The sequence below is a fragment of the Triticum aestivum genome, chromosome 2D (genome assembly GCF_018294505.1).
Source record: "Triticum aestivum cultivar Chinese Spring chromosome 2D, IWGSC CS RefSeq v2.1, whole genome shotgun sequence".
In the NCBI taxonomy this organism is placed as follows: domain Eukaryota; kingdom Viridiplantae; phylum Streptophyta; class Magnoliopsida; order Poales; family Poaceae; genus Triticum; species Triticum aestivum.
The window spans coordinates 652,770,199-652,842,287 of NC_057799.1; the positions used below are offsets into that span (position 1 = coordinate 652,770,199).

At 46.8% G+C, this 72,089-nt stretch overlaps 4 protein-coding genes across 4 annotated transcripts; 3 read left to right on the forward strand and 1 right to left on the reverse strand.

Moving 5' to 3' along the window:
- Positions 1 to 6,208: 6,208 nt before the first annotated feature.
- LOC123055406 (uncharacterized) lies at positions 6,209 to 7,670 on the reverse strand. Its single transcript, XM_044479421.1, has one exon. It carries the CDS (start codon positions 7,611 to 7,613, stop codon positions 6,414 to 6,416), a length of 1,200 nt encoding a protein of 399 aa, XP_044335356.1. The 5' UTR covers positions 7,614 to 7,670; the 3' UTR covers positions 6,209 to 6,413.
- A 7,739-nt stretch (positions 7,671 to 15,409) lies between these two features.
- On the forward strand, positions 15,410 to 16,152 carry LOC123055407 (30S ribosomal protein S17, chloroplastic). The gene has a single exon (XM_044479422.1). The coding sequence runs from the start codon at positions 15,500 to 15,502 to the stop codon at positions 15,932 to 15,934; it is 435 nt and encodes a 144-aa protein (XP_044335357.1). The 5' UTR covers positions 15,410 to 15,499; the 3' UTR covers positions 15,935 to 16,152.
- Positions 16,153 to 25,513: 9,361 nt separating this feature from the next.
- LOC123056201 (uncharacterized) lies at positions 25,514 to 27,274 on the forward strand. The gene has a single exon (XM_044479893.1). It carries the CDS (start codon positions 25,514 to 25,516, stop codon positions 27,272 to 27,274), a length of 1,761 nt encoding a protein of 586 aa, XP_044335828.1.
- A 14,906-nt stretch (positions 27,275 to 42,180) lies between these two features.
- On the forward strand, positions 42,181 to 43,389 carry LOC123050859 (protein FAR-RED ELONGATED HYPOCOTYL 3-like). Its single transcript, XM_044473588.1, has 2 exons — positions 42,181 to 43,129; positions 43,207 to 43,389. The coding sequence occupies exons 1-2, from the start codon at positions 42,228 to 42,230 to the stop codon at positions 43,229 to 43,231; spliced, it is 927 nt and encodes a 308-aa protein (XP_044329523.1). The 5' UTR covers positions 42,181 to 42,227; the 3' UTR covers positions 43,232 to 43,389.
- The last annotated feature ends 28,700 nt before the right edge of the window (positions 43,390 to 72,089 follow it).

A 72,089-nucleotide genomic window follows, 5' to 3' on the forward strand; every position in this document is an offset into this window, starting at 1 on the left:
GCAAAATCTCAGTCTCATCTTGTTTCAGCTCTCACAGTTCACTCGCGAGTATAGAATTCCAGTGCGATGCTTGAAGGTCCATGCTTAACATACGTCCTAGAGTTTTGGTGGCCAAAGAAGAACCCTTCAATTTAGGAAGTGTACTTCTACCAATGGAATCTAACTCAAGAGCATTGTTGGGACCCTGAGATCCAAACACACAATTTAAAGAAATTCCAGAAGACTTCATCCTTTAGACCTTCAACTATAATGGACCCCAATGTGTGCACCCCCTTGGTAACATTTGGACATCTCATGGTCACCAACACCGCACTTCATTCTTGGACACTTCTAAAAGGTGCACAAAACCTCTTCCAACATTGCCCATTTTCCTTCAAGGCGCCACCCCACATGTTATCAAGGACTATCAATAACCTCTTATTGTCCACATGGTTAGAAAGAGCACGTTGAAGAGAATACTTATTGTCTATTGTTGCCTCCTTTCCAGTACAAGATGTTGTATGACCTCTTTAGTTAACCTCTTTACATCAAAGTCATCCGAAAGGACCGAAACAGAAATCCAGATTATGAGCTCAAAATGAGACTTTGCTCGTTGATGGTTGCATACATGTTGGGCCAAATTAGTCTTTCCAACACCACCAATTCCAACTAATGGCAAAATAAGAAGACTAGGTATTCTTGATTCATTACTAACTTGGTTGCTTGCTGCAGTGCTTGTTGAAGCATTGAATGAACTAGTTGCTCTCTTGCGCTTTGAGAGTGTAGGCACATTGAGAAATCCCAAAACCTTCTCTAGATCCTTCTCATGGCCAAATATTTTAGTTTCATTTGGCAAAGAGGTGGTCTCCGGCCTAACTAATTTGTCAAAGCATTGTGTAAGTCAGCGAATCCCCATATATTCAAGCAAACTTGAAATATCATTCAACCTCAGTTGGACATCTTTTAGTTTGTTGAAGCCGCCTTGGATGACGGTATTAAAGAACTCAGTGAACGGAGATTGGCTTGCATTGTCCTCCACTTGCATCTCTTCTTCTGGTACCATCTGAACTCGTCAACAAGGTCCTCGGCTTCAAACACTGCATCCTTGAGATTCGGAAGGAGAGTGGCCACATAGTGTTCATGGCTTCTCCACTCTGCTTTATTAATGAGATCGTGCATTGCAAGAAGAGTATCCCTTAGACATTGTAGGCCACTTTCAAACTGTAATACACGATCCTGGAGAATTTGCCCCTCTAAGCCACTCCATTGAGAGTGCAGAGATGAAATGGCAGATTTGGCCCACTGAAACAAACTGACACATTCATTGAGGGCGCTAATGGTCCCAATGGCAGATAAGCTTAGGGTTCGTTGTTGGAGTCTGTCACATATTCTCTTCCAGCTGCAGGCAAACAGTAGACGCAATTAGCATTATAGACACAACAAGAATTGTGGAAGTAGATTTTTCTGTATGAGTGAACAATAAGTTGTCTATTCTAGAAATTATTATTTCTCTAGATATTTTCCACCAAAACTTGCCATGATATTAGTTTCACCAGATACATCGGCAATAGTAAGTTAGAGAAACATCGTGAATAAATGATCGTGGAGTGAATAAAACTATAAAGTTTCGATTCCAGTATGTCTTTGAAATTATTAACAAGAATATATTCTTTACTTATATCATGGCAATTATCTTCTGTGGAAGAAGTGTACACAAGAAGACCCAATTATCTTCTCTGTCTTAGCCACATCTTAATAACAGAGCGCTCTGCCTTCTCTAGTTTTTGTTTTGGCTTGCTGAAATTTCTCTTGATTTCCTTTTCTAAAAAAATGGTTTGCGCTAAGAAGCTAAAATGGTTTGTTGGACTCTCCTTTTACATATAGGAACATAAAAGAAAAAATAGGGTATCATGGTCACCCAATGAACTCCATATGTGGGAAAAAAATCAAGCTGTGAATCTGGTAGAAGAAAGCCGTGTGTGCTCACCTGGATCGGTGCCGCTTGCCGTTAACGAGTGCTTGCTGTCAAATGCGCGGGATGAGGAAGAGGAAGAGAACAATGGACACCTAACAATGTTGGATGAGACCGAGGGGTGGGGGGAGCCTATCACAGCTCCTGAGGAACTTCCAGGAAGAAGCAACTAACGATGGTCCCGGGTGAGCTCAGTCTGCTTGCCAGTGCACCGTGGTGTAATCCATGATTTCATATCTTAAATTTAAGATGCTACCTGCTCCTTGTTGCATATCTTAAACTATATTTTGTTCCCAACTGTTCTCTTTAGTTGTTACTGAAGATCAGTATGTATATATCTTGAGAAAAGTACAAGTAAGAGGCGTCCTCTGCTGGTAAAAGAATACTTAAGCAAGGGGACAGATGCTTTTCTTAGCAAGGAAAATCAGACGCCACCAATTTGGCTGGTAATTAATGTACTCTCTCAACACCTACACCTCAAATCTGCCCGTTCATTAATATTGTTCAAACATATTCAACAGGTAGTTAAACAGGTAGGAAGATTCATGTATGGTGCACTACCTCCTGCAAAATACGTGCAGCTTGTTAGCTTGGTTGCAGTTTGAAACAAATAATCATAAGTACTCTTCTCTTTTGTTTAGTTCTGAATTAAACCTTGCAAGGCAATAATCAACAGTGACAGATTCTTGCAACTTAGAGATTCACTCTGTGCAGCAGACTGAAAACTACTCCCTCCGTCCCATAATGTAAGACGTTTTTTGACACTAGACTAGAGTCAAAAAACATCTTACATTATGGGACGGAGGGAGTAGTACATTAAACTAGCTAGTATTTCCTTCTTAAACTTGAAACAAACACAAAAGAGTAGTCTCAACTCTGAACTCTGCTGCAAACCAAATTGGTGTACCTTACTTCTGTAACCCAAGCACTATCTTAAAAAGAAGTGCAGTAAGCAGAGTCTTTTAGTCTCTCAAGTCACCCCAAGCACCGGCAGCAACATCAGCAGCACATGCATATAGTGAGCTAAACTGCACTACATTATAATGGGTCAGTGGCAGAGCGAAAGTGGTAGACAAAAGAACATTTTGGGGGGGGGGGGGGGGCAGTGCCCCCCTCGGCCACTGGCGGAGCTACATGTTGGTAAAATCGGCCATGGCCCGCCTAGTTCATAGCAATTATAGTGGAGATGGGTCTTCCTTTGTACCGGCCCGCTTAGGTTTGCTGTTGTACCTCCTCCACTGGCCTCGGCCTCAACATAGCTGTTGATTGCATCCAATTCCTTTAAAAAAAGTTGCCCATCCTAGAAAACAATTGCAGCTTGTTAACTTGGTTGCTGTTTGCAATAATTATAATTACACTTCTCTTCAGTTTACTTATGCATTAAACATGTTAATCCAGCAAAACCTCACAAGGCAATATTCAATTCATCTTTCTTTTGTTTCATCCCAGGTGGCTGAGCTGCGCTGAGGGGAGAGGTGGACAAGAAGCGCCGATGGGAGAGAGGGGGACGGAATCAGTGAATATAAGAATGGGTCTACATTCCCTATTATTTGTCTTATGTACTTCCTTTATTTTCATTTGCCTTCCAGCGTCCTGCAATTATTTTTTTTTCTAGCAATCCTTTTGTTATGTATGTGATCCAGTGTCCTCTCATCTCACATCGCGAAGCCTAGTAAACTTTGTTTTGTTTCCATTTATACATGCCCGATCTGGAGCTTGAGTACCCCCACCCCCACCACCCGCATCGCCAACCCTAGGTGACACGGGGGGCGATCCCACAGCCGGCCCTAGGCCTCCCCCCTCACCTCCTTCCTCCTGCCGCCGCCTGAGGTCTCGCGGGCGAAGCCTGGCCCATGATGGCGGCGGCGGGGCCCTCTCCCTCGAGCGGTGGTGGCGAGATCTCCGGGCGGCGGCGCATGGTACGGCGGAGATCCGGCGGCAAGGAGCGGCGGGATCCCTACGACGTGCGTGACGGTGGCGACAATGAAAGTGCGACCTCCCCGTGGCGGAGGCGCCCCTGTGGCGGCGGCCGGGATCGCAGGTCTCGCCTTGCCCAGATGGGCTTGGGCAGGCCGGCGGTGCCGGTGTGCATCTACAGACGAGTGTGGTGGGCCTGGCGGCGGCAGTAGGCACCGTGGTGGTGCCATGGCCGGTGAGGTAGCAGCGGCCTGGATCCCTTTGGTCCAGTCCCCGGCAGACATGGCAACAGTCCGTGCATGAGATGCTTGAGGGAGGCTCTTCGAACAGATCTGGGTGAAAACCTGCTCTTGGCTAGCTGCAAGGCCGGCGGTGGCGGCGATGTCTGCGTCATTCCCTTCTTGAAGGCATCGCCGTGGAGAAGTTCAAGGCCACTCTCTGCTACCTCCGGGGGAAACCCTAGATCAGTTGATCAGATGACGGTGCGCTTTGGTGTCGTTTCCCTCTTGGGGCGTCATTCTTGGAGGTGTACACGGGCCAAGGGACCAGTGGAAGGCTTCTTTGGTTGAGCGGTGCTTCATCTTACATATTGATGGCGACGGATCTCGGCGGCATGGTGCAATGGAGAACCGGCGTCTGATGCACGGAGATGGACTCGCGCAGGAGGAGGACGTTGTCTGGTGTCATGGTGGCTTCGATGGCAGAGAGGTCTGGCAAGGTCGGTGCACCAATATTGATCTGAAGATTGATCGATGAAAGACGGCGGCGACTACATGTGAGCGTGCGTCGGACCGGTTTGCGCCCCAATCCCGGTATGTGGCTTGGTTGGGGTCTCCGGCTTTAGATGTTAGGCTTTGGTGTGATGTCTGTTTGGTAGTAGGCTCGAACTATCGGCACCCCTTCATCAAGTGGATATGATTAGCGACAGATTTTACTAAGATGGTGGCTTCAGACTACCTGATGTACTGCTTTGTAAGGTCTTTGTGAATAATTAATAAAACGGCTGGATGCATCGTCCAGATGCAGAAGCCGGGGGTAATCCTCCTTTTCAAAAAAAGACCATTTAAAAATTAAGAGAAATGTTCTAAATAACCTGGCAATTCAGAATTTTTTGTCTACTCAAACATGGAATTTTTTAGAAAAAATTGCATTTGCGGACATGACATTTTTGTAAAGTGACACGGCACAAGTCTGACACATTATCATGGCAAAATTCATAAAAGTTCCTTACTCAAACATGACATATTAGGTAGTGACCTTGCCATGACCCTACCATGTAGACCATGTCAAATTTGTTTAACGTCCCATGGCAGTCTATTTCTTCAAATAGCATGGCAAATTTACTGTTTTTACAATCGAATAAGCAAAAGAAGACAAATTCAGATTGCTACAGAGAAGACATTATGCTTAATGGAAAATTTATTTGAGTTGATAGACACGATGCTTAATGGAAAATTTATTTGAGTTGAGGGGAGCCTAATAATCTACAGCAGTCCACATAGTCAAAAAAAAAATCATAGTAAAAAAATAATCTACAGCAGTCCACCCTCAGAGCTTCTGGGGTACTTCCAGGAAGAGGTCCTGAGTGACTTCACAGCTTTGTCCAACTTATCTTAAATTTAAGATGCTACCTGCTCCTTGTTGCATTCTTAAGCTATATTTCATTTCGCAAAGTTTTCTCTGTAGTAAAGTATGTATATATCTTGAGGAAAGTGCAGCGAGAGTGGTGATCTGTTGGTAAAAGAAAGCAGAGGATGCTTCTCCAGCAGCAAGCAGCAACAAAAATGGGTAAAAACGAAAGCTCGATTCCTATTAATAATCAAAGGCATCAAATTCTTAACAAGGCAAAATGTACTCTCTCGAACTTCAAACTAACCTTAATATGTTAATCATGCAGATGCAGTGCTGTGATCAATGATCATGCAATGTGAAGCTTACCATGGTTGCAGTTTGAAACAATCAAAAGGCAAAACACAAACACAAAATATTACTAGTCTGAAGTCTGAACCCTGCTTCAATACGCTATATATGCATGGGATGTTACACAAGCACCAGCACTAACATCACCACATCAACATCAGAAAGTATATGCTGTATTAGCGAGGTAAATAAAGTACACTACCTTAGCTATCTCTGCTGCAGAATGCAATGAACTCCCTTCAAAATAACCTATCCATCCTAGAAAACAAGTGCAGCTTGTTAGCTTGGCTGCAGTTTGGAATAGATAATTATAACCACTGTTCTCTTCGTTTAATTCTGAATTAAACCTGTTAATTTAGAAACCTCACAATGCAATAATTAATTAAAAACCATATACAGCATGCAATCAAATCCAAGTCCTGCCAACTAATTAAAATGCTTCCTCAGAAAACTTGAAAACAACCTAAAAGGGCCACCTAATTATTTGCTGTGCGACCATTTGAAACACGAAAAAAAGAAGAAAAGGTGCAAACCAAACTGTTTCCTTAATTCTCAATCCGTTTCACCGCATCTGTACTTCTGTAATCTGTAGCCAACCTACCAAATCAATCATCATATCTTTTTATCATTGGATGGAAGGAATGAACCATGCCGGCGGTGGCCAGTTCCGGTGCTGCCCGAGGCCCTGGACCTTCTCCGCCCTGCCATCCTTGAGGTTGAACACCCCGACGCCACTCTGATCATACGCGTCATTGCACGGCCCCACATCGTTCTTGGTGTAGTAGACGCAGCCGGCCCTGATCTCTGGGTGCTCCCTCGTCGACACGCACATCGAACTGTTCACCCCGACGAACAGAGCAGCATCGCCGATGTCATCCGTTTCCTTCCACTGCTCGCCGTCGGCATCAAGGATCTGCACCTTGAAGGAGCATGTCCTAATAAGACGACCGTCGTATTCGTCCCTGATCTCCTTGGAGTCCTCGAGCACCACCATCAGCCTCCCGCCCGGCGCCGCGACGAGGTACTTGCGGCATGACCACGGATCACCATCCGCATTGGGCAGCCTTGGCGCGATCACCGCGCTGGTGAACATGCCGGTGGCATCGGGGCTTTGCTCCCACACCTCCACGCCGCCCTTGTAGGTGATGGAGTAGAACTTGCCGTTGTAGTGTATGGCGTCCTCGACGCCGTCGCGCGAGGGCGCCAGCCTCCACTCGCCGCCCTCCGCTGTGGCGAAGGCCGGGACGCCGAGTTGCGGTGTGGTGATCAGCATGGCGGCGCAATCAGAGACAACGACCTTTCGATAGAAAAAGTGACGCATCAGGTCGGCACGAATCGTATACGTCCCAACTGGCCGGCGGTCGCCCCCGCCGGGGTATGGGGGACCCCTGAGGAACTCTTTTTGATCGACCATCGTGAAGCCACCCCACTTCTCGATGAGGCCGGGGATGGTGGTGATGGCCGGGAGCGCGCACCGCTCCCCGGTGACCGGGTTGACGAGGCGCAGCCGGGCCTCGTCGTCGGCGGTGACGAGCCAGCAGCGGGAGGTGGATCCCAGGACGACGTGGTCGGCCCACTGCGCGCGCGCGGTGGCGGCACCGCGGTCAGAGAGGGAGAAGAGTGTGGCGGTCTCTCGGGTGTCGCCGGGCAGGACGAGCCACGGCGCCTCCGGCCTGAAAGCGGCGCGCGAGGTGTGGAAGACGGCGGCGAAGGACAGGCGGTCGAGGAGGCTCAGCCGGCCGTGAATGTTGGCCAGCATGTCCGGCGGGAGGCTGGCGCCTGGCGGCGGCGGCGGCCATTGCTGATTGGTTTCGCCGCACTGCATTGCCCGCAGGGATCGGATCAGATCGGATCGCCTCTCCTCGTTATCGTTATGAAGAAGAAAAACCCAAAAGCACCGACCTTTTTTTAACGACTCCCTTGAAACTGAAACTGCGACCACGGCCAAGTCTGGACCCTGCAAACCAACTTATGCTGTAAATATAAGCTTTCCTGCAAACAAAAACAAATTATGGGATTTTTTTTCACAACAATATACACTGTTAATTTCGTACTAACACACTGTAAATTTGAAACGTACCACTATATACCAATTTAGAAAGAATGCCGACATTATTGAATGCAACTCAATACGAACTAAAACCACGACAATAATTATGGAACTTTAGGGAGTAGTAATTTTAAAGGCAAGAAGGAAGTTGCAAACCAAAACTGTTGGGTTCATTCAGTTCTGAAATCTCCTGCTGATAAATGTGCCCTAAGAGTGGTACTCGAGTAGCGATAGAAATCGGGAGTGCCGTCAGCATGATTCCTTTTGATAATCAAGGGGTACAAGTGTTTTTTGCTTAACAAAAGAGGAGAGTAGTCGGAACAGTTGCTTGCTTAACAAATGACCTCGTCGCGGTGGGCTGGCGCGGGACAGCAGCATCGAGCGGAGGCGCGCGGTTTCGCAGGGCGGCACGGCGCGACTGTGACCAGGGCGGCCAGGCGATGGTGTTCTAGTGCGGCGGCGCGGGTGGCTGCACATCGGGGGTGCGGCGGAGCGTGCCTGCGCGGGGTCACGACGGTGGGTTTCCCGGCCTGGATCTGGCTCGTTGGCTCCTGTGGACAGCTGCCCGTGGGTGGCGTGGGCCGGCCATCGCTGGTGGTCTTAGCTACTGGAGGTAGCTGGCGTGGGGGCGTGTGCCTTGGTGGGGTGGCCCGGCTGCGTCTGCAGCTGTGGCGACCTCGTACGGGGGCGCGGGTGGTGCAGATCGATGGGGCGGCGGCGTTTGCAGTTGGGTGTCGTGCCCCCGCCGGTGGCCTAGGTGGAGGTGCAGCAGGCCTACTTCACCTGGTTCTAGACTGGCGGCGTGGCTGCGAGTCAAGGCTTGTGCTCGGGCGTATCTGGACAGGGTCCGAGGCGAGTCGGAGTTCGTAGTCCGGGTAGGTACGCTTTGGCTTGATCCGGGAGGTGCCGTGGGCATTAAGGTTCCTCTACTCGTGGGTATGGTGGGCGTTGGTGGTGGTGGGGACTCCATTACACTGTCGGGAAGATCGGCGTCAAGGGTCACGATCATGGCGTCGAGCAAGCATGCTCGACGACGGCCGTCGGTAGTGACTCCCCTGGTCTATCGGTACCGGCTGGAGACGCAGGCCATGATGCCTCCTACCGTGAAGGCGTCAACCCCGACTCTGTGGCTGATGTCGGGGCTAGGAGCAAAAGTCGCCACCTTTTACTCCTCCTACCGGGGCTGGTGCACCGTGTTGTGGGCGGTTGTTGGATTCTTGAACATGGATACCGGGGTGACTGCCCCCAATGGTGGTCCGCATGGTTGGCTCTCCGGTGGGCACCTTGGCGGCGGTGAAGGCCTTCCCTCTTAGTCATGTGGGCGACGATGGGTGGTGCAGCGGGTGGCTCGCGCGCGCTCTCTATCTCTAACGGTGTCGATGCCCCCATTCATATATGGATTTATGTTCTCCTCGCGCTGGCCCTGGAGACCTCGTGGGGACGCGGGGGAGCTGCCGATCGAAATTTCCGTGCTCTGTCACCGATGACGGCGACGCTCGCGCGCGCCGTTATCTGCTTGAAGACATCGTCGTGGTGCTCACTCTCTGATTTCGGGTGAAAATCTGTCTTGTGCGAACTCAACAATGGCGACGCTTAGCGCCATTCTCCCTCCTAGGGGTGTTGTCGTGGAGCTTAGGTGTTATAGGGCTTATCGTGGGGTTGTTCTTAGATCATCATGTATTCTATGTCAGTAGTGTAGTCGCGTGCGTCGTGTGTGATCTGGTTTTCCTGGGATCGGTGTTGTTTGAGGGCCACCCTATCTCCTTGTATCATTCGTCCATGTATAGTACTCCCTCCGTTCCGAATTACTTGTCGCACGTATAGATGTATCTAAATGTATTTTAGTTCTAGATACATCCATTTCTACGACGAGTAATTTGGAACGGAGGGAGTACTATTGTAAGCATCACAAATTTTGTTTAAAAATGTATCGTTCATTTGCAGGCAAAAGTTTGTTTGGAGGAGGGGCGCTTTTTTATTTGAAAATGTCGCCTGCATAGAACTATTGTGAGCATCACAAATTTCTTTTTGGGAAATATGAATAGATCAAGATTCTATACGGACTAAACATTGGAACTAACCAGCACAAACAAGATATACAATGCATGCATGTAGGTGTCTTCAATCAGTAAGTCCAGCGTACTTTACTGATGTTGATTTAAGTGGGATTGTTGCTACATATAATACATGACTAATTTACAGTCCATAGGGAATTTCGAACAACAGAAAAGGTAAAAGCGGGACAGGAAACAAGCTTTCTAGGTTGCATTTCGTGGCATATAAAATCTGCAGATGATAAGCCAACGGAAAGTCCAAAGAATCCTCTTCAAAGGACAAGCTCTGGAAATTTCAACGTACCGAACATGCTTCCAGTTGCCAATAATATCTGGTTCGTCATTTGTGAATGCACAAGAATCACACGCATGCACACAAGTTGAGTACACCATTTGTCCATTACAAAAATCTGTGTTCTTTCCTAAGTTCTCTTTGCAAATTAAGATACGCAGCGTGTACTTGCATGGTCTCAGAAATATTGGAATCATCAAAATCATTGCTAGGATGTGCGGTGGGTAGAAGCGAGTTTGGGTTGTTTCAGTTTAGTGTAATTAAATTGGGGCTGTACTTTTGTGGGGATTCATCGTGTTATTTTATTGTATCGCTCGTATGTACTTTTTGATACCTTTAATAAAGTACATGCAGCTCTCCTGCATGGTTAGAAAAAAACATCAAATTAATTCAGAGACTTTAAAAGTAACCTAAAATGGCCACCTTTGCTATCTTGCAATTTGAAGGCAAAAAAGAAGCTGCCAATATCCTGAATCATCTGTACTGTACAGTAAATCTGTAATGCACATAAATTTCGACCTTGCAATTTAACCCACCCCAAAAAGCTATGGAATCAATCATGTCATCTACCTATCGTGGGATGCAAGGCCAAGGCGTGAACCACTCCAGCGGCGGCCAGCTCCGGTGCGTCCCAAGGGCCTCGACTTGCTCCACCGTGCCCCCCTTGAGGCTCAACACCACGACGTGGCTGTCGGCGGTGTAGTTGTAGTAAATGCAGCCCGCCCTGAGCTCCGGGTGCTCCCTCGTCGACACACACAACGAACCCTTCGTCCCGACGAACATCGCAGCGTCGCTGATGTCGTCCGTCTCCTTCCACTCCTGTGCGCCCGCGCCGAGGACCTGCACCATGAAGGACGGCAACATCCGGTCACCCGTGGTCTCCTTGAGCACGACCACATCAGCCGCCCGCAGGGTGCTGCCACGAGGTACTTGCGGTGGTCGGGGCCGGCCGACAGTAGCAGCAGGCTGGATCCAAGGCTTTAGTTCGGACGGTGGGTTATCAGTCTATTATGCTTCAACAGACACAGATGAAAATAACTTCCCTTTTGGCACGACATTGTGAGTGTACGAGCAGCATAAGACGACATACCTGACAAATGTATACCAGCATGCTTGTCACAATGAAACAATGGATACTTAATTTAGAAACTTATCCAGTGATAATTATTTGAGAGCCAGAAAGTGAGTCGTCGAGTGGGAATCATTTGCATTTGGAATTGGGTAGCTTATAATAGCAATTGCTCGTGCCAATTTTCATTTTAATTGGAAAATGAAGAACAATAGTACTTGCCTCAGTAACCATAGACAGAGACATGAGGCAGCCATGTTAAAAAACTGAATTTGTAGGGAAAAAACATGTCTTAACACAAACAAATTCAATGCTAACTTTGCAAGATCATGCTGTGTCAGAAGACATTACCTGGTTACCTGGACGACACAGACCGACAAGGAATACTAATAAAGCTCTGCCCACAACGAAACTGGGACCAAGCAAAGTCCACCTCTCATATGATACTGCAAATACCTTTCATAACTGAAAGAGCTGCTAAGTAACATACGTGCTACAAAGAACACAGCGCAAGGACCGCTTTCAGATTCGATTGCAAGTTCATCAAGGAAGTCAGTCCAACCACTCGACTCGCACCGTGCGAGCAGAATCTCGTGAAGGCGCATGCACCTACCTAAGCGAGTAAAATGTACAGATTCAATCGCTCCTAGAGCAAAAAAAGCGCTGATGCCATTACTTGACGCTAAGATATACTACCGCTAGCAGTAGCTGGACCAGCTCACCTTGGTTGGGTGAGAAGCGGAAGCCGTGGCGTTGCCGCCGGCGGCGTCATGGAAAATGAATCAATTCATGTAAGCTTAGGGTGGCTGTGTTCATCACCAAAAGGGGACATAAATCCCAAGTTCAGATGCATGGATCTTCACTCACATCAACACAACAGAGGAATAGAAAAGAAAGAAGAAGACTGTATAATAGATGAGGAAAATTTATGTATTTGTAGCATAGCGAAAGAGGGCTCAGTTTTGTCTTTGATCTTCAAGCCCAACACTCACATCTCTTGCTGCATAACATACCCATCGCAATGTAGACGAACTGCCCAGCTGGTTATACTCGTCAGAATGACCATCCGAGGTGCAGAACATCCAACATCACCGACGAGTTGAACAGGCTACAGCAGTCTTGATTGCTCAAGCCATGCTTATTTCAGCCAGAGTCATCATTATCGCCCCTCATTTTTTACCGAAAAGGAGGTTGTACCCCTGCCTGGTCTTTGCCCACTCAGCAACATGACCCTGATATTCCATGCGTGCGTAGTACATACTAAATACATGCGTGCACACATCCATCCATCCATCAGCCTCAGGAGCATACCTAGCCTCGATCAACCAAACCCGAGGACGCACCAGACAGCGCCGTAAATGCATCTTGGTCATTGCGGGGAGCCGAGAGAGGTCACGTCCATCGCGCGTACCCAGATACCTCGCCGGCGCACCCGACACTGCGGCAGCTGTCCGAGCCATGGCCTCCATGCCGGCGGCGTCGCGGCGAGGACGGGAGGCCTGGCCCCGCGAGACGGAAAGATCCAAGGGTCGAGACTCCTCATCGCCCCTCTCCCAGCAACAGGCACCTCGCCTCCCTCTCGTGTGCTCCCGAGATCCAAATCGAGAAGATCGGGGGATATGAGGCAGGACGAGGTGGAGCTCGGGACGGGATATGAAGAGGGCACGGGCACGAGCGGCGGCACCCGGTATATTTGGCGGAGAAAGAGGCGGCGGCGGAGCAGCAGGGAAGAGGCGGGGGTTGGAGGAGAGGAAAGGAAAGAGAGAGAGGGGTCGCGTCTGTTGGAAACCTTCGTGGGGAAGGAAACGAGAGATCTTTTCCTCTCCAGGCTCGATCCCGATTGGCCCCCCCAAATAGTGCGCATGCCCGTCGCCAACGATTGCCATTTGCACCACCGTTAATTGGTTTTATTACTCCCTCCGTCTATGTGTGTAAGTTACCTTACGAAAACCAAATAATCCTAAAACACTTAGGCATGGTACATTAACTCCCTCCTCGTTTCTTATTTTGTGACATATCAACCAATAAGAGATGTGGGTTGTGCATGCTTTCAATGACTTGAGACTACCAAACATGACATGCAGTGGTTAGTTCATTGCATGCAATGCTATTAATTAGCAAAAAGACATTAAGTTTTCTCGTTTTCCTCTCCACCTAGCAAAGATGGAGTTCTTCTCCGGCTCCAGCGCTGGCAAAGCCAAGGGCAAGGCCCCCGCCACCCTCCCCCTCCATAAATAAGTAGTTATCACAAATTTAGAAACATGCTTTGATTTCTCAAAGCTGCCTCTGATTTCATAATCCAATTTGGAAAATTGGCTATGGAGATTTTGTGCGGTCCCCCGCCTCCGCAAGCACCACCTAGCCGGCCGAGGCAGCGCGTCAACGTGCCAGTGCACCAGACGGAGTGGCACTAGCACCACCGCGTCCCTCTCACGTACCCCGATGCCATCCGGCCGCACGACTGGCATCTGGATCCGGAGAGGATCCCGGTGCCGGCCGTGTCAAGGCTGGCTAGGGCGCACGCCGAGGAGGTGCGGTGGCGGCGGGCCATGCTAACGCCGGAGCAGCGCAGCAACGCCACATACGCCCTCGACTCGCCCAACTGAGCTCGTTGGTTTGCCTTCGAGCACAAGGAGGCCAGGCGGCGCGGCGTCCGCGAAGTCGCCCGCAGCTCGCCACCGCCCCCCTCGTCGTCCATCATGAGGACCAGGAGGCAGAGGCCGCCTACCAGGCGACCCATGGCGGTTGTCCTCCGGGAGAGCGAGGAGGAGGAGCGGCGTGGGCTGGAAGAGGAGGCGGCGTACGAGGCGGCCGTGGGGGAGGCCATGACATTGGCCGCCGCTGGCGACTGCGTCTTGCCGCCGGTACACCCCCCCCTCCGCGTCCATAGTCAAGGCCGAGGAGGAGCCGGCCCACGTCGAGCGCTACTCTTGGACCGGAGTATTGCGCGAGTGGGTGAACGCGCCGCTGATCTGGCTCGGGGCGACGAGGAGTAGGAGGCGGCGTACGAGGCCGCCGTGGCGGAGGCCATGGCGCTATCTGCGGCAGGCGACTGCGTCGTGCCGCCGGTGGTGCCCCCATCCACAGTCAAGGCCGAGGAGGAGCCGGCCCCCGTCGAGCGCTACTCTTGGACCGGAGTATTGCGCGAGTGGGTGAGCGCGCCGCTGATCTGGCTCGGGGCGACGAGGAGCAGGAGGCGGCGTACGAGGCCGCCGTGGCGGAGGCCATGGCGCTATCTGCGGCAGGCGACTGCGTCGTGCCGCCGGTGGCGCCCCCATCCACAGTCAAGGCCGAGGAGGAGCCGGCCCCCGTTGAGCGCTACTCTTGGACCGGAGTAGTGCGTGCGTGGGTGAGCGCGCCACCGATTTGGCTCGGGGCGACGGAGGAGTAGGAGGCGGCCTACCTCGACCACTGGCGCCAGCGATGGATGGCTGAGGAGCGCTGGCAAGCACCTCGAGCTGCTCGAGCACGGGGCCGAGGAGGAGGAGCGCGAGGCCGAGGAGGCGCGACAGGCCGCGGCGGCACAGCCCGCGGCCGACATCGCCGCCGTCTGGAACACGGCGTTCCCCTGGACCGGCCCTGCACCGACGCTCATCGACCTCACCGCCCCCGACGTCGACGATGAGGACGCCTAGGGCAACGCGCCGCCTCGTTGTTTTAAGTTTCTTTTAATGTTGAATTAATGTAATGTGGACGCATGGACTCTCGCCAACCTTCATGGCCGGTTTTAATGTTTAATTAATGATTGTTTTAATTTCTAAATATATTTTTTCTCACGCCGTTAAAATGGGTTGGGCCAGCGTTGGGCGCATGCGCCGACCCAAAAGCGGAATCGAACGTTGCTGTCCGCCGGACCGACCGAAATGGACAAAAATCGGACAAAATCATCGTTCGTTTGGGTCGGCCCGTTGGAGTTGCTCTTAGAACTCCTGTTTTCTCCTTTTTTCGCTGATTTTTGTTATCAGTTTGTCTAATTTATATCTAGATGTTTTTGAAGAATATCACATCTAAGCTCGTTCAAATATATAATACAGCAGCAAGGAAAAAAACTAAAACAAAAAAATAGACCACGAATAAAACACTTCATCTGTCTTGTACACGTGTACCGGAGGCGCAAATATAAGTAGAGTGGAGAGCTAGCAGCTAGGCCAGGCCTGGAAAGAAACCCCGAGCAAAAAAAACCTTATCTTTATCCTATCCCATCCCCAATCCCACCTCCGCGAGCGAGGGAAGGAAGACGAAGAAGATGCTGCTGGGCTCCTCCTTCGCGTCCCCGTTCACCCAGCTCCACCTCTCGCCGGGCCCCAATGCGGGGTCGACGGCGCGGCCGGCGGCGGGGCTGGTGCTGAGGATCGAGGCGGCGAAGCAGCTGACGGGGCGGGTGGTGACGACCAAGGCGAACAAGACGGTGGGGGTGGAGGTGGCGCGGCTGAAGCAGCACCCCAAGTACCACCGCCGGGAGAAGATCAAGAAGAAGTACCAGGCGCACGACCCCGACAACCAGTTCAAGGTCGGCGACGTCGTCGAGCTCGTCCGCTCCCGCCCCATCTCCAAGACCAAGCACTTCCTCGCCGTCCCCGTCCCGCCCCGCGACACCCGCCGCAAGGCCCAGCTCCTCCCCCCGCTCGAGTCCCAGTCCGGCGACGACTCCGCCGCCGCCGAAGAGACCGCTGCTGCCTAGTGATGCTTCTTGCTTTTGTTTCCCCCATTCTCTTCTCTGTTAATTAATCGTCGTTCCCTTTGCTATTGCTGTTGTTCTTGCTCCCCTGTAGACTGAACTTTGATACTACTCGGTACCACTTGGCTCTGAAATCTGTACTTTCTCTTCTTCCTGCAGCAAGAATTAATCTTGGTACTACTACTTGATTGCATTCTTGGAGTATTTATGTATTGCCGTAATCTCTAGCATGGTCATGATGGTTGATGAACAACCAAACAAACGAACAAAATATTACACACTTGCTAGTGTTACAGAGTAGGTACGTACGTACTTATCTGAAGAATGCTCTGTCGCTCCAGTGTCTTTTATGTCAGACTTTTCTGGGATATTATGAAATTTCAGAGTTGAATCAGAGTTTAAATGGGGCGAGATTGTTTGCACTGCAGCAGTACATCCGTCCTACGGGTAATTTGCGGGGACAGTTTCTTGGGATTCAGTCCAATGCGTGCATCCTAGGCAGTTCAGTACCAGCACAAGGAAGCTCCAATGCCTGACATGAACTTGCCTCAGTTTGTTTCAAGTGCAGTTGCTCTCTAGCTCGCATCTGATGGCTCATCTCAAACATCCTGGATGCCGCAGCTCATGAGCATTCTGGGACACAATCTTGCATGAACTTGTTTGTCTGAACTCTCACTGATGATGGTGAACAACCAAACAAATGTTTAGTTCTGCATGAGAATTAATCTTGTACCTGATTGCATCCTTGGAGTATTATCATTTTCATAAGAGATCCCTAGCACACTGATGATGGTGAACAACCAAACAAAATAAAAATCGAGTGCGCTTTTGCTAGTAATGTAATGTGGAGACATTTCTTCGTATTCAGTCCAATACATATCCTACTAGTACCAGCAGAAGCTACAGTAGTAGACTAATGTGAACTTGCTGTTTGTCTAAATTGAGTTGCTCTAGCTCGCATCTGATGCCTCCAGCTCAAACATCTTGGATGGCGCAGCTCATGAGCATTCCGGGGGACATACATACATGAACTTGTTTGTCTCAACTCTGAAGTCAGTCCATGGACATCCATGACAGAAACAGCATAGTATCTGAACGATGGTAGGAGCCCCTGCTTTGTTCCTTCTGGCCTCCTGCCTTGGGTTTCTTTCTTCCTTTTACTCCATGGAAGCAGAGGCAGAGCTCCCACTTTTATTTAATTTAACCGGCATTAATTAGTGCATACAGGTTCCAAATAGCACATTCCCAATCTCTCTTCAGAAAATACAAGAACTCTGTTAATTAATCGTCGTCCCCTTTGCAATAATGTTCTTGCTTCCCTGTAGACTGAACTCCGATACCATTGTGTACCACTTGGCTCCGAAATTTGTACCTTTTTTATTTTTCTCGCAGCAAGAATTATCTTCTACTTCCTCCGTCCCATAATATAAGAGTGTTTTTTTACTGTTGTCGTAATCGCTAGCACAGTGATGATGATTAATGAACAGCAAAACAAACAAAAAGACTGCACACTTGCTAGTGTTACAGAGTATTTGAAGAATGCTCTGTTGCTCCATTGTGTCTTGTATGTCAAAGAAAGCTTTCTTATGAAATGTGTGTCTTCAGAGTTGATTCAGACTTTGAATGGGGCAAAATTGATTGCATTGCAGAGGTACATCCTTCGTACTAGTAATATACGGAGGCGTTACTACGGATTCAGTCCAATGCATACATCCCAGTAGTGTCAAATATGTGTGTTCAGCATTGAAAATACAAATTTGACATATCAACAGCAGCTTAATGGGGAAAACTTGCTTGCATTGCAGCAGTACATCCTTCCTGCTAGTATTCTATGGCGGCATTTCTTCAGAAAAAGTCAGATGCCTAAATCCTAGAACTAGTACCAGCAGAAGGAAGGTTCAATGCTAGAGTGACATGAACTTGCTTCAGTTTGCCTCAAGTGCAGTTGCTCTCTAGCTCGCTCTTGCTAGTGCCTACGGATGTCGCTACAGACTGCTTGCATCCGTGGTATCTTGGAGATTCAGAAAGTGAAATAGTTACCCTATTTCAGCTTCAGGGGGAGTCTCAATGCGTTACAATGATCATTCCGGGATGACTGTCTCCTCTGGTTCGTCAGTGACATATTCCTTTGATGATGCCGCTCTTTTTTGGGAGAATGTTGTTGCTTGGTTTTGTTAGTATGTGCAAGAACATCCATGGCAGACACCATATTGGAATAGGTCCTGCTTTTTTCCTTCTGGCCTACTACTTGGCTTTCTTTCTTATATATTGGTCAGCAGAGCGAGTAAATAGCATAAAACTACTACTTTACAGGCTATGGTTCCAAAAACTACCGGCTTTTAATTTTTCTCAGATAACTACCAAACGAGGGGTCGGCTGTTTCAAAAAACCCAAAACGCTGAGTGCTTATCAGTTGATCGTGATTATGACAGGTGGGACCCGCACCTAAACGAAGCTCTAGTTTGACTGTTAGTTTGACCGTTAACTGACATGTGGGGCCCACATGTCAGCTTCTCTTTTCTTCTCTTTCCTTCTCTCCTCTTCCTCCTGTACTCTCTCTCTCTGTCTTATCTTAGACCAGACCGGCGACCATGTCCCCTTCCCTCGCATGCCCACTCCGCCGGCGACCCTTTCCCCTCCCCTGTCACGCCCACCCCGCCGGCGACCCGCTCACTCCCCTCGTGCGCCCACCTCATGCGACCCGCTCCCTCCCCTTAGGTCGCCACACCGCCGCGCGCCATGGGGAGCTGCCTGGGGCGCCGCCAGCCATGGGTCTCCGCTCTGGTCCCGTGCTGCCGCCCGCCATGGGGAGCACCTGGGGGTTGCCGCAGGCGAGGCAGAGCGTGGCGGCGACCACACGCGCGGGGCGGCGACCACAGGCGAGGGGCGGCGTGGCGGCGGCCACTGGCGAGGGGCGACGTGGCGGCGGCCACAGGCAAGGGGCGGCGTGGATCCGGTCACTACGGGCGTGGCTCGCCGGCTGCAGGCGATGCACGGCGTCGGCCCGGAGGAGGTGGCATTGCGGCCATGGCGGGTGCGCCGGAGGACCTGATTGCTTTTTTTGAAAACTTCCAGGGACCTGATTGCTTTTTTAGAAAATTTCCAGGGACCCGATTGCTTTTTCAGACACTGGCATGTGGCCCCACATGTAAGTTAACGGTCAAACAAACGGTCAACCAAACGGTGCGTTTAGTGGCGGGCCCGACCTGTCATAAACATGTTTAATTTTTTAACAAAGAGGATTTGGGGTTTTTTGAAACAGCCAACCCCTGACTTGGTAGTTATCAGCGAAAAAAATAAATTCGGTAGTTTTTTGGAACCATAGCCTGTAAAGTAGTAGTTTTATGCTATTTACTCCGGCAGAGCTCCCGCTTTTAGTTACCCCCTCTGTGTTTACAGTAGTAGAATGCCAATTGGTTCTCTCAAAAATCAAACTTCATAAACTTTGATCAACAGGGATATACACCATGAGCCACTTGTGCGATACAAGCTGGTCAGCCGATCACGTGCCGATGGCATTCTTGCTGCTGCACCTCAGTCACTTACGTTGATGGCAACCGGCTCTGCTTGCGGCAATTTATCGGTTGCCTACATCATGTAGGAGTCCACCGTCTTCGGCGCCTATAAGGTGCTCCGGAATGCTAACGTCCTCATGTTCATGACGTGGTTGTCATGTACAGGAAGAGGGCGTTGGGGTTGAAGCCTGCCGGCAGTAGCATCTCGGGCAGCAAGTACCGATCCTTCAATTTGTTAATGGCACGCTCAGTAAGTTTTGACATCTCTCACCCCTGTTCTCAGAGCTTGGTGTCACCCCTAGGGACACAGAGGGTGTGTTGCGGATAGCTTGCCTCCTGCCTCATGTTTTGAAAGATCTTTTGCAGAAGTTGTTAGCCAAAATAGTGGTACACCTGGTCATCCTTGTAGGTGGTGGAGATGCAGCTCGGCCTAGTGATATAGTGGGCATGAACCACAAATGTGAGTGATTCAATTTCAATTCCAAATATAGTACATGCACATTTATTAATGGATTGTTGAGCCCTCCCTAAAATGCTAGACACATTTGACCACAAATAAATAGGTAAAACATCACGCTAATGATTCCCTCACAAGCACCTTGTAAATTTTATATACTCCACGTTTATTTATTTACGAAAATGATCAAATCTATTATAAAGATTCATCGGAAGTTCAAAACACCTCAAACAAAATAATTATATCGAGGTCCATGGACCACCGAACGACCATTGCCGCTGCCAGAACTAGCCGCTAACGTGCCGTTGTCGCCGCTCTCATACCGGAGCCGGCCTGACCTTGTCAATGACAGTCAGGAAGTCTTCGTGCACGTGCCCCTAAGGACCGGCGCCCCAGAGCCGCAGTCGTCGCTGTTGAATCCTTGAATAGATCTGAAGAACCTGACATCAAATATCGCCATTGCGTACGCGCGACGAGAAACCCTAACCTCGCCGCCTTGAAGAGCTGGCAGGAATCTACACCGGAGCTCCGTCTAATCCGTCCCAACGGATGAACTTGAGGAGGATCGGAGCCCAGAAGATTGACTAGAAGAAGAAGCGCCGCCATCCATCCAAACGACGCCCCATGCCAGAACTAAAACCCTACCTATCTACTAGCCGGATTCAAGGCACTAGAAATCCCCTCCCCGCCACCGGCCGCCGTAGCGCCAGACGGAGGGGAGGCGAATCCACCGACTCACCTGTGGAGATCGAGGGGAGGAAGGCTTTCCTAGTCACCTTGAGAGAGGGGTTAGAAAAGCTACATACACATAATCATGAACTAGAAACTCTATTAGGATATTTCTATGACCATACTCCTTAAAGAGCTCTATCAACATATTTAAGGATACACATAGATATATACACTATGTTCATGGAGTATCACAAATTATCCACGAAAGCATGCAATTTTATGTTTTCTTATTTTTTTCTCACATTTATCGGGTTTGGTTCAAATATGTATTTTATGTCAACAAAAATAGAAAAAGTAATGTAACTTTAAATACATATACAATTCATATTTAGCACTGTGGATGCGTTTTTTTGAAACTATAGATATTACACATGTGGCATAAATAACACTTAACATTTATTAAATAATAAAAGTATAAATATTTAATTTCTTTTTACTCACCATGTGCCCTGGATTTTGCTTAATGTTTTTTCTTAGTGAGAAGGGTTTCACCAGATTAGTTCTTGCACCACCAAAACGTACCTCATCGGCGAAGTTTTATCAGTGAACATAAAAGTAGACATGCATGGAGAAGAAAAGGGTGGAGCGGGGTAGCTTCGGTCAGCGTGCGAGGTATGTTCGACCGGTTCGTGCTTGATTTTCCCACGGAGTAGGTTCGGGTGAAACTCATGTCGGCTGGTGTAAATTTTGTATATGGATTAGAGTTCGTCCTCATCTTCGTCTGACGATTCGGACATAGAAGATTTGATCCTCGACAATGATGACGGCAATCTAGTGTTGTTGCATCTAGTCGACGAATTTGAGGCGAGGCCAAACAAAAAGCGGCGCGGATTGACGGTCGGCCGGCTTTACATTCCCCGTAACTGAGCTCTCGGTGACAAGATGCTCATGAAGGACTACTTTGCCGAAGTACCTACATATCCGTCTCACCTCTTTCGTACGCGATACCGAATGCGTAGGTCACTTTTTGTCCGCATCATGGAGGCTTGCGCGCCAAAATTGTCGTTTCTTCACCCGACGTAGGAATGCCGTCGGTTTGATTCGTTTTAATTAATGCATATCAATAAATTTCATCAGCGATGAGGGTTATCCCATATGATGTTACAGCCAACTACGCCGATGAGTATCTTTGCACTGGCGAAGATACCACCATCAAAGGTGTCTGTGTCTTTGCCAAGACAGTATAATTTGGGTTTTTGGCTCGCAGTATCTTCGAGTTCCAAATAAAGAAGACGTAAAGAAGCTCATGGCAATGAGCGAAGCAAGGGGATGGCCGGGCATGCTAGGTAGTAATTATTGCATGCATTGGAGGTGGGAATTACCTGGTTGCTTGGGCAGGGCAATACACCAGGCACAAATGTAAACCCACCATCGTGCTAGAAGCGGTTGCTACGGGAAGCTCATGGCGACAACTAGCGACGCGACACACACATGCAAGACGGAGTTGGCCGGCCAATTAGAACCATGGCACACTGCACCGCGGGTTCGGTCCATTGTAGTGATTTTTTTCCTGTAGTGTTTTCATTTTAATATTAAAAAACTTATTAGATGAAATTCCTGAATTTTCAAAACATGAATGTTAACATTTATTAACAATTTTTTAAACCAGCACATTTTTTAAAATTTTGAATTTTTTTGCAAAACAGGATTTTATTTGAAAAATCCCAAACATTTTACGAAAGTTCCAACAACTATGAATTTATGGAAAAAATAAAACAAGAATATTTTTTGTACTTCTAAAATACACAAAAATTCCAGTCAAATTTAAATATTGCGAACAATTTTTTAGTTTGTGAGATAAAGATTTAACAACAGAACATTTTTTGAAATTCTGAATATTCTTTTGAAAATTCCTAAAAAAATTCAAAAATGAAAATATTTTTTGAATTTATGAATAAATTTGGAAAAACTGGAACAGTGTTTTGAACAATTTATGAAAAACACCAATATTTTGCAAATTTCCAAGAATTTATTTTGATAAACATGATTGTTTAAAACAAATGAACTTGAATATAATTAAAAATTAATACTAAAAAGAAACAGAAAAATTAATAAACGAAAATAAAAGATAGAAAATAAAGAAAGAAAAATAAAATGCAAAAAGTGGGCCGACCCATCTCCCGCCATTGGGTTTGATCGCTATCGAAGCCCCGACTATGTCCCGCAGTGAGCAGGGCGTAAGATTTTCCTGTTGCAGGCCGCCAGCCACCGTACTCCAGGCCACCTTGTAATAGATTGGGCCAAGCCCGTTGGGGTTAGGAACGCTGGACTGATCCAGGAGGTTCACCACAACCTTTATCTCTGCAAGATCAAAATAGGCCACCAAAGCTAGCATGTCAACACGAGCAGCCTTGGTAGTACAAAGCGTCGAGGTCGAAATGCCAGACGGGCTCCCTGGGTCGGCCCAAGAACTCAAGAGTAGAATCCTAGGAGAGCCGCCATCTTGGACTCATGCTCGAAGACCACCTCGTCGTGGATGTCGAGGGCGCGAATCATATTGCTACGACACTGCTACAAGGCAAGAGTGTTCACCGCCATGCATTTGCCATGTTGCTTCCAATAGAAACCTTGTCATTTAATGGAAGCGGCGAGGCACTGGCAGGCATCAACGCGATACGCGAAGAAGATCCTCATCTACTGACAAATTACGGTGTTCTTCCAGGAAGTCAAACAGATTAACAAAAATTGGGGAATTTAACAGTGTTGTCTCTTCCAAACCTTGGCGGCAAAACTGAAAGTTTTCTTCTGCGAGGTGAATGCTCCCAAAATTCGGGCATTTGAACCTGACATTTTGAGCAACTCAACTACAAACTGTCCAGTTGCTTGCTGAAGAATAAAAATCTTGCTTTTCCAAATATAGTAGCTTATAAGATCCAAAAAATATCTTACAGGATGATCCAGATATAGGCAAAAAGCTTCATCATGAGGGCTCATTCCAGCTAGAAAAATGCTGATGCTAATAGCTAGCATGTAGCCTGTTGCTTTCGCTTCCTTTTTGCACTGTGTTGTTTGATTTCCCCAGCCTATTGAGGCTTCTTGTGGGGTTTAAACTTCTGGCTCGGCTACTTTGGCGTGGCCCGAGCGTTGTGAACAGGTTTTGGCTTTGTTGCCTCATTTTCAGTAAAATGAGGCGTGGCTGACCCCTTTTCATCAAAAATAAATTCCAGATATAGGCAAACTTGCATACAGGAAGCAATAAGTCCAAGAAAATATATGGATTCAGAAGGTTGAGGGATGAAGGAAACACCAAAAATAAATTTAAGGTCCAGAATAGGTAACTCTGACGTAGCTTTTTCAGGTCCAGAATTCCAGCTGTCGGCATTCTTCTTCTTTATGTAAACCTTGCATATTATGAAAGAAAAGACATTAGAATTACTCCATAAAGCATTATTATGCATGATACGTCTCCAACGTATCTATAATTTTTTATTGTTCCATGCTATTATATTATCTGTTTTTGATGTTTCATATGCATTATTATGTTATTTTATATTATTTTTTGGACTAACTTATTAACCCAGAGCCCAGTGTTAGTTTCTTTTTTTTCCTTGTTTTTGACTTCTATAGAAAAAGGAATATCAAACGGAGTCCAAACGGAATAAAACTTTACGATGATTTTTCTTGGACCAGAAGACACACATATGACTTGGAGATGAAGTCAGAGGAGTTCCGAGGCGGCCACAAGCCTCAGAGGCGCGCCCTAGGGGTGTGTGCCCTGAGGGCTTGTGGGCCCCTCAGAGCTCCTCCAACCCTAATTCTTGGCCTATAAATTCAGAAATATTCCCAAACCAACACAAGCGTCCACCAAAATATTTTTCCGCCGCCGCAAACCTCTGTTTCCGCAAGATCCCATCTTGGGGCCTTTATCGGCATCTTGCCGGAGGGGGATTCGATCATAGAGTGCATCTACATCAACACTATTGCCCTACCGATGAAGCGTGTATTATAGTGCGTCCTATTAGCACAAAAATATATTCGGATTCAGTGAAGTAAAAACAGCCTTTGGAATTTGGATAGCCCTGATTTCATGCCGTGCTCGATCAAACTGTGATTAACTTTGTTTTGTCTTTTGTGTCGCTGGTACCCGCGAAGAGGAAGGGACTTGATGGAATGCTAACCAGTCCACACATAGTCAGTCCCATGAGTCATGTTACAGATCAAGACCAAGGCAAAAGAAGTGGTGCTTGCTACCATGATGATGGGGGTGGAGATCATGAAGAGCACGGTGTCACCGAGGAAGAGGCCGTGGTTCTAGAAGATGCATGCCGACATGCTCTAGTTCAATGACAAGTGATCTATGGCGGAGAGCGCCACCCTTTTTTTGTGTATGCCGGCAGTGTGCTGGCATGACCACGGCCGAGATGGCGTGGTTGAACTCGCGCCTCTTTTTGTGTGCTGGCATGGCGCCGGCACGAACTCTGGGTGATTGCATGGCCCGTTGGCATGATTTATGGCCGCATGCCTTTTTAAAATTTGTGTGCGAACATGAAATGGGTTGGCGCGTAAGACCAACCCAAATGCAAAACGGGGCGAATGATGAGGGGACGGTCGACCCAAAAGACGAAAATCGGACAAAGCACGCTTCCGTTCGGGACGGCGCGTTGGAATTGCTCAAGGGCCGTGATTTGGTCAACATATATACATGTTGGCCGACTCGACAGCAACATACACCCTCGGCCATTTGTACGTGACAAGTAGGTCAGACAATCACGAGTTGATGGCATTTTGGGGACCATTCCTACTGCTGCACCTTGGCGGCCAGGATAACATAACTGCCTACGCTATAGAGGACAACCGGTTGTGGCTGCGGCACCTGCACGTGCTCGCCGCGACAACCTACGTTCTCTACGAGTCCACAGTCGTTGGCATCCATGCGGCATGCCATGCATGCTTCGGAATGCATCTGTCCTCATGTTCATGTTGGGCCTTGTCAGGTACGGGGAGAGGGTGTGTGCTCTAAAGCGTGCCAACACTGGAGCATCGGGCAACAAGTATCGCTCCTTGGAGACGATCACTCGTTCTTCTTTAACCAGACCTCCTACGGATTGGAGGGACACAGAGGGCCGGCTGCGGATAGCCCACCTCCTAATGGATGTTCCCAAGGATCTATTCCAGGGTCCTTTGACCAACATAGTGCTACACCTGAGCGGCGACGATGATGTCGTCCCCGTGGATGAGCTATACAAGGTGGTGGAGATGCAACTCAGCTTGACGCACGATGTCGTGTACAGCAAGGCCGAGGCGATCCAAACATGGTATGGCCTCTGCATTCACGTCATTTCTCCCGTGTTCACCGTCGTTGCTTTTGTGCTATTTCATAGGTCGGGCTTGTCAGCTGGTGATCAGTACAGCAGAGTAGACGTTATCATCACATATGTTTTGTTAGGTGGGGCTGTTACGTTGGAGATGGTTTCAACACTAAGGGTCATGTTCTCGAGATGGCCAAGCGCGATACTAGGGAAGCTAGCCTATGGCATGGCGGGACAGGAAAGGCGCGTGTGGGGTTTGCTTGCCCGTTCAATCGCGTATATCCGCCGATTTATCCTTCCTAAGAGGGATGGGTCGAGATGGTGGTGGTCGTGCTCTATGGGGCAACAAAATCTGATTGACTTGTGTGTTGGTAGTAGGACGAGCCCAAAAAGCAAAATTGCGGTTTGGATGGGGGTTGAGGTCTGGTGGAACACACTGGTTTACTCGCACTCCATCCCCGTCTCTAGAACTGTCAAGGAACTACTGGTGAAACAGGTGCTCATGAGTAATCAGGGCAGGAAGGATGAGTACTTCTTGTACTCTAAGTCCATGGAAGAGGAGCCAGATCACATCATCAATTCACGGGGTCGGGCGGCCTTACAGAAGTGGCGCCGTTTATACGATTTGGAGCAGTTTGTGAATATGAACTTTGATCAGAGCATCCTCGCGTGGCACATAGCCACTGATATCTACCTCCGTTGGCGCAGAGATCAGGAGCAAGTTGATGCAGATCATGTGTCTTCCCTTGCTGAGGCAACCGAGGCGATCTCGAATTACATGCTTTTCCTCCTTGCCGCACGCCCCTACATGTTACCAGGATCTGTAAGCCGCGCTATGTATGTTGATATGTGCTATTGTCTCACGAGTCTAAATTGCCACAGAACCAAGGATTTGGTCAACTTCCTAACGACGCCGTCATACAGTTGGTTGGAAATATTTGATAGAACAAAAAGAGGGCATATTCGTCGTAACAAAACACTGCAAGCAGCATACAAGCTTGCCTGCAAGCTGTGTGGCAGACCTGATACACTAGAGATGATCTCACAAGTGTGGGCGGAGATGTTGTGCTACGCGGGGTACAAATGCAGCGGGTATTCTCATGCCAAACAGCTGAGCAACGGCGGCGAGCTCCTCACTGTTGCTGCCCTTGTGGTGGAGTACTACAGAAGAAACATCCTCAAACCTAGGAGCAAGCCAGAAGAGGAGCAAGAGGTAACGCGGGCAACCAACCTTCTTGCAACTGGTAGGCTCACGGCTGCGACAGAGATCGATTTGGAACCTACTAGGAATGTACCGCTACCCCTGCCTGGCTTTGGCTCTCTTGAGGCGCCCCTTGATGAACCACGGAGCCCATCGTCTGAGCCGAACGATGAGATATCCCCGGTCTGAGCTAAGCCCTTGATGTGTGCACTATGGGGTGTGATTCATGATGGCGTTATGCTACTTCTATCAGTTGTGGTTGTATTTCCATTTGCTGCTTGATTTGCTTTCATCCATGCTTCTTCCCTGTAGAATGAATAAATTAAGAACACCAGTATTATCTACAAGTATCTACCTATCACTTATTCACTTGGCTTTGAGATTTGTTTCTTCTTCCTTCTTGCACCAACAATTCATTTTGTACGTACTCGAGAAATGGCTTTCTTATTGTATTGTGTACAGTCAAAAGGTAGGTTTAGGGTTTTGCGTGGGTGGCTAACATCCAGCATCACGTCTCAATATATAGATGATCAGAATACGTATACAAATACATGTACAATATGCTAGACCCTATTTTATATGCCCCCTCAATCTGAACTACATACAAGATTCAGATTGGTTCTAAAGCGGTCTAGCATCTGTCGAGTAGCGGGTTTAGTAAATACATCCGCTAGCTGATCATCAGTTGAGATAAACCTGACTTCCAGTCTACCAACAGCTACTCGTTCTCTCACAAAATGGAAATCATTACAATGTCCAACTCCATAATCACAGGAGCCTGACATACTATGGAAATGTACAGATAGAAACAAATCACTAAGCGGTCATGAATAGAAGCATAGGTGCATCTGAGCTAATATTGTGACATTTTAGTTAAGAGTCAAAGCGTAGTACAATAATATCATGTTCATAAACTGCAAGACAATGGAAGTCTACACACGATCTACCAAATGCTTAATTCAATTTCTTGAATAGTCCAATTTAAGTATTTTCTGCTTCTACACAATATCATGTTCTATAACCAAGGCACAAGTAGCCTAAGCAATATATTTATTGAACATGCATATATATAGGACTTAGTAAGTACATATGTAACACTTATTATTGATTAGAGTGGCCATTATATAAAAGGTTTTAGATATTATGAATCTCACTTTCTCAGCATTAATAGTTTCAGGATAAAATAAAAAATCTGAAAACCAACTATTTCCCAAAATTACATCTCAAGAATATCATATTAAAATTTAGATAAAGTAACATGCCAAAAGCATGCAAATTTAATAAAGATGGGAGCTTATTTATTACCTCAAGCTGAATGGGGCTCCCCACCAGCAATTTATTACCATATGAGGAAGCTTCTGTCTAGAGCCGCGGAAGCGGAAACGTCCAGAGATATAAGTTTGCACCATAGAGGCTTCTGAAATGCACGTAAAAAAACTGACCATCAGTACCATATGGGAATGATGAGACTGTTCCGACTGTCTTCTTTGGCACCACAAAAGGAATGGGTAGAAATATCAAAGTACCAAAGCCGCAGACAACACCAAAGGATTGTTCCGGTCCTAGGCAAAAGAACCAAGGAAACAAACAAAGCATAATGAAACTGTGAGCAGCCCTACACAACAAGAAAACCTAAGCAGACTAATACATGCTACCCATGGTAATGCAACATGGCAGAACTGAACTGGCACTTGATACATTAGTTTTTATTAGTGACAGGACCAGGACAAGCAAGGTACATGTGCAACACAAATCTAAAAAAACAACACAGAGATCTGTAGCAAAATCATGCCGATGTAAATATGCTTATAAAGAAGGCAGGGCACAATATTTAAATGCAGGTCGCATAGTACAACATGTACCAATGGTGACACGTGTGCATATCATGTATTGCAGGCTAGCACATAGTAGACGAACAAATTTCATTTCACATATGCAATAGCAGTAAAAACAAGGCAAGTTGGTGCAAGATCATGTGTGTTCCCTTGCTGAGGCAACCGAGGCAATCTCGAATTACATGCTTTTCCTCCTTGCCGCACGCCCCTACATGTTACCAGGATCTGTAAGCCGCGCTATGTATGTTGATATGTGCTATTGTCTCACGAGTCTAAATTGCCACAGAACCAAGGATTTGGTCAACTTCCTAACGACGCCGTCATACAGTTGGTTGGAAATATTTGATAGAACAAAAAGAGGGCATAGTCGTCGTAACAAAACACTGCAAGCAGCATACAAGCTTGCCTGCAAGCTGTGTGGCAGACCTGATACACTAGAGATGATCTCACAAGTGTGGGCGGAGATGTTGTGCTACGCGGGGTACAGATGCAGTGGCTATTCTCATGCCAAACAGCCGAGCAACGGCGGCGAGCTCCTCACTGTTGCTGCCCTTGTGGTGGAGTACTACAGAAGAAACATCCTCAAACCTAGGAGCAAGCCAGAAGAGGAGCAAGAGGTAACGCGGGCAACCAACCTTCTTGCAACTGGTAGGCTCACGGCTGCGACAGAGATCGATTTGGAACCTACTAGGACTGTACCGCTACCCCCGCCTGGCTTTGGCTCTCTTGAGGCGCCCCTTGATGATCCATGGAGCCCATCGTCTGAGCCGAACGATGAGATATCCCCGGTCTGAGCTAAGCCCTTGATGTGTGCACTATGGGGTGTGATTCATGATGGCGTTATGCTACTTCTGTCAGTTGTGGTTGTATTTCCATTTGCTGCTTGATTTGCGTTCATCCATGCTTCTTCCCTGTAGAATGAATAAATTAAGAACACCAGTATTATCTACAAGTATCTACCTATCACTTATTCACTTCGCTTTGAGATTTGTTTCTTCTTCTTGCACCAACAATTCATTTTGTACATACTCGAGAAATGGCTTTCTTATTGTATTGTGTACAGTCAAAATGTAGGTTTAGGGATTTGCGTGGGTGGCTAATATCCAGCCTCACGTCTCAATATATAGATGATCAGAATACAATTACATACGTATACAAATACTTGTACATGTACAATATGCTAGACCCTATTTTACATGCCCCCTCAATCTGAACACATACAAGATTCAGATTGGTTCTAAAGCGGTCTAGCATCTGTCGAGTAGCAGGTTTAGTAAATACATACGCTAGCTGATCATCAGTTGAGATAAACCCGACTTTCAGTTTACCAACAACTACTCGTTCTCTCACAAAATGGAAATCAATCTCAATGTGTTTGGTCCGAGCATGAAACACTGGATTCGGCGTCAGGTAAGTTGCCCCTAAGTTATCACACCATAATATGGGTGTGCGCTGCCGTGTGACTCCAAGTTCTGTGAGAACTGTGTCTATCCAAATGGCTTCAGTTGCGCCATTGGCCAATGCCTTATACTCTGCCTTGGAGCTAGACCTCGAGACTGCAGGCTGCTTCTTGGAACTCGAAGATATAAGATTGGGTCCAACAAATACAGCAAAACTACCAGTAGAACGCCTGTCATCAATACAACCTGCCCAGTCTGCATCGGTCAATATACTGACTCCAGTAAATCTGGACTTAAGAATCCGTAGTCCCGTGTCTAGCGTACCCTTGACATACGTCAGAATACGCTTAACTGCTTCCCAATGAACCTCCGTAGGCTGAGACAGGAACTGGCACACTTTGTTCACGGCAAAGGAGATATCTGGACGAGTGAGTGTCAGATACTGAAGTGCTCCAACTACACTTTGATACCTGAAAGAATCATCGGTACTCAGCAATGCACCACTATGACGCGAGAGGCTCTCGGATGTAGCAAGTGGAGCGGAAGTGGACTTGCAGTTCTCCATGTTGACGCGATGAAGGAGATCAAGTGCATACTTCTTCTGCGTCAATGTCATGCCCCCTGAATGAAAGGACGCTTCCAGTCCAAGAAAGTACTCCAGCCTGCCCAAGTCTTTGATGGGAAAACTCGCAGACAAGGACTGCACAAGGCGATCCACCACAGTAGGTGTAGAACCATCAATCACAATATCATCAACATACACCAGCATGTACATCTGAATAGTACCATGTGAAAATATGAACAATGACACATCTGCCTTGGCGGGGATAAAGCCAAGCTATGAGAGACGCCGACATAACCGAGCATACCAGGCACGCGGCGACTGTTTGAGCCCATAGATGGACCTCGGGAGTTTGCAGACATGAGAGGGATAACGAGCATCCTCAAAACCAGGGGGCTGCTGCATGTAGACATCTTCGGCCAAGAAACCGTGAAGAAAAGCATTACTCACATCAATCTGTCGAAGACTCCAACCGCGGGAGACAGCCAGAGAGAGGACCAGACGAACCGTGGCAGGCTTCACCACGGGGCTGAAAGTATCTCCATAGTCGATCCCTTGCTGTCGAGTAAAACCACGAGCAACAAGGCAAGCTTTGTGCTTGTCAACAGAACCATTAGGTCGATGCTTGGTCTTAAAGATCCACTTGCAGCCCACAACATTAACACCAGGAGGTCGAGGCCCCAACACCCATGTGTGCGTGTGACAAAGGGCAACAAATTCCTCAGACATGGCGGCACGCCAAGCCGGTTCGCCAAGAGCATCACGATGAGAAGTGGGTGCGGCGAAGAATGCACGCCGACGAGTGTCGTCGTACCGCACCGTGCCATCCGTGTATGTCTTGGCCTTACGCGTATGATCGCGGTTATGGGTGACCATAGTGTGCCCGGGAGCCGCATCGTCGGTAGATGGTGGCGGCGATGACGGAGACCCGACCAGTGGTGTCGCGGCTGAACGATCTTCAGCAACAGGCGACACTGGCTGGGGAGACGCATCGGGCTGGGCCGAACCAGGCGACGACGGAGAGCCAGGCGGAGACGGCAGTCCAGGGGACATGGCTGGCGACCCGGCAACGACGGGTGAGGCGGGCCGGGCCGACCCAGGCAAGGCGGGGGACGCAACGGGCGACCCAGTCGGGCCTGCGGTCGCGCCATCGGGCAAGGCAGACTGGGCCATGGACGCGCCAGCGGGCGAGGCCGATGAGCCCGCCTCGGGAGGCATGGCATGCATGTTGGGGCCATGCACGTCGATCACGCCGGCGGATGCAGGTGCGGCGACGGGTTCCTGGGAAGAGATTAGAGTAGCATCTGCAGAAAACAAGTCAGGTGACAAATATGACAGGTCGTATTTCCGCACATGGACATCCGAAACCGGTTCATTAGATGGAAAAGTGAGGGTGTGCTTAATAGAAGCAATGTCAACCAAGACACCTGGGCTGGAGTAAGGGGAAACCGACTCGTCGAAAACAACATCACGAGAGATATAGATCCTAGCCGAGGTGCGATCAAGACACCTATAGCCCTTATGCAGAGGGCTATAGCCAAGAAAAACACACATCTTGGAACGAAACTCCAGCTTGTGAGCATTATACTTGCGGAGACTAGGCCAGCAAGAACACCCAAAAATCCTAAGAGAGGAATAATTGGGATGAACATGAAACAAGCGGAACAGGGGCGTGTCCTTGTTGAGAACCGGAGTGGGCATACGGTTGATGAGATAGCACGCCGTAAGAAAGGACTCATCCCAAAACCGGAGTGGGAGAGACTAATGCGCCAGTAAGGCGAGACCGGTCTCGACCAAATGACAGTGTTTGCGCTCGGCAATACCGTTCTGCTGAGATGTATGTGGACATGACACACGGTGGGAGATGCCCGTGCGTTGAAAATAGCGATGGAGCTTGTGGTATTCACCACCCCAGTCGGACCGAACGGCCTTGATTTTGCAATCCAAAAGGCGTTCGACATGAGCCTGAAAGTTATAGAAGACTTGCTCAACATCAGACTTATGTTTAAGCAAATAAATCCAAGTGAAGCGCCTGTAGTCATCAACAAAGCTGACATAATACTTGCACCCCCCCACCCCCCCGGAAGATGCAATAGCGGGACCCCAAACATCAGAATGAATTATTTCAAGAGGTACAATAGTGACATGATAAGACATAGAATATAGTAGTTGATGACTCTTAGCACGCTGACATGCATCACACACTAATGGTGAAGTATTTGAACTAGAGCATGGAAGGTCATGGCTCCGAACAATGGAGGTGACCACGTTATTGGTAGGGTGACCCAGACGTTGATGCTATTGTGACGATGAGACTCGGACACTGGATGAAGCATGGCGAGATGACGAGGACGATGCACGAGCAAAGGGAATCGGGTAGACCCCTCCCCGACTGCTACCTTGAAGAATGACGCGCCTGGTTGCTTTGTCCTTAACAAAGAAAAGACGACGGTGAAACTCAACAAACACGTCATTATCACAAACAAGGCGATAGACAGAAAGAAGATGCTCTCTTATGTGTGGAACATGAAGGATGTTGTGCAGCTTTAGAGATGAACCGGGTAAACGGGAATGACCAATGTGTGAAATAGACAAACTTGCACCATTGGTCACTTGAACCTGGTCCTTGCCATCATAGCGCTTGTGAACCTGGAGACGTTGAAGATCACTTGTCAGGTGATCCGTAGCCCCGGTATCCAGTACCCAAGGATAGTCGACGGTGTTGGTGGAGGCCGAGTTGGCGGAGCGAGTGATGTGGTCCTGGTCATAGCGCTTGCGACAATCATCGGCCTCATGCCCCCAGTTTTTGCAAATTTGACACCGGGGGCGCCAGCGATTGTTGTGACGGCCACCACGGCGTAGGAGGGGTTGCGATCGCGGCCACCGTTGGGGCCGCCGCTGCCGCCTTGGCGGCCTTGCCCGGGCTGGCCGTTGCCATCGGCCAGGCGACCCCCACCCTGTGAGGGGTAGGGCTCCGAGTAGGGAGCACGTCCGCCCTGGCCGTAGAGGCCCGAGCGAGTCATAGCATTGGCCGATGGAGTCCACCCCTCCGACGCACTCTGCTGAGCCTACAACACTTCGAACGACAAGACGAGCGAGCAGAAGCTGGAGTAGGGCATAGGTGCGTTACTCACACCCAGGGAGGCGGCGATGGAGTTGTAGGCGGAGCCCAGTCCTGTGAGGATGTGATCAAAGAGCTCATCATCACGAATGGAGAGCCGGCGGCAGCCATGGTGTCGGCGAGGGCCTTCATCTTGTGCATGTACTCAGCCGCGGACATCTCCTCCTTTCTCAGCGTCTGAAGTTGACGCCGGATGTGACGGACGTTGGCGCGACTTTGCGCGCCGTACATGGCACCGACGGCCGTCCACACCGCCTGTGCCGTCTCGCAGCTGGTGAGCTGACATGCGATGTCCTCCTCCATGGAGGTAAGAAGGCGGCCCTTGACCTTCTGATCCTGAGTCCACCAATGGTGGTACGCCGGGTTAGCGGCGGTCGTCGCGGCATCGCCAGTCCCGACGGCGATGGTCTTGTGCGGTGCCGCCGTGGTGCCGTCCAGGTAGCCATGGAGGTTGGCGCCGGCTAAGACAGTGCCGGCGATGCCTCCCCACAGCATGAAGTTGTGGTGGCCAAGGCGGACGGAGATCGCCGGAACGGCGAGTGCGGCGGGAACGGTGGCAGCCGCAGGCGAGGTGATGGTGTCGACGCTGTTGGAGAGCGAGAGAGCGGCGGACGACATCGCGGCGGTGCGGAGGAGGGCGGCGCGCGGCGGCGGAGAAGGAAACTCGCGGCGGCGGCGGCGGCGGCAGCACAGATGGATCAGGCGGCAGCGTAGGGTTCACGCGGCGGCCCGGTGGCTATCTGATACCAAGTCAAAAGGTAGGTTTAGGGTTTTGCGTGGGTGGCTAACATCTAGCCTCACGTCTCAATATATAGATGATCAGAATACAATTATATATGTATACAAATACGTGTACATGTACAGTAAGGAACAATTCCACATTTGCTAATACAACAAAGAGTTTGATCCATGCTAATCCAGTGTGTCTTTTACATACCAGACAAGATTTCACCACTGTTGTGAAAATCATGTGTAGTGTCACATTCGAAACATAGAATGAATGATAATGCCTACTACAACTATTAGTTCATCCTACTAATACACAACCGAAGTACTTCACACACGACACAGAAGTGAACGACACATGCACGACGGCAAATCTAGCCGTTTGCTACTGTTTTATACTTGGCCATGGATGGTGTGATATGCATGTCGTGCAATTATCGGCTGGTGAACGTCGTTCCTGTAGCAGTGCTCAATACACAAAGATATCCTTGGATTTAGTGAAGTACAAACTTCAGGGTTTGAACAGTTTTTTGCCGTGCCCAATCCAAGTGTGCGCTTAACTTGGTTTTGTTCACTGACCATACATGCTTGTTACCAGCAGAAGAAGCACGAATTCCAAAATGATCTGTATCGGTGAAGAGGAAGGAGGTACTCTCGACAGATCTGTTGCTTGTAGTGCAGTTGCCCCAGTTTGCATGGGATCTGATAGTCCCACTCCCACGAGTCCTGATGCAGATCAATACCAACTAGGAAGGTCAGTTCTGGCGATGCCCATAAACCAAGCAACAGAACGCATTCGTAAGCAATCGGTGAAACTACGACTGTCGAGTTGAATGTCACGTGTAGATTTCTGTGTGTAATAGTTCTCAAACTTGAAAATCGATCCATAACCCAACAAAACGGTGGCCGCATGCATCATTCCGATGCAGAGGCCGGGGTATAACCTTCTTTTCGAAAAAAAAACCCAACAAAACGTTGACCATTCAACAGAAATTACAGTTGATCATTCAGGATGCCTCGGATAGGGAGCTTACTTGAGAGGCTGCCATAAGGTCAGTTCAGTGTGTGTGCGCCTGCTGACCCGAGAGCAACAGTTGGTTTGCCAGGGTTTCGTTTAGCTATCTTCTTTAGCTACTCTGGTCCCTGCGGCACCTTCTTGCTGATGCCTCCAGCTGGAACATCTCGGATGGCTTCTGCAAACTGCTTGCATCTATGCCTCCCAAGTGTAACTATCTCCACGGTAGCCCTTTTGTGCCCGAGCAAAGAGCTTAGGTCACCTCCTGTCTGGGAGGGCTAAGGGTCTCCAGTTCTCAAACCACTGACCTCATCTTTCTTATGCTTCAAATGCCCAGGTTGCCTCAGCTCGGGTACAGGAGTCCTGCAAATTTCTGGAACTCTCAGACAAGCAGCTGATTCGAAGAGCAAAACATTGGCTTTGCATGTAGTGGTTTCTTGGACATTTTTTTAGATGGTTTGCTGTCCTCTCTCCAGATCCGTAAACATTAATGGATGACCATGTCCTCTGGTCCGATAACACACAGCTCAGCTCTGATGACGCCTCCTTTGGAAAGTGGTGTTGCCTGGTCATTGTGTGCATGAACATCAACGGCACAGCATTGGAACTGCAGAGCATACAAATAACGCCAAGACAAAAAAAAAAGTAGAAACATAGTAATAACTTCTAGATCTACAGTTAGTGCTCTCATCATCTGTACTTGTCATTTTAGAACGCGCACAGCCAAACCTTTCAAATTGACAAGACATGCACAAATAAAAAATCATTAAAGTTGTAACATGAAAATGATACTGGTGGATTTCTCGTAAAAAGCACCTCTAAAATGATACCGATCATAATAAATGCTATGCTACTATGTGTCATGCATCATAATAAATAAAGTCATCTATGATACTAATATGTGATACTATGCATTAGGCTGGTCGTATGGGGACGAAGCCATCCGCGCTCGCATTGTGAAAAAACGGCAGTGGAGGAACACGCGTGCCCTCGCCGTAGAGCAAAATCGGACGGTCCGTGTCATGGTCGGACTGCCACCGAAGGAGGAGAAGACGGACAGTGACGACGAGGACAGTTCCGGCGACGAGCAGATTCGGCTTGATCCGTACTGCGTTTTTGACCGGTACTTCCGTGAGAAGGACGGCAAGGACGCCGGAAAGAACAAGGGCAGCCGTGGATGAACTCCACCATAGCCAAACATGCCAAATTTATGTCATCCCATGGCATGTTTAGTAGTGATGGAGTAGCCGGACGATGTGTGTGCATCGATGTAGGTGTATGAGTTTGTATAGATTTGAGATATGATAATAGAGGTGTCCAGATGTAGATTACATTATTTGAGGGGTACCCGGTCAGTGCCCGCGGATGCATCCGGACGTTTGAGGCGCCGGATTACCAAGTCCGGCTGTAGATGCATGCTCTTGGTGGCAGACTTTGGGATTTGAATGTGTGCATTCTAGTTGTGCAGAGGTCGGCTGTTACTCATAATGTTTTATATCAATTCGATGCTATATTTTGAGATAATAAAATCGCCCTTTATCAGGAAAAAAGAGTCAACTAGAGCTGTCCATTCATCACAGCCTCGTCACTACTCGTGCCAAATATTCAAAACGACCTAGCCGCGCTGTGAAAGATGGCCAGGTAATATGTATATATAGATGTCCATGTGGCGACTACTTCCAGGTGGTACACACACTCACAGTTTGTCTCGTTGGTAGCAGCCGGCCCATGTGTGGACGTGTTCATCTCGACGGAGAGCAGACATTTTTCTTTCGAGGGCATATATGAAACTAGAAGGGTTGTTCGCGCGTTGCTGCACCGTTTGTGTTGTTGGTTTCTTAAAATAATAATCACTCTGTTTCAAAATATAAGGTGTACTACTTTTTTGAATAGTCAAACCTTTTTAATTTGATCAAACTTGTAGAGAAATATATCAAAATCCAGAATATCAAATTGGTATTTTTAGATTCATCATGAAATGAATTTCCATACTTTTTTTGTTTAATATTATGGATGTCGATGCTCTGGACTTGGTCAAAATTGAAGAAATTTGACTTTCTAAAAAACTAATACCCCTTATATTCTATAACTGATGGAATTTGGCGGGTGGGGGAGATGATAGTGTGTTATATTTTTATTTATAATGCGGTGATTTGGTGGGCTGTTTGTGGTGTGACTATGTGTTATCCACTAACTAAGTTATATTTATTTAATTTCCATGCCGGTGGTTGCATGTACTATATTGATGCTACAATGTCACATGGCAGCGCTTCTTTTCTCTAGGTAGTGGGAGGTTGTGGGGATTGATATGTTTTTATAGGTCGGTTGCTGCTGATTGATTTGAAAAACCATTGGCCTAGTCAAAATCGTAAACCAAATCAAAATTGAATATTACAATTGGATGAAAGAGCTTCAAAATTTCCGAACATAGTGAATTAAAAGAATTGAATGGGAGAGCTTGAGAAATTGTTGATCCGGTCAAAACTGGATTACCCAATTCTAAAAAGTAGAAAGCATAGTGTATAATATAAAATAATTAAATTATGGAGCTTTGAGAAATTGTTGACCCGGTCAAAATCGGATGACCCTATTATAATTGGAGACCTTAATTAAATGTAGGCTCTTTAAAACTAGAGAGCTTAGTGTTATAAAGGATGGAGAGAAGACTTGATCGACGGCGTCTTTATATTTACTCTTCTGCTACCGTGTGTGTCTATATATATATATATATATATATATATATATATATATATATATATATATATATATATATATATATATATATATATATATATATATATATATTTCCTGCAGCGGTAAGGCTAACACGTCTCATTGCATTTCCTTTGTGAGGCTTCATTCACCATCATCATGGTTCATGGTGCGAGCTGAGGACTAATCCTCCCCACTTTTCTAGCTTTGCTGATCTCGATCCTCCTCCAAATCGCTTCTGGCAGCGGCGGCGCAAGCGGTTGTGGGTTACTCATCGATCCATCCACCACTTCTCCTGCTACATATCCATGCACACTGATATCTTTGTTATCTGTAAAAAAATAATTACAATATCCGTTATTTCAGCGGATCGACAAACAATGGCGACAGTGGAGGTACAAGTGGAGCAATGGCAAGAAAGCGGGATCCAAATGATGGTGCTGCTGAGCTTCACACTGCAGCTAGTGCTTCTTGTCCTGGCAGAGTTCCGTCGGCGCATAGACTCCGGTGTGCTAAGGGCTATGATTTGGTCAGCGTACATGCTAGCCGACTCGACGGCCATATACACCCTGGGCCACCTGTCTGTCACGTTCAGGTCAGTCGATCACGAGCTAATGGCGTTATGGGCGATAACAAAACACTGGGTTTAGCGCGCCAACTTGCTCGTGAGCTGGTCTCTCATGACTCTGTCCCATCCGCTGCTAAGCTGAAGATGCTTTCCGAAGTGTGGACGGAAATGTTGTGCTATGCGGGGTACAGATGCAGCGGGTATTAATTCTCATGCCAAGCAGCTGAGCAACGGTGGCGAGTTCCTCACTATCGCTGCCCTTTTGGTGGAGTATTTCAGAAGAAACATTCTGAAACCGAGGCTTGCTCCGGTGCACCCCCTGACTCAATTTCCTAGGGGTATTCTTGACGCCGCCATCTATTTTTTCTCCGGCCCGCCGCTGTCCATATCCAAGCCCCGTAGCCCATATCCAAGCCCCGTATAACCCGTATGACCCATACGTATGTATACGGTGACATCCCGAAAAAAAAGGATGACACGACCCCACGACCAGGTAGGACCTGCCGACGGCCGATCCATCAATCACGCAGCTCAATCAATCACGCAGCTCCATCATTCACGCGGCTCCTCCATCATTCTGGTGAGGTTCTGTAGGAATATCCGCGGCAGTGATCTTATCGCCGGCGATCTCGTCCGAGAGCGCGCGCGGCACCGTCGTCAACCTCCAGCGCTCGCAGGTACCGCATCCCGTTTCCCCACGTTTGTCTCGCTCGCGGCAGCATCAAACGAACTGCCGCTGTTTTCGTCGTAGTGGTTAACCTAGCGGGGCGGGTAACCTAGCTTTCTGGCGGTCCAGGCCATCGCAGATCTTGTTCTGGTAGTGCTGCTCGTCGTGATATACACAGTGATCACGCGGGCTAAAGTGGGTTTCTTCTTTCTAGGGTTAACCTAGCGTCGGTTGCCGTCGGTTGTGTGCACGACGGCTCCGTTATTTGATGCGGCGGCTTACCTAGGTATCCGGCGATCCAAAGTAATCACGACTGGTGCCGTGGGCTAGGAATCCGGCGGCGCATGTTATCACGGGTAGCGCTGCTTCTCGCGATCCAAAGTGATCACGTACTGGATTCGTGGGACGTACCTTAACGCCGCTCGGTGTGGAGAGGGGGGAGGATCCATGGGCGATCAGAGGTCGTTGGCGTCGGTTGTGTGCACGATCTGAACGCCCTCGGTTGGGGCGCTCTCCGGTTGGTGTAGTTTATTTAACATCCGTGATCGTGCGCTAGGTGTTGTATATGTCAGCATTGATAATGTTTGCACATGTGATGATACATATTAATTGTTGTAGGAAATGGCGGACGATGAGTTAACTGATATGATGTATGACATGGAGTTTGGAGAACTGATGAAAGACTGGATAGAAGATTGGTCAGATGATGAAAATTCAGATCGTGGAGATAGGTCAGAGAATGGGAACGTATTGGAAGATCTTAATGTGAGTGGCATTATCATGTTGTAATTTTTTGGTGGCATCCGACAATATTATATTTTGAAAATTTATAGATGGATGAACATGATGATGGTCAGGAAAACAATGAGCATGATGATGGTGAGGAAAACAACTCGGAGATCTCGAATGAAGATTACATTAGTCAGGTATGGAAGTGGAATTTTTTGTTGGCATGCATGCAAATTGAATTAATCCTGGAATATTATATGATAAGTACTTATGTATTTGTGTTATATTTTTCAGCTCATTTCCGAATGTCATAATGCGTACGACTATTACGGTGAATCCGACGCGGAGACAGGCCTTGATGTCGAATCATTAGCTGCACCTGATTCTGGGGAGTCGCAATCGTCGGTCATCATGAGTGAGGTATGTATGTAATCAATGTTGTATGGAAGTAATGTTATACCATAGAAAACTGTTTTCATGGCTATGTTATGATTGTGTAGGTGACAGAAGTTGAGGGGAAAAAGAATGTCCAAGATACTGCTAGTGCAGATGATAAGAGGGATATGTTCATGCAGATAATACAAATGACTTTTACGTCTCACGAGGCTGCGTATGATTTCTACAACAGCTATGCTAGAGATAATGGTTTCAGCATTAGAAAGAATAGGGTCAGGTATAGCAAAACCGAGTCACGTCATATGCGTTATAGGCGGTTTGTTTGTTCCAGACAAGGAAAACGTGACAGCAGGTTGCTAACCGAGGAAGGACACAGCCGTAGGCTCAGACCCGAGACACGCTGCCACTGCGAAGCGCACCTGACCGTGAAGCTTGACCAAAAGCGTGGGGTTTGGTATGTTGATAGTTTTGAGGACAAGCATAGCCATATCTTGGCAGGACCGGACGAGGTACCTTTTCTTTGGTCCCACAGAAAAATCAAAGAGTACCAGAGAGCTGAGATACTGTCCATGGGAGCTGCAGGGATTAGAATTCACGACATGATGGATTCCTTCATCAGCAAACATGTATGGTATGGCGGTGTTGGTTTTACCAGGCGTGAAATATACAACCTTTGCGCCAGGGAGAAGAGGAAGCTGCTTTCAAAAGGTGATGCTGCCACAGTCATAGGCATCATGGTCAGTAGGAAACAGAGGGATCCTAGCTTCTTTTTCGAGTACAAGCTAGACAAGGAAGGACATATGAATAGGATGTTCTGGTGTGACTCCCAGTCTCGTCATGACTATGAGGACTTCGGCGACGTGCTTGTATTTGACAGCACGTACAAGATGAACCGGTATGGTATGCCATTCATACCCTTTGTTGGTCTTAACAATCACCGGAAGACCACTGTTTTTGCTTGTGCCATAGTTTCGGACGAGACCGAAGAGACATATGTGTGGCTGCTGGAGACTTTTTTGAGGTCCATGTGTCAAAAGATGCCGAAGAGTGTTATCACGGACGCCGACGCTGCGATGATCAAGGCAATTCGCCAAGTCTTGCCAGACGTGTGGCACCGTATATGTACGTGGCATATAGAAAAAATATGAAGATTCACCTCAGTCACAAGTCCTTGAAGGAGTTCCGAACTCTTCTGTACTACAGCACGTCCACGGCCACGTTTGAGGAGAGATGGCACGCGTTTTCCAAAAGATGGCAGTCGGAAAAAACAGTAACATGGTTGAGACGGATGTATAAGAAGAGGAGACTGTGGGCCGCGGCTTATCTGACAGAGGGTTTTTGGCTTGGCATGAAAAGCAACCAGAGGAGTGAAAGTCTAAACTCATGCCTTCACCTCCACCTAGACGGTGAAATGACCCTGGTGGATATGATTTTGCACTATGAGAACGCCGTTGTACGTATCCGTGAGAATGAGGCACGAGATGATTGCACGGCCTCACAGAGTTTACCGGTGCCAGTTACTAGCTCGAGGGAACTTGAGATAGCTGCTTCTCACGTCTTCACTCCAGCAAACTTCTATATGTTGCAAGCTGATCTTAGGAAAATTGGTGGCATGGAGATTGTAGAAATAAAGCTCGGAGACGGATCACAGCAGTACATCGTGGCCTGGAAGAATAACCGGAAGAGCCGTTTTTGGGTGGAGTACACTCCAGTAAATTCCGCAGAAACTATAAGGTGCAGCTGCAGAAGAATGATTCGAAAGGGTCTACCTTGCAAGCACATATTCCATGTACTGAAGTACTTGAATATATCTGAAATACCAAAGTGTTTAGTTCTTGTGCGGTTCACGAAAGACGCAAGGTTGGGACTGCCCGCCAGGCGCACAAGCGATCTGTTGGGATTTGGATGGACTGGAGCAGCTGAAAGAATGAAATATAGCCAGGTCAGTGTGTTGGCTTCAGAAGCTATGCATGCAGCATGCAAACACCCAACTTTGTGGGATCAGTTACAGGAGAGTTTGAAGACCGTGATAGCTAAGAGCCATGAGTATGATCAGCTAAAGGAAAATTTGAGTAAGAAAACGGCTGATCTTAGTACTTGTGCAATTGAATATGTAGACGATGGTGAAGGCAACATAGTTGAAGTTCATGATCCTATTAAAGTATCAACGAAAGGTGCAACTAAGGTAGATGAGAACCGCCCTATGTCGAAAAATGGTAGGCCACTTTCGTACGACGAGATCAGAATCAGGTGCGGCGCATGCAAATTGCTAGGGCACACTAAACGCAGCAAGAAATGCAAACTAAATAAGAAGTAAGTTTTTGTATGCATTGTAGGTTATAATTGTTTTTAACTTGTCATTCATTAACTTTTCCTGTTATCGTGTGCAGAAGCGTGGTGGGCGAAGAAGAGTAGAACAGTTGCTAAAGTTATGTTAGGATGAATCCAGTGATCTAATAGTGAGGTGTTTACAATGTGTTACTGCATACATGATACATGATATATACTATTGCAAGAGGCCAGTACCTTGAGATAGTGCTTGTAGCATATATGGACTAAACAGGAGGCGGTCACTAGGGACTTTAATCATGGAAAATGGATAGCATTTTAGCCATTGTAATGATGGCATCTTTTGTGTTGTCCACTGTAGTTATATTATATTAGAAAACTAGACGATACCCGGCATGTTGTTGCGGGAATGTTTTGCAATATATTCATAGAGAAATGGTTACGTGTAACATGTATATGTTGTTGCGGGAATATTTTGTTTGCATGTTGTGGTGGACCTTTCTCCATACATGTTGAATGACGAGGTGGCAAACTTGCATGTTAAGAGAAATAGGTTAGTGGTGGCTAGTTGTTTAGATATAGAAGATGTAATTATGTGTGGTAATAATTAAATTTTTTCACTCCTTTGGTTCACCACCATTTAGATATAGAAGATACCAGCTCACTTTGGTCTATAGTATAGACTTCGTACCAAAAACCCACCATTTTCCCCTCATAAAGAAAAGAAAAACCCACCATTTTATGGCTTGTAGTGTAACTCGGGCCGCTTGTCGCGATGACGTGGAGGGGGGGGGTGACGGATGCCGTTAGACGGCGCGACACACGGCCGCTCCCGTTGCCGAGCCCATTTAACAATTTTTATTTTGATTACAGCCCGTTTAAATGGGCCGCGCTGGCCACCTGGTCGGGGCGGTTCTTCCCTCGCGATCTCCACGCGCGTTCTATCTATCCACTGCGACCGCCGCCGCCGCCGCCACCGATCCACGTCTTGCCGCCGGTCACGTTACGCCATGGTTTCGTGGAGCGACGAGTCGAGCTCTTCTTCGGATGGCGAATCCGTGACTAGCCTGCAGGTACGCTCCTACTATATAATCTCCAAATAGTGCTAGGCTTAGGGTTAGGGTTCTTCATTTCCGGTATTTAACGCAGGGCGTTGATTTGTGCATTATCTCTGTTGTTTCGTTTAGCTTCCTACGACTATCCCTTGCTATGAATGGAGTGGCATTGCTCACGATCTGTCTTCTCGTTGTCTGCATCGAGAACCTTGCGTCAGGCTAGTTGCTTTTGATTCCTTGGACACTGGCAGACGTTTTCTTGCCTGTGGTCAGAAGGTATGTTGTTCCGTACTGTAAATATATGTTTACATTACCTCGTGCTCGATTTACTTCGCGGTAATCCATTGTTCTGCCCAAAATTGCATACAATTTCAATTAATTTGTGCATTTACAAAGTCCGTATTTATGTTGTTTTTTACGGTCTAATATTTGTTTTAGCACATAATAGCATATACTTGTAGTTAATTGATCCATATATATATATATATATATATATATATATATATGTATATCATTGCATGCTACATTTTGTGTTTATATGATTGAGACCATATTTTTAGTGCATTGCATGTAATTGTATTGCATTTGTGCATATATGATTGAGACCATATTTTTTCATACTGTAGGAAGAAGTGAAATGTAACTATGTGGAATGGGTAGACCCGGAGTGGTCAGTGGCTACGAAGTTCTGCCTGAGAGAACTGTGGAGCATGTATGACGAGAAGCTGAGACAAAATATTAAGAATGCTGAAGAAAAATGCATGTTAATTGGAGAAAAGAGGAGGACGGAGGAAGAGCTGAGATTTTTCAAAATGGACTTTGCTAAACTGGTGGCTGATAAGGAGGATGCTCTCACGCAGTTGGGCAATGCAAGATTGTCACTTAGCGATCTCAAAGAGGAGCTGGAGAAGAATAAGATGGCAGACCATGGTTGTGCCAATCTACATCAGGTCCTGAGGGTAAAGGCTGAGAAAGACCGGGACCGGGTGGTGCTAGAGAGAGACCAAGTGATGAGAGAGAGGGACCAGCTGAAGCAAGAGAAGAAAAAACTTGAGTATATTATTGCAGATTTTCTCAAACAGAAACATGGGTACGTTGATAAGATCAAGAAGCTGAAGGAGATTTGTGATGAATTTTAAGTATGTTTTGTGGTTTATTGTTGAACAGAATGATCAAGTCCTATCTGCATTGTGGCCAGTTCATTTGTGTAAGGTCTAAGTATATTATATTAACCAATAAATTATATCACTTTCGAAATAGTTTGCCCTTGTTTGACCTGCATCCTAATGCGGGTTCTCGGCTAAGCACTGAAATTCTTTTGCTTCCACCGGAGCTCTAAATCGTACTGATCAAGGGGGCGAAATAGTAGTTGATCATGTGATTGATGGTGCTACTGATCCTGATCTTCATGATGCAGAAAAGGAAAAGGCTAACAAAAATGCAGCAAAAAAAACTGTGCAACGTGATTTCAAGCAACACATAACGCCAAGGGAGTCTGGCGCAAGACACGAGGAAGATCCACCTGCGGACGCCGATCCCGAGAGATCCAGCGGCAATCATGCGCACGGGATCCCAGGCGGATCTGCCTACTCCACCAATCGCAGGATCCACGGGTGGCCCGTCTGCGTCCGACACACGGGCTGTCTCCACCGAGCGGTCGGGCGGGACCGGACCTGGCGCGTCCCCCCGCGCCAACTGGCGCTCGTCGACTGGGTCGCCCGCGCGGGGACCGGATCTGTCGTTGTCTCGGGCGCGGGATCCCACACCGGATGGCACGACAGCCGAGGTTGATTCTCAGGCAAACAAAAAGGAATTTATCAATTTTTTTCTTATTGTTGAATAATGCCAAATCAAATCAAAAAATATGCAAAAGTAAAAAGAAATGAATTACTCTTCCATGACAGAAAAGAATGAACACAGCAGCAAAAAACATTAAGGTAGAACAAATGAAGGGAAGCAAAATTTATTGGTACGAAACGTATAGTCTGACTGCATTACACATACACAAGTATGTGTGAGCGACCAAAAATCCACACAAAATCCATGGTATCGTGCTTATTACATGAATGATAGAAAATCAAAGTTGTCCATGCCGGGAAACGTGCTTCCGGACTTAAAACAAACGACTAAAACTAGAATCTTGAATCATGTATGATGTCTTCACGCCTTGCTTTTCTTTGCGATGTCGCGGATTTTGTTCTTCACACATTCGAGCGTGTTGGTAGGTGAGAGAACCAACTCGGCGACGAGACGCCTTCTCCTTGCATTAACCGTGCCCTGCAATTTTTAGAACAAGGTTTTATGAATAGAAGTTGGTATTATACGACAATTGTACAAGTGTACGAACAGAGAGGACAAATTACCTGGGTAAAATCGGCGGTCCATCGATCCCCGTCCCAATGCTCCATAACTTCAATCACAAAAAGGCCACAAGAGTTCCTAATATATATGCAAACATTAGTCACCGTGCACACGAACATGTCTTTCGTAAGTAGAAAATGATGAACCATAACTCACCCGTCCTCTTGTAGTGGCATGTCGATCTGAGGTATGATAGGCCACTTAGTGACGTCTGGATATTTGCCAGGTGTAATACGGTTTGCCTCTTCCATATCAATTGCTATTGCTAGTCGCTATTTGAAAGAAAGTAGTAGTGAGAAACCATATGACATTTCATATGAAGAATGCTCAATGTTGGGGAGAGTACCAGTGCTTTCACAGTGTCGAGAGAGAACTCGAGAGGATAGAGCGAATCAAAAACTCGGAATTCTTTCTTGAGGTTGTGCATCACCACGGTGATCCAGTGTGTATTGCCGACGTTCAACGGGATAAACGACTAAAATGTGGAACACATTTGTAATCAGATGCAATTATGCTTGTTGAAATGAGTGTTAATGAACTAGTAAGAACATATCGTACCTTATCACGGACGGTATACTCGTCCAGAACCCTACGTACTGCTCCAGCTCTGCTCAGCGCACTATCCATGTTGTATTTCGACGGTTTAGGGTTGTCTCGTGCCTTAGCACGATCAACAAGGTATTTGGACCTCCAGGCTGCACAGAGGTGCCGATCATGACCAATGCGCAGAGCCAAATGTGTCTGATAAGCATCGATAATCTGCGTAAAATAATAGAACATTTTATTTTCATAGGTGACACCTAGATTATGCACTTAAATAGCAGGACATGGTAATAGATCTTATGTCATCCGCCAGCCATGTATGCTCAAGTACCGGTCGTATACTCTCCACAGTCACAGAGGTGCCACGTTCATTGTAGTAAACTCTTTTTGTCATATTCTTCTCAGACCGAGCAGCTGCCTCCACAAATGTAACAGCAGCATCGATGAGTTCCGGTGTCAAATCGTCCTTAACAGAGCCTTCCACGTCCTTGTCAATAAACAGAGCTGCATGATAAATTACGAACGTCACGAACAGTGAGTACATGAAATGGTAGTAAATTAAGCACTAAGATAGCTACTAACGGTACCTCTAGTTGCGGTAGTGTTGCCGGATGGCTTAGTACCACGAGCGCTTCGCTTGCCGGGCTTGTCAAGTTTAAAGGGGAATTCAAATTTCTTGGGAACAGTCCGTCGGCGCTTCCCGGATATAACATCGTCTTCTTTTGCGGTTGCTGCAGACTTTTTCCCCTTGCCCTTACCCAACATCCTGTTGATAGAACTTGCAGAAATGTCAATGTCGGACGATTCTGCTCGAGGAGAATTACCTACAATCCAAGGGTTCTCCGGTGTTGCGCCGCACTCATCAGTAGGCTTCGTTGTCTTGTCAACATTTAACTTGGCAGGTGTTTTCTAGTTAACAAAGAAATAATATGATAGGTTCAGTTAACGAAAATGAAGATGCATAATTGAGATAAATGAAGACAAATAAATGAAAACATACTTCCTCATCGTTGTTGTGGTTTACAACAGGCTCGTCAGGCTGTGTCAAATCAATCACCGGCTCTAGACCGTCAGAGTCATCCTTCTACACGAATTCTTTTTTTTCTGGCAGACCATTCTCAAAGGAATCCACTTCTAGGTCTGCATTGTTGTTGCCGGAAGCCGCAGCAGCCGCTGGCTTGTACATCACACCATTTTGGTTCAACTTCTCTAACAATCTCTGCATTACATAAAAAATATTAATTAATGTCGGCACGGTTTTGCAACTTCAAAAATGTTGTGAACATAGAATTAAGGGTGTGTCACCTCGGCTACTTGTTCCGGTATTTCCTTCATTTGGCTGCATATGTAATCCATACACCGCTTCATGATGAGGTTCATCATCTCGTCCGCGTTTGAGGCTAACCTGGACTTCTTTGCCGCACCAACGGCGGGCTTCATTTTTGGCTTTTCTGGTTCGGGTACTTTGCGCTCGTGCGCCCTATACTCCTTGGTTATGTTGTCTTCAATCTGCATGTGAAATACAAGTATATATGATCAATAAAAATATTAATACAACTAATTATGTTATATAAAAGATTTAAGAAGTACCCAACGTAATGAATTACCTTGATGTTACCACGGCCACGGCCACGGCCGCGGTCATAATCAAACTTGTCTCTCCTTGAGGCTGCAGCTTCAGTCCAATTCCTCATTAGAGGTTCCATGGACAAGCTAGGATTGAATGCGCATTCACCTTCCAGAGGCTGTAACCTTCTCCCATTGCAGGTACTGCATGAATATGAAAAATTACAGTTAGTACTATACAACAGGTAAATTAGCAATCATATTTTTTTTGCAATGATACAAGTCTGAAAGGTGTACCTGCAGGAGAGCTAAGTTCCCACTCGGCCATTGGCGGAGGTGTTTGCCTTTCCTCACGTTGCGAAGGCAGTCCAGCAGAACCCGGAGGGTGAATGCATTCCAATTAATCTTGGATATACGCTTCACATCGTCCACCAATGCGTAATATTGCTTTGGTACAGTCTTGCTCGACATGGGAGCAAGAACTGTTCCAACCGACATGAGGACAACTCTCTGAAGGAAATCGTCGTCGGCATATTTATTTTTTGTGATGTCCACAATCAGATCATCGATGACTTTGTTACCTGTGGTCTTGCTCACGAATTGAGGTGGCACTCGATCTTTAACATCCTCATCTTCCTCACCGAGAATACCTTCTGCCGACAGTCCGTGGTTCTCCAAGGCCAAGATGCACTCAACATCCACGGCACCGAGAGACACTTCGCCAACCAAGTCTTGTACAATGAATCTGCCCTTGCTAGGATCAAAAATCTCAACCATGTACCGGATCAACAGTGTACGCATCTTCAGTGAAGGTATCTGAAACATGCTACGGAGTGGTGTTTCGGCAAGTGCGGCCCGTTGACCGGAAGATAGACCGACAATAAGTTTGCACCATTTTTTAATGGCGCAAACAATTTCTCCGTTGAGTTCATCCATCCTGTTAAAAAAATATACTTGGTTACAGTATCATAAATTATGTAATCAACTTTTTTCCTAACATATTGTTGCATAAAACATAATAATGGAATACACTATCCCACAGTAGATAGAAAACTATACAACATAATTTATTCATACTGAAACATTCAGCAGAGACACGTGCAACACATAAAATGACAGTTTAACAAGTACTTATTTAACCAATTAGTTTCATAATAAAAAGTAACATAATTTATCTAATCATTTATTTTCATATGGTACTGTACAAATAGATATAAGAACCGGTGACGGTGCCTAATTAACAGTAAATCGAAAAGAAAAAAACGAAATTATGCATATTGGAACATGCATCAAACAAACGTGCAACACATACAATATTAGTCGGCGTCTCATAGTTGCAACATGCATGTCTTAGGGCATTGCTATAACTTAAAGTGACTATGCTATAACTAACACTGATTATAAATTGTTGTTTATTCATCAATCCAACCTACAAGTGAAAGACAACAAACAACATGCAGAAACTAATTTGCAATCGTAGGGCTATCTAATCTAATACACGCACAAACAAATCTAGTGTCATAGGCCTATCTAATCTAATACACGCACAAACAAAAAACATCTACTCCAACAGATGTAATGCGAAGATTATGCGCTAATTAATCTTAGTCCTATCGAATCTAACACACGCACAAAGAAAAGCATCATGGATGCGGTACGGTTGCCAACATACTGGATCGCTCGATGAAGATGGAAGTTGTCGGCATTGTAACGTGGACGCAGTTCGTCCACGACGGCCAGCACGCGCTGACGATCTGGATGTTCTCGACGATCTTGCTGGGGTTGGGCCGATGCTAGGGACGCAGCTGTCGTCGACTCGGCGGTAGGAGCCGTCGTAGACGACATGAAAGACGATGCCGAGACTATATAGGAGGAGGAGGATCTCGTAGGTCGTCGTAACCACCAGGGAAAGTACGTCCGTGATCTTTGCCTTCCTTGGTTGAGGAGAGGCAGTACGTGCTCCTAAATTAAAGGGATAGGCTTCCCACGCTCGAGTTTTTTTGTAGATTCCGATCCGGGAATTGTGTAACAAATCGCAGCTGCTCCTCTCTTTGAGCGACGAGGGGCTCGTTTCATGTACTTTTTTCTTTTCTTTTTCATATTAGAAAATTTTGATATCAAATAATTATTTCAACTCAACCAAATGGCCCCAAATTTTTTTCACATAATGGGATGACCATGGACATCATGCATGCCAATTCTCATCGATTTCCGACACTCGATGCATTTACTAGGATTTTGCCGGCGAAAAGAACCCGAAACGCTGCCCGGACGTGACGCAACATTCCTTCAGTGTCAGGAATGGCTCACATGTTGCATGGGGGCCTACATTGGGCATCCTCACATGGTGCCAAAGTTTGGTGTCATTTCATGCAGGCCAGCACATAGCACATGTGCAATCACCATCATTCGGGTCTGCCGGAGGGGTAGCCCGAAGGACGTTGTTTTTCTGGACTCAACCAAATGGCCAATTTTTTTTTTCACACAATGGGATGACCATGGACATCATGCATGCCAATTCTCATCGATTTCCGACACTCGATGCATTTACTAGGATTTTGCCGGCGAAAAGAACCCGAAACGCTGCCCGGACGTGACGCAACGTTCGTTCGGTGGCAGGAATGGCTCACATGTTGCATGGGGGCCTACATTGGGCATCCTCACATGGTGCCAAAGTTTGGTGTCATTTCATGCAGGCCAGCACATAGCACATGTGCAATCACCATCATTCGGGTCTGCCAGAGGGGGAGCCCGAAGGATGTTGTTTTTCTGGACTCAACCAAATGGCCCCATTTTTTTCACACAATGGGATGACCATGGACATCATGCATACCAATTCTCATCGATTTCCGACACTCGATGCATTTACTAGGATTTTGCCGGCGAAAAGAACCTGAAACGCTACCCGGACGTGACGCAACGTTCGTTCGGTGTCAGGAATGGCTCACATGTTGCATGGGGGCCTACATTGGGCATCCTCACATGGTGCCAAAGTTTGGTGTCATTTCATGCAGGCCAGCACATAGCTCATGTGCAATCACCATCATTCGGGTCTGCCGGAGGGGGAGCCCGAAGGACGTTGTTTTTCTGGACTCAACCAAATGCCCCCAAAGTTTTTTCACACAATGGGATGACCATGGACATCATGCATGCCAATTCTCATCGATTTCCGACACTCGATGCATTTACTAGGATTTTGCCAGTGAAAAGAACCCGAAACGCTGCCCGGACGTGACGCAACGTTCGTTCGGTGTCCGGAATGGCCCAGATGTTGGATGGGGGCCTACATTGGGCATCCACACATGGTGCCAAACTTTGGTGTCATTTCATGCAGGTCAGCACATAGCACATGTGCAATCACCATCATTTGGGTCTGCCGGAGGGGGAGCCCGAAGGACGTTGTTTTTATGGAGTCAACCAAATGGAATTTTGAAAATAGAATGAAAATTATATTTAAGAAGTGAAACAGAAGACAACATACATTCATGGAATTTTGATTTTTATAACTATAATAAGAAATAAAATACAAAACATATACTTCAATTTTAAAACTCTAAGAAGAAATAACATAGAAAAAATATATTTGATATACCTTTTTTGAAATAGAAAATAGAAAAGATATATTATAATAAAGATGAAACATATTATATTGCATTTTTTGAATTTTAATAGAGTGAGAATAACTGAAAGAGTAAAAATATATTATATTTTAAATTATTCTACATATAAAAAGAAAATAAATATTTGATTGAATAAGTGAAATATAAGACATTAATTTTTCGTACACATTGAATAAGTGAAATATAACACATTGAAGCATCTCGGTTTTAAATGTGGTAATAATCTGAGCGCGGGTGAGGCTGGCCTGGGACGGCCCACCCAAATTAGGCCTAAGCGAGCGTTGCGCCGGGCACATCCCAGCGGTGCTGCGAGTTTAGTCCCACCTCGCCAAGCGAGGGGAGCTCGCACCGGTTTATATACCGGGCTGAGCTTCCCTTTTCAAGTTCCTTTCTAAAGCGGGCAGCACATTGCCTAACCCTGTCCGTCCCTGCCCAGTGGGGCCTACTAGCTGCCTATTATCACAATCTGGCGGGCCTGCATCCTGGCGCATTAAATGATTGGGTTGCTAGTCGTATGCTGGCCGTTGAATTGTGTAGTATGCAGCTAGTAGGCTGGCTTTTTGGGTCATATTTCACTTTTTGCATTTGTCACCATTATTTGTTGTTCTTCAAATCACCTCATAAAAGAATATAACACAACAATTTTTCGCACATTCATGAATTTTCTAACAGTCAGAACAAATAATACAGAAAAATATATATGTGATTCAAAATTATTTCAACGATAAAACTAAAAAGAAATATTTTAATTAACAAGTGAAATGAAAGAGAATGTATTATCTTGCATAATTTGAATTGTAAAACTGTCGGAATTAATGAAAGAGGAAAAATAGATTTGATTTTCAAATATTTGAAATATATATAAGAAATGAAATACGTAAACATCATGGCAATGCACACATTTCCATTGCAACCAGTAATTTAGGCTAACCAGGATTGTTTCCAAACACAAATGTGAGATTATGATAACCTTGCAGGGTTAAGCTATGTATTTGAATCTAGAACTAAATTAACGCAACCTTAGAGTTGAAGAACTGGCTGATCCATATATCAATAATAATGCTCTATTTTCACTTCAAGCCAGCCTAAACCTATATAACCAAAAGCCAGCATGGCCTGCAGTCTGCCTAACCCATCATCCTAGGCTTACAAAGTTTATGAGCACCGCAAAATAACAGCAACAACTACTAAAACATCGCAACAAATTAAAGGCCACATCTTCAGCAGGAAGTAGAGTGTTCTTTTTTATCCTTCCAGTCTTGCCACGTTGATTCTCCACCCCTGCTTCGCTGTGTACACTTCACTTGCTACTCGCTCTAGCAGTCTTGCTCCCACCTCCAGCACCTTTTTTGTGGCTCCTTTGTCTGCAAAAGAGATCAATCAACAATCCAATGGCTCATTAGTTTGATTATAGAGAAAGTAGAAATGGGATTATTTTTGAAAATAAAAGGATAACATATGCATTACATTAACAACTGCATTACATAACTTAACAGTTTGAACACATCACATTTGCACTACATAAACTTCATCAGTACATAACTTAACACTTACTGCAGTTCTCTGGGTTTGGTAGCATGGTACTATATGAACCAACGTATTAAAAACTACAGTATTCTTACGTATACATATGAGATAACATGGTTTGACTAAAAGAGAGATTTTTGGAGTATTCACAATAGATACAACTGTTTGGTATGCTGTAAATTGTGCTGCCTAGCCATTGCATTTAAGCACTCACAAACTCTGTTTTTTAAAAAGAGGCTACATTTTTCATGCAGAGAAATAACTATAGTTTTCCCAATACTGCAGTACTAAAATCACATTTATTAGGGGCAACCAAACAACTCACTGTAGATAAAACTAACATAATCTCAAATACTGAAGTATTCTCAAAGAACTTAGAACATAGTATGCTATCAAACGGGTCCAAACTGACTCACACAGATAGACTAACTGAAGACACTGACATGCCATCACTTTGTTTTCTTGTCCTTCAACTTGTTGATGCGCTCTGAGTGACGAATGCCCATACGGATGTAGGTCTCCGCTTCAATCAACATGGTCCTGTCTCCGAGCTGCGGGATCCCTGGACCCACAATCTGCATGTCCGCCGGCTGCTCCTGGACAACATCATCCTGCTCCTCCTCTCCAGCACTATCGTCCAGCAGCAGAACAACCTCCTCTTCCCCGCTCTCATCCTTGCTCTGCTCCACATCTTCGCTATCACTCTCATCCTCGCTATGCTCCACTTCTTCACTATCACTGTCATCCTTGCTCTGCTCCACATCACTGTCAGTGTGAACATTGGACTGATCAACCGGAGCAGGCACCGCGAGCAACACTCCGACAAGATCTGGCACTGCAATAGGAGGGGCGCGGCGGCGGGAGCGGTACATGTACCACCTCGCACGCTGACGCGGATCCGGGGAGTTCTCCACTTCGTTCATAGCCTAGAGGAAAACCTGGACTGGAACAACTCCTCGAGCAGGACCAAACAACGATTTCTTCTCATTTCCCGTAAGCACCTTGATGAGACCCCTACCGTGGTCGATGAACATCTGCAAGCTGGGAAACCAGCTGCAGATCTCCTCCACATTCGCCCTCATCTCCAGATCGCCCTGACAAAACTTCCCAACTGCCTCCTCCCACTTTTCTTGAGCGCGGCGGCAATCACTTGCCGACCGCGATCTCCTTCCCTTCTTGGCCCCCATCGCCGGCGACGCCAGATGTGAGATTTGAGCTCACGGAGTGAATGGGGAACAGAAGCAAATACCTAGGGTTCATATCTGCCAGATGAAATGGGGAATTTTTCCCCTCTCCAGCTGATAACCGCGTGTGAGGCCGGCCTGGTACGGCCCACCCAAATTAGGCCCAAATCAAAGCCGCGGCGGGCACTATCTCGGGGTGGTGGGAGTTTAGTCCCACCTCGCCAACGGAGAGGAGCTCGCACCGGTTTATAAACCCACCTGAGCTAATCATCTCAAGTTCCTATCTAAAGCAGGCATCTCATTGCCTAACCAGTCTCTCTCTGCCCCGTCGGGCCTACCGGCAACTTATATACATTCATCGCGGGCCTGCATCCTGGCCCAATGGGTTACTAGTCGTATGCAGGCCGTGGGGTTTCATATAAATGCTGTTGGTAGGCTGGCATTTTTTATTATTTATTTAATTTTTTTGCATATTTCACATGTCTAATTTTTTGCATATGTCACATGTCAAAATTTTCAAACAAGTTTGAATCATTAAATTTTCAAATTTTAAATTAAATATAAATTTTAAAAATATTAAAAATATTTGGACCAAACATTTCCACCATGTGAGGATACCCAAAGTAAATTTTTAAATTTGTATTCAATTTTTTTGCATATGTCAAATGTCTAATTTTGCACACAAGTTTGAAACAAAATATGTCACATGTCTAATTTTTTGCATATGTCACATGTCAAATTTTGCACACATGTCAGGACCACCTCCAAATCACCTCAAATTTGGCACACATGATCTCTTGCACAAACAAAGCTTGGTTTCCAAGGTTTTAATAAATTTTTTTATTTTTTTTGAATTTATAATGACCACGAGACTGACTGGTCAAAACATCGGTCTATACCTCAAGGGGGCATTGTAAAGTATTATTTTTCCAAATTTTCTTTCATAGCCATGTTTGGCACATGTGGGTCACCATGTACAAGAAAATTTGGGTGATTTGGAGGTGGTGGAAAACATCACGTATGTTCAAAAACTGGCTTAAGTTAGACCAAATGGACCCTCCGGAATGTGATGATTTTTTTGACCAACTCCAAATCACCTCAATTTTGGCACACATGATCTCTTGCACAAACAAAGGTAGTTTTCCAAGGTTTTAATTTTTTTTTAAATTTTTATTCATTTATAATGCCCTCTAGACTGACTGGTCAAACCATCGGTCTATACCTTAAGGGGGCATTGTAAAGTATTATTTTTCCAAATTTTATTTCATAGCCATGTTTGGCACATGTGGGTCACCATGTACAAGAAAATTTGGGTGATTTGGAGGTGGTGGAAAACATCACGTATGTTCAAAAACTGGCTTAAGTTAGACCAAATGGACCCTCCGGAATGCGATGATTTTTTTGACCACCTCCAAATCACCTCAATTTTGGCACACATGATCTCTTGCACAAACAAAGGTAGTTTTCCAAGGTTTTAATTTTTTTTGAATTTTTTATTCATTTATAATGCCCTCTAGACTGACTGGTCAAACCATCGGTCTATACCTTAAGGGGGCATTGTAAAGTATTATTTTTCCAAATTTTCTTTCATAGCCATGTTTGGCACATGTGGGTCACCACGTACAAGAAAATTTGGGTGATTTGGAGGTGGTGGAAAAAATCACGTATGTTCAAAAACTGGCTTAAGTTAAAGACCAAATGGCCCCTCCGGATTGCGATGATTTTTTCGACCACCTCCAAATTACCTCAATTTTGGCACACATGATCTCTTGCACAAACAAAGCTAGTTTTTCCAAGGTCTTAATTTTTTTGAATTTTTTATTATTTTATAATGCACTCTAGACTGACTGGTTAAAACCATCGGTCTATACCTCAAGGGGGCATTGTAAAGTATTATTTTTCCAAATTTTCTTTCATAGCCATGTTTGGCACATGTGGGTCACCATGTACAAGAAAATTTGGGTGATTTGGAGGTGGTGGAAAAAATCACGTATGTTCAAAAACTGGCTTAAGTTAACAAAAACAAAACTAGACTGCCAGAACAACAAGTCCTGCCCCTTCCTCCCGGATCTGCACGTTGAACAAACAAAGACACTCCCCCTCATCCGATAAAAACGAGTATTATTTCTCAGCTGGCAACAAAGAAACGCCTAGCAGACCAAATGGCCCCTCCGGAATGCGATGATTTTTTCGACCACCTCCATATCACCTCAATTTTGGCACACATGATCTATTGCACAAACAAAGCTAGTTTTCGAAGGTTTCAATTTTTTTAATTTTTTATTAATTTATAATGCCCTCTAGACTGACTGGTCAAAACATCGGTTTATACATCAAGGGGGCATTGTAAAGTATTATTTTTCCAAATTTTCTTTCATAGCCATGTTTGGCACATGTGGGTCACCACGTACAAGCAAATTTGGGTGATTTGGAGGTGGTGGAAATAATCACGTATGTTCAAAAACTGGCTTAAGTTAGACCAAATGGCCCCTCCGGAATGCGATGATTTTTTCGACCACCTCCAAATCACCTCAATTTTGGCACACATGATTTATTGCACAAACAAAGCTAGTTTTCCAAAGTTTCATTTTTTTAATTTTCTATTAATTTATAATGCCCTCTAGACTGACTGGTCAAAACATCGGTCTATACCTCAAGGGGGCATTTAAAAGTATTATTTTTCCAAATTTTCTTTCATAGCCATGTTTGGCACCTGTGGGTCACCATGTACAAGAAAATTTGGGTGATTTGGAGGTGGTGGAAAACATCACGTATGTTCAAAAACTGGCTTAAGTTAGACCAAATGGACCCTCCGAAATGCGATGATTTTTTTGACCACCTCCAAATCACCTCAATTTTGGCACACATGACCTCTTGCACAAACAACGGTAGTTTTCGAAGGTTTTAATTTTTTTTTGAATTGTTTATTCATTTATAATGCCCTCTAGACTGACTGGTCAAACCATCGGTCTATACCTTAAGGGGGCATTGTAAAGTATTATTTTTCCAAATTTTATATCATAGCCATGTTTGGCACATGTGGGTCACCATGTACAAGAAAATTTGGGTGATTTGGAGGTGGTGGAAAAAATCACGTATGTTCAGACCAAATGGCCCCTCCGGAATGCGATGATTTTTTCGACCACCTCCAAATCACCTCAATTTAGGCACACATGATCTCTTGCACAAACAAAGCTAGTTTTCCAATTTTTTAAATTTTTTTGAATTTTTTATTAATTTATAATGCCCTCTAGACTGACTGGTCAAACCATTGGTCTATACCTCAAGGGGGCATTGTAAAGTATTATTTTTCCAAATTTTTATTTCATAGCCATGTTTGGCACATGTGGGTCACCATGTACAAGAAAATTTGGGTGATTTAGAGGTGGTGGAAAAAATCACGTATGTTCAAAAACTTGCTTAAGTTAGACCAAATGGCCCCTCCGGAATGCGATGATTTTTTCGACCACCTCCAAATCACCTCGATTTTGGCACACATGATCTATTGCACAAACAAAGCTAGTTTTCCAAGGTTTCAATTTTTTCAATTTTTTATTAATTTATAATGCCCTCTAGACTGACTGGTTAAAACATCGGTCTATACCTCAAGGGAGCATTGTAAAGTATTATTTTTCCAAATTTTCTTTCATAGCCATGTTTGGCACATGTGGGTCACCATGTACAAGAAAATTTGGGTGATTTGGAGGTGGTGGATAAACATCACGTATGTTCAAAAACTGGCTTAAGTTACCAAATGGCCCTCCGGAATGCGATGATTTTTTCGACCACCTCCAAATCACCTCAAATTTGGCACACATGATCTCTTGCACAAACAAAGCTTGGTTTCCAAGGTTTTAATAAAAAAATTTATTTTTTTTGAATTTATAATGACCACTAGACTGACTGGTCAAAACATCGGTCTATACCTCAAGGGGGCATTGTAAAGTATTATTTTTCCAAATTTTCTTTCATAGCCATGTTTGGCACATGTGGGTCACCATGTACAAGAAAATTTGGGTGATTTGGAGGTGGTGGAAAAAATCACGTATGTTCAAAAACTGGCTTAAGTTAGACCAAATGGCCCCTCCGGAATGCGATGATTTTTTCGACCACCTCCAAATCACCTCAATTTTGGCACACATGATCTCTTGCACAAACAAAGCTAGTTTTCCAATTTTTTAAATTTTTTTGAATTTTTTATTAATTTATAATGCCCTCTAGACTGACTGGTCAAACCATCGGTATATACCTCAAGGGGGCATTGTAAAGTATTATTTTTCCAAATTTTCTTTCATAGCCATGTTTGGCACATGTGGGTCACCATGTACAAGGAAATTTGGGTGATTTAGAGGTGGTGGAAAAAATCACGTATGTTCAAAACCTGCTTAAGTTAGACCAAATGGCCCCTCCGGAATGCGATGATTTTTTCGACCACCTCCAAATCACCTCGATTTTGGCACACATGATGTATTGCACAAACAAAGCTAGTTTTCTAAGGTTTAAATTTTTTTAATTTTTTATTAATTTATAATGCCCTCTAGACTGACTGGTTAAAACATCGGTCTATACCTCAAGGGAGCATTGTAAAGTATTATTTTTCCAAATTTTCTTTCATGGCCATGTTTGGCACATGTGGGTCACCATGTACAAGAAAATTTGGGTGATTTGGAGGTGGTGGATAAACATCACGTATGTTCAAAACTGGCTTAAGTTACCAAATGGCCCCTCCGGAATGCGATGATTTTTTCGACCACCTCCAAATCACCTCAATTTTGGCACACATGATCTCTTGCACAAACAAAGCTAGTTTTCCAAGGTTTTATTTTTTTAATTTTTTATTAATTTATAATGCCCTCTAGACTGACTGGTCAAAACATCGGTCTATACCTCAAGGGGGCATTGTAAAGTATTATTTTTCCAAATTCTCTTTCATAGCCATGTTTGGCACATGTGGGTCACCACGTACAAGAAAATTTGGATGATTTGGAGGTGGTGGAAAAAATCACGTATGTTCAAAAACTAGCTTAAGTTAGACCAAATGGCCCCTCCGGAATGCGATGATTTTTTCGACCACCTCCAAATCACCTCAATTTTGGCACACATGATCTCTTGCACAAACAAAGCTAGTTTTCCAAGGTTTTATATTTTTTTGAATTTTTTATTAATTTATAATGCCCTCTAGACTGACTGGTCAAAACATCGGTCTATACCTCAAGGGGGCATTGTAAAGTATTATTTTTTCCAAATTTTCTTTCATAACCATGTTTGGCACATGTGGGTCACCATGTGCAAGAAAATTTGGGTCACAATTTTTGAATTTTTTCTGAATTTTTTATGCCCTGCCCAATGCCGGTTCGAAACATGCGGCTTCACGGAGCCACTATAAATTGTACTAAAGGAGATCTTTCATATTACAAATAATCAACTTGCATTTCATGAAAAACTCCTTCATATTACAAATAATCATTACACCTTTATTCAAATGTTGTTTTTTGCACACACACACACCATCTTTAACTACTTTTTTATTAGTATTTGATGAAATGATGGAATATGTGCTCAGTTATTGGAATATTTGATCATATGGTGGAGTATTTCTATTTTTGCTTACTCAAATGAAGGAAAGATGTCATATGTGTGGATGAACAATTTCCACTTACTTCACTAAACAACATTAATTAACTTAACGCAAAGTTTTACATTTGGTCCGATTTGCTTATGGGCAGAGCATGTTGCACATGGCCACAGCATGGGAATTTATTGTACCATTGCCACAGCATGTTCCACATGGCCACAGCATGGGAAGTGTTTGCAGCATGCCTGATCAGTGAAGCAACACTGATACGGCATGTCTGATCATTGCAGCAGCTAAATTGAAGCAAATCATACATCTAAGAAACCATACATCTAAGGAACCATAATGGCAAATTTAAGGGACACAAATATAGATAGCAATATATATTACTACCATAGACAGCAGCATCCACACATCACACTTGCTGATGCAGACCACTACCACTAAAAGTTTCCACCATCAGAATACCACATAAAGTTCACCAAAAGGACTGAGCCTTCCTCCATCATACGACAACCAGGGTCTAGGGCAGCTACATGTTAGGGTTTCTCAGGACCTTGTGGAGGGCAGAATGCTGAGCCCTGATCTTGTACTCATCACTGCGGATGGATGTAGCCCGACAATGTTCCATCAGATGCTCCAGCAACCCAGACCTGGGCTTGGGCCTGCTGCAGTAGGGGCACCGGTACTTGTCCGTCCTCCAGTTGTAGTACATAGCAAATCCTTGGGCCCTGATCTTCTGCACCACCTTCTCTTCAAAGGACTCGACGTTCCCCTCGACCACATCATCTCCAAATTGATACTGCACACATTAATGACTGACATTAATACATTATGCATTCAAATACTATAAACATCTAACACTAAGTCAATGCACAAATAACATTTCAGCTAGGCCTTACCTCGTACGGCTCATCCACATCACTGTCATAAGGGTAGTAGCCAGATGAGTCCCACTTCCTCTTGTTGCCAACAAGATCCTCCTTCTGCTATATTGTCAACCAAGCAAGTCATTTACAAGGAATTGAATTACAGTTCAAATAATGTCATTACAAACAAGTTGATTTTGCATAATGATGGAAAGCTCCTAACTATATTGAAAAGGTGCACAGGTTACACATGGTATGTACATTTCAACAACTAATTCATAGACTATATATGAAGCTATATAGATACTAAACAATTGGGTTATGAACATACAAGTTCATTCATATGGACATACAAATTCAGATTTTGCTTTTGAACATGCATATGAAGGTATAAATGAATATCATTCCTCTCTTATTAACCAATGAGATAGCAGTTTTCGACAGACAATGCAAATAGGACCTTTATATATAACTTCACAAACATGTCAGGTTTTCATTTCATTCGTAAATATTAATAAATATTTAGTTCGGAGCAGTTCTCAATGATCACTCATATGTCAGAATAAGTGAAATGGTGAAGCCTAACTCCTACATCTAATCAAAATACCCTAACTCCGGCATCTAACTAAAAAACACTAACTCCTAGATCCACTGGAACATTGAATCACAAATTTACTTGCATATATCATTGGATATAAATGAATCCACTACAAATAACACTAACTCATACATCTAATTAAAATATAATAACTCTTACTTGTACTGCATCATTCTCTCACACCATTTAATTATATCTCTGCCTATAAATGAATCCAATACAAAAGAAACCTAACTAAACATCTAATTAAGAAACACTAACTAGTACATCTACTACATCATTCAATCACAGAATCTATATAACTATCTATAAATGAATAATACAAATAAACCTTAACTAACCAACTAATTAAAAAACCATAACTACTACATCTACTGGATGATTCAATCATAGACCGTACATATAACTGGCTATAAATGAATCCAATACAAGAAAACCCTTACTAAACATCTAATTAAAAAAAACCTAACTACTACATCTACTAAATGATTCAATCACAGATTCTATATATAACTGTCTATAAATGAATCCAATACAAATAAACCTTAACTAATCAACTAATTAAAAACCATAACTACTACATCTACTGGATGTGATTCAATCACAAATTCTACTTATCAGTGGCTCTAATTGAATCCAATACAAAATAATCCCCAACTAAACATCTAATTAAAAAACCCTAACTACTACATCTACTGGATGTGATTCATTCACACATTTTACATATCAGAGGCTATAAATGAATCCAATACAAAAAAACCTAACTAAACATCTAATTAAGAAACCCTAACTAGTACATCTACTGGATGTGATTCAATCACAGATACAACATATCAGTGGCTCTAATTGAATCCAATACAAAAAATCCCCAACTTAACATCTCATTAAAAAACCCTAACTACTTGATCTACTGGATGATTCAATCACAGAATCCAAACTTAACCTTCACTATAAATCAATCAAACATCTAAAAACCCTAACTATCAGAAGGGGATGCAGCAACTAGCAACAACAAAAAACCCTAACACCTAAATCTACAGCTTAACGGGGGTAACTAGCAATGGAGGGGACTGCTGGCAAGGATTACCTGCAGGTCCACGTGCTCGCCGCCGGCCTCCGCAGGTCCATCAGACGGGCCGCTCGACGCCGTCACGCCAAGCACCGGCACGGCTGAGTCCGCCACGGCGGAGTCCGCCACGACCACCTTCTTCTCCTCCAGATCCGCCGCCGCAGCGACCGATCCAGCGCGTGGGGATGCAGCACCTCCTGCACCCGCGCCGCCGACGAGGGTCTGCACGGCATCTGCCACGGTCTCCGCGCCCGTCTTCTGCAGATCTCCGCCCGCGACGGCGGCTTCGCCACGGCCTTGCTCCATCCGAGCCAGAAGCAAGCAGGAAAAGAGAGGGAGGCGGCGTTGGTGAGCGAGCAGGTGGGGTGGCCGGTGAGGGAGACGATGAGGCAGAGCAGAGAGGAGGGAGAGGGAGGCGATTTGGGGGAAATGGGGTGGGCGATGCGGCCGGTGCCCGTTCCCCTCCTCTTATACTAGGGGCCTTTTTTTGGAAATTATCCATGCACACGTGCACGCGCACGTCCGCGGGAAAACACAACCGCCAGCGTATAATACACGTACACGCCCGGCGTACAATAGTACACGGGCCGGCGCGGGCTCATACAGGGCTCTACGACTGGTCTACGCGTGCTCTACACCCATCTGAAATGACCATCGTGCCCCTAGTTACGAACCGCCATCGACGCATCTGGACCGTCCTTGTGTTTTTCCCACTCGTGTTCAGCCCGGGGGAGCACCGGAGCAGAAGCGCGTGAAACCTACTTGGACCAAAGAGCCATCCCCGTCTATATCCCTCTATGAACAAGGGAACATCTGTGAGCCTAGTGAGACATCGATACTCGAGGTCTGAGCTGAGCCCCCCTTCATGAGATATCTGATGTTTCTCTGGCTATCTCGAGGAAGTAGTGCGCTGCATGATGGTGCTCGGCTACTTCCTACAGTTCTCATACCCTTTCCGTTTGCTGCTTTCCATCCTCAATGCTTCTACCCCTTTAGACTCAATGAATGAACTCCACTACTATATATCACTTGGCTTTTGGATTTGTTTCCTTTTGCTTCTTGCAACAAGAATTTATTGTGTATTGGAGAACTTCGTACTTAATTCTTATGATTGCGAAAAACGTTCGGTGAACAAACGCCACTGCCCTAGCGCCGCCAGAAAGTCAGTTTGCGCGTTAATGTCACCTACCGGTACCACATGCACCATTCGTCCTTGCATCAATATGCGTGAGGTTACTATTTATTTACCTACGCTTTTCTCCTATACAAAATTTATACATGACGAAATACAGCTATTTGGGTCTCACTGTTGTCCTCACAAGGCATGCATAGCAGACATGACAGAAAATTGACAGCGCACGCTTTCTTCTCTCGCACAATACAGCGTACTGGCAGGGCGACTCGGGGGCCCCAAACCCTAGCTCCGCCGCCTCCCCTTTCTTCTCCCCTCCTCCTCGCCGCCGCCTGAGGCCGCCGCCGGGCAAGCCCGGGGTGTCGCCGAGGAAGGTGGCGGCGGGGCCCTGGCGCCCCTGCCTCTGCTGCGGGGGGCCGTGTTCCCCAGGGCGGCGGCCCTGGTCGGAGAGGCGTCACCGGCCCGGCGGCAGGCGGTGGCGCGGGCGTGGGCCGGCGATCCTGGCCGTGTGGATGGCGGGTGCCCCGGTGGATGGCAGCCCTGGTGGCTCGCGGTGGCGCCAGATCTGGCCGCCCCTGCCCCCCTGTTTCGAGAGCTCCGCCCCGGCCAGATCTGCCCGGCTTCTTTGCGGGCCGCCGGATCTTGCGTCGTGGGGGTGGTGGAGGCGAGGATTCGCAGACCGGGAGAAATTCCAGGCCGGCCTCGTCGGTCTTGGTGGCGGCGACGCTCGTGGCGCCGTTCCCCTCCCTGGAGGCGCCGTTCAGGTCAGATCCGTCGCCCCACATCCCTCTAGTCTCCCGGGTGAAAACCTCAACTCTGTTGGGCGGCGGCGGCGCCCTCGGCGTCGCGTCCTTCCTGAAGGCGCCGTTTTTGGGAGCTAGGTGGGCAGTGGGCTCCTCGGCGATGTGGTGGGTGTGCAGCGGCGGCAGTAGCTGGTCTTCTTTGTCGGCGGCGAGTTCGTCAGCGGCTCAACGCCTACAGGGACACTATGCTACTGCTCCTCCGTCCGTTCCGTTCCGGCAGCTCTTCCTCATCCGTGTCCAGTCCGTGGGTGTTGGGTGGTGCTCTGCTCCTTGAGATCATTTCGTGGCTAGTCGGGTGAGCTAGGTTCCTTTCCAAATGCAGCCTGCAGGTGTCGTTCCTCCCAGGTTCTAGGGTGAACTGCTACACTGTCAACGGTTCGGCGCCTTCGAGCCAGGCGAGGAGACAGGGGTCTTCTTTGACAGTGGAGCTGGGAGGACATGGCAATCCGGGGCCGCTGGTGATTTGGCGACGGCGTGCCCTTCCTCGCCGTCCGTAATGCTGCTCCTGTGCTGACATTCTCCTTCTCCTTGGTGATTTGTATGCGATTGAGGACCTACACATACCCGAGCTGCGTGTCTCCTTGTTCGATCCTTTAGCTGGGTGTGTGTGTGAGGCTTGTGTGCTGTTGTCCAGCGCCTCTGTATCTTGTCGTTTTTTTTCGCTTTCTTGTGTTGGTTTCGAGTTTGTAATCCTGGCCGGTTGATGGCTTTGTTAATTCAAAGCCGGGCTCTTCTGGAGCCTTCGTTCTAAAATAAAATACAGCGTACTGGGCTCCACCAGCTCGTGTATGGGCGTGAACTGGTCGCGTTGGGTGCGCCAGGTCCGCGGGGTAGGCATGCGTGTGGTGCATGGCCATGTTCATGCAAGAGAACACCGCACGGGTGTGTGCGCGGGGTAGCCGTTGGCGATCGGGGACGCGGCGATCACGCTAGTCCGTTGAGGGCTCGGCGCGGGGAGCATACGGGAGCGCGTAGTGCGTGCGCGCGGAGCGGGCCGGACCAGGTGGTGTAGTGGGCAGGTGCGTGAGGTTCATGGCCTGGCGTTGCACGGGTATAAGAGGCGCTGCGGCGATTGTTGTAATGGTGTGTTGTGGCTTTTGGGTTCGTGCTCAAGGAAGGCGTTCGTGGGCGGGGAAAACACCACCGTGTCCCTGTCCTCCCTTTCTTCTTCCTTCTCCTTTGTTAGTTCGCGCCACGACATCAGAGAGAGCTCAGTGAGAGAGAGAGGAGAGCTAGGGCTAGGGTTTTGCACCAACAATTGGCATCAGAGCCACGTGGAGATCAGAGCTCGCCGGAGATGTCCATTTTCCCGTTCGCCGGCGGATCGGGCAGATTGTTGCCGCAGCCAGTGCCGTTGCTCACCGATGAGAATTACACCGTGTGGGCGATCAAGGTGGAGGCGAACCTCGACGCGGCCGGTCTGTGGGAGGCCGTGGTGGTGCCGGAGGATGTGGCGGCGGCCGTGATCGCGAAGAAGGACAAGCCGGCGGAGGTGTGGGCGAGCCTCAAGTCCAGGTTCATCGGTGCGGATTGTGTGCGGGCGGCACGGCGGGGCACGCTCCGAGGCGAGTTCGAGCTCATGCGTATGGCGGAAGGCGACACTCTGAACGGGTTCGCGGGCAAGCTGGGCGGCACGGCGGCGCGCTTCGCGGGGCTCGGCTCGACCCTGGAGGAGTCCGCGCTCGTGAAGAAGCTGCTCTACTCCGTGCCGGACCACCTGTACGCGGTGGTGGCCGGGATCGAGCAGTTCTGCGACCTGAACACGCTGCTATTTGAGGACGCGCTGGGTCGGCTGAAGGCATTTGACGAGCGGCTGCGGCGGCGCGGGCAGGCAGGCGGGCGGCGAGCGAGCAGACGTCGCACTCATGTATACGTCGGCGCAATGGGGAGCTCGGGATCGGCAGCAGGGAGGTGCGCGGGACGACGATGACATGCGCGGCGAGGCATCGGGCAACGGTGGGAATCGGTGCGGACGCTGCTACAAGTGCGGCGAGCGCGGCCACTTCAAGCGGGAATGCCCGCAGCTTCGGAAGGCCCCGGCGGGTGAGCGTGCACTGCTGGTGGAAGACGGTGTCGAGGACACCGGGCTGTTCTGAGTCGCGGCTTAAGGAGGTGTAGTGTTGGGTGAATAAGCCGCTGTGGCGTACTGGGCTCAACCAGCTCGTGTATGGGCGCGAACTGATCGCGCCGGGTGCGCCAGGTCCGCGGGGTAGGCGTGCGTGTGGTGGATGGGCGTGTCCATGCAGAAGAACACCGCACGGGTGTGTGCGTGGGTAGCCGTTGGCGATCAGGGACGCGGCGATCACGCTGGTCCGTTGAGGGCTCGGCGCGGGGAGCGCGCGTCGTGCGCGCGCGCGGAGCGGGCCAGACCAGGTGTTGTAGGTGTAGCTGCGTGCGGGTCGTGGCCTGGCGTTGCCCGGGTATAAGAGGCGCTGCAGCGATCGTTGTAATGGTGTGGTATGGCTTTTGAGTTCGTGCTCAAGGAAGGCGTTCGTGCGCCGGGAAAAACACCACCGTGTCCCTATCCTCCCTTTCTTCTTCCTTCTCCTTCGTTGGTTCGCGCCAAGGCATCAGAGAGAGAGCTTAGTGAGAGAGAGAGGAGAGCTAGGGCTAGGGTTTTGCGCCAACAATTGGCATCAGAGCCACGTGGAGATCGGAGCTCGCCGGAGATGTCCATCTTCCCGTTTGCCGGCGGATCGGTCGGATCGTTGCCGCAGCCAGTGCCGTTGCTCACCGGTGAGAATTACACCGTGTGGGCGATCAAGGTGGAGGCAAACCTCGATGCGGCTGGTCTGTGGGAGGCCGTGGTGGTGCCGGAGGACGTGGCGGCGGCCGTGATCGTGAAGAAGGACAAGCCGGCGGAGGTGTGGGCGAGCCTCAAGTCCAGGTTCATCGGTGCGGATTGTGTGCGGGCGGCGCGGCTGGGCACGCTCCGAGGCGAGTTCGAGCTCATGCGTATGGCGGAAGGCGACACTCTGAACGGGTTCGCGGGCAAGCTGGGCGGCACGGCGGCGCGCTTCGCGGGGCTCGGCTCGACCCTGGAGGAGTCCGCGCTCGTGAAGAAGCTGCTCGACTCCGTGCCGGACCGCCTGTACGCGGTGGTGGCCGGGATCGAGCAGTTCTGCGACCTGAACACGCTGCTATTTGAGGACGCGCTAGGTCGGTTGAAGGCATTTGACGAGCGGCTGCGGCGGCGCGGGCAGGCAGGCGGGCGGCGAGCAAGCAGACGGCGCGCTCATGTATACGTCGGCGCAATGGGGAGCTCGGGATCGGCAACAGGGAGGTACGCGGGACGACGATGACATGCGCGGCGAGGCATCGGGCAACGGTGGGAATCGGCGCGGACGCTGCTACAAGTGCGGCGAGCGCGGCCACTTCAAGCGGGAATGCCCGCAGCTTCGGAAGGCCCCGGCGGGTGAGCGTGCACTGCTGGTGGAAGACGGCGTCGAGAACATCGGGCTGTTCTGAGTCGTGGTTTAAGGAGGTGTAGTGTTGGGTGAATAAGCCGCGGCGGCGTACTGGGCTCGACCAGCTCGTGTATGGGCGCGAACTGATCGCGCCGGGTGCGCCAGGTCCGCGGGGTAGGCGTGCGTGTGGTGGATGGGCGTGCCCATGCAGGAGAACACGGCACGGGTGTGTGCGTGGGTAGCCGTTGGCGATCAGGGACGCGGCGATCAGGCTCATCCACTCCTCCTACCCCATCTCCAAGACCAAGCACTTCCTCGCCGTCCCGTCCCGCCCCGCAACACCCGCCGCAAGGCCCAGCTCCTGCCCACGCTCCAGTCCCGGTCCGCCGCCGACTCCGCCGCCGCCCGCCGCCGAGGAGGTCGCCGCCTAGTGACGATGTGCTGCTTGCTTTTGCTTTTCCCCCGTTGTCTGTTAATTAATCGTCGTTCCCTTTGCCGCTGCTGCTGTTCTTGATCCCCTATAGACTGAATGAACTCCGATATTATTCAGTACCACTTGGCTCTGAAATTTGTACCTTGTTCTTCTTCTTGCAGCAAGAATTAATCTTGTACTGGTTGATTACATTTTTTGGAGTATTATTACTGTAGTTATAATCCCTGTCACAATGAGTAACGATGAACAACCAAAGCAAGCAAACAAACAAACAACCGATTGCAACAGGTTTGCTAGTGCTGTAAGAGTGTCTGAACTCTGAAGCATGTTCTGTTACTCAAATGTTTGTGTTCAGAGTTTGAATGGGGCAAGATTGCCAGCATTGCAGCAGTACATCCTTCCTACTAGTAATCCATGGAGGCATTTTCTTGGGATTCAGTCTAATGCATACATCCTAGTAGTACCAGCACAAGGAAGCTCCAATGCAAGACTGACATGAACTTGCTTCTTTGTTTCATGTGCAGTTGCTGTAGCTCGCATCTTATGCCTCAAACCCAAATATTTTGGATGACACAGCTGATGAGCAGTCTGTGACATACATGAACTTGTTTGTCTGAACTCTGAAGTCAGTCCATGAACATCCATGACAGAAACAGCATTCTATCTGAACGATGCTAGGAGCTCCTGCTTTGTTCCTCCTGGTCTCCTGCCTTATTGATTGGTCAGCAGAGGTCCCGCTTATATTTAATTTAACCGGCATCAATTAGTGTATACAGGTTCCAAATAGCACATTCTCAATTTCTCTTCAGAACATACAAGGATTCTGTTAATTAATCGTTATTACCTTTGCTATTACTGCTCTTGCTCCCCTGTAGACTGAACTCCGAGACCGTTATGTACCACTTAGCTCCGAAATTTGTACTTTTTTCTTCTTGCAGCAAGAATTAATCTTCTAGAGGTTCAAAAAGAATTAATCTTCTATTTTATTGCATTTTTGGAGTATTAAAATTGTCGTAATCGCTAGCACAGTGATGACGATTGATAAACCACCAAACAAAATAAATTGCACATTTGCTAGCATTACAGTGTTTGAAGGATGCTCTATTGCTCGAATGTGTCTTTTATGACAGGCTTTCCTATGAAATAGTATGCGTGTTCAGAGTTGAATCAGACTTTGAATGGGGCAAAGTTGCTTGCATTGCAGTATAGTACATCCTTCCTACTAGTAATTTACGGAGACACTACTTTGGATTCGGTCTAATGCATACATCCTAGTATTGCCAAAAATTGCTTGCCAAATATGTGTGTCCAAATTCGAAATATAAACTTGACAAATCAACAACAGTTTCAATTAACCATGTTAAAATGGAGCAGGATTGCTTGCATTGCCGTAGAACATCCTTCCTAATAGTAATCCGGAAACATTACTTCAGATTTACTCCAATGCATCCATCCTAGTAGTGCAGAAGCTCCTATTCCATACTGACATGATCTTGCTTCAGTTAGTCTCCAGTGCAACTGCTCTCTATCTCGCTTTTGCTGGTGCCTACAGCTCAAGCATCTTGGATGTCGCTACAGACTGCTTGCATCTATAGTGTGTCTTGGAGAGTAAGGCACCGAAATGTTTACCCTGTTTCTGCAGTGGAGTATCTTCCAGCTTCTGGGAGTCTCCATACACTGCAAATGATCATTCCAGGATGACTGTCTCCTCTGATTCATTAGTGACATATTCCTCTGATGCTGCTGCATTTTTTGTAGGAAAATGTTGCTGCTTCGTTTGGTTAGTATGTGCAAGAACATCCATGGCAAATGTTACTGCTTTATTCTTTCTGGCCTCCTACTTGGCTTTATTTCTTATATATCGGTCAGCAGAGCTCCCGCTTTTAGTTACCCCCTCTGTTCTATAGTAGAATGCCAATTGGTTCTCTCAAAAATGAAGCTCCATAAGTTTTGATCAACAACGATATACACCCTGAGCCACTAGCTTGTGCGTGACAAGCAAGTCGGACGATAGTGATATAGTGGGCATGGATTTAGGGGTTTCTCCCCTCTCCAGAACATTTGCAGCACCATGAATAAAGCAGTGGAGGGCAAAACTTGGTAATGGTACGTGCAGTAAGTTTAGCCACAAGTTGTTAGCCAAAATAGTTGGTCATCCTTGCAGGTGGTGGTGAGGCAGCTCCACATAGTGATATAGTGGGCATGAGCCACAAATGTGAGTGATTCAATTTCAATTCCAAATATAGTACGTGTACATTTATTAATGGATTGTTGAAGCCTCCCTAACATGCTAGACACATTTGACGACAAATAAATAGGTAAAACGTCACCGCTAATGATTCGCTCACAGGCACCTTGTAAATTTTATATACTCTACATTTATTATTTCATTTTTATATTTTTTTGCAAAAAGGATCAATCTATTATAAAGATTCACCTCAAGTACAAAACACCTCAAACATAAGAAAAATTACATCGAGGTCCATGGATCACCGAACGACCAATGCCGCCACCAGAACGAGCCGCTGCCGCCGCTCCCATACCGGAGCCGGCCGGACCTTGTCGATGATAATCGGGAAGTCTTCGTGCACGTTCCCCAAAGGACCAGCGCCCCGGAGCCGCTATTGTCGTTGTTGAATCCTTGAATAGATTAGAAGAACCTGACACAAAATACCACCGTCGCGTATGCACGGCAAGAAACCCTAACCTCGCCGCCCTGAGGAGCTCAGAGGAATATACACTGGAGCTCCGTCTAATCCGTCCCAATAGACAAACTTGAGTAGGATCGGCGTCTGGAGGACTGAATCGAAGAAGAAGCGCCGGTGGAGAGGCGAATGCACAGACTCGGTGGTGGAGATCTAGGGGAGGAACGCTTTCCCTAGTCGCCTTACGAGAGAGGAAAGAAAATCTGCATACAAATAATCATGAACTAGAAACTCTGTTAGGATATTTCTATGTCCATACTCTTTAAAGAGCTCTTCCGACATATTTAAGGATACACAGAGATATATACACTATGTTCGTGGAGTATCACAAATTATCCACGAAAGCATGCAATTTAATGTTTTCTTTTTTTTCTCACATTTATGGGGATTTGGTTCAAATATGTATTTTAAGTCAATATAAAAATATAAAAAGTAACGTAACTTTCAATACATATATTGTTCATATTTAGCACCATGGATAGGATTTTTTGAAACTATATATATTACACATGTGGCATAAATAACACTGTTATTAAC

Excerpts from the sequence above, each read along its gene's own strand:
- LOC123055407 (XM_044479422.1), top strand. The coding sequence starts at position 15,500 with ATGCTGCTGGGCTCCTCCTTCGCGTCCCCGTTCACCCAGCTCCACCTC.
- LOC123056201 (XM_044479893.1), top strand. The coding sequence starts at position 25,514 with ATGCCATGCATGCTTCGGAATGCATCTGTCCTCATGTTCATGTTGGGC.
- LOC123055406 (XM_044479421.1), bottom strand. The coding sequence starts at position 7,613 with ATGCAGTGCGGCGAAACCAATCAGCAATGGCCGCCGCCGCCGCCAGGC.
- LOC123050859 (XM_044473588.1), top strand. The coding sequence starts at position 42,228 with ATGACCCTGGTGGATATGATTTTGCACTATGAGAACGCCGTTGTACGT. Across the intron at positions 43,130-43,206 it reads AAATGCAAACTAAATAAGAA|AAGCGTGGTGGGCGAAGAAG; the intron begins GTAAGTTTTTGT and ends TATCGTGTGCAG.